Source organism: Indicator indicator, chromosome 29, assembly GCF_027791375.1.
Source record: "Indicator indicator isolate 239-I01 chromosome 29, UM_Iind_1.1, whole genome shotgun sequence".
NCBI classification, from domain to species: domain Eukaryota; kingdom Metazoa; phylum Chordata; class Aves; order Piciformes; family Indicatoridae; genus Indicator; species Indicator indicator.
In genome coordinates, this window is record NC_072038.1 from 4,834,138 (window position 1) to 4,903,695 (window position 69,558).

The window sequence follows — 69,558 nt, forward strand, 5'->3', positions numbered from 1 at the left end:
TCAGCTGCAGGGGCAGGGGCAGGGCTGGATTATGGCAAAGCAAAGGAGGTGCTTTGGGGAAGCGAAATGTGGATTTGCTTTTGCTGCTGCTTTCTCAGCCCCCTCACAACAGGCTGGACACAAATGCCTGTGTGCTGGAGCTGTGATAGCCCCAAAGCCTAGGAACTGAGCCCAGTGTAACCCTCTGAGGGCAGCCAACTGGAGCCCAGACTTGCAGGGTTAGCCCAGGCACAGTCGTCCTGGCCTTAAGGAAAATCCAGATCTCAGTCTGGCCCTTGCCATCAGCATCTCCGACCTTTCTCCCCATCTGGACCAGCACACACAAAGCAAAACCCAGAAAGGACGAGGTGGGGGGCAGCTGGAAATGGCAAAAGAGTGCCTGCAAATGTCACGGTGCTGCCGGGAGCAGGAGCCCTGCTCTGCAAACACCGCCTGCTGAACCGCCTGCACGGGGGAGGCGGGGGAAAGATTTGGGAGATAAAGGTTTCCTGAGCCCTGCAAAGGGCAGCTCTGTGCCTGGGGACCTCTGAGAGAGTGGATTTCATGAGAAATGTTCTCTATTTACTCCATCAGCTGCAGCCAGCAGCTGAGCTAAGAGCCTGCCTGTAGCCGCGCGAGGGTCGTTGGCCACGCCGAGGCGTTGGCGCCCAGAGCTCTGACGGTCCCCGAAGGCCCTTGGTGGGTGGGAGTGGGAATTGACTGAACCTTGTTAATTGTTGTCTTCTGCTGGCCAAAACCACCCTCTGCTTTATGGGAAGCAGAGAATGGGTAGTGACAGCCCTGACGGGTGAAGCATGGAGTCACTGGCTGGCGGCTCTCCGAGGGATGGGATTGCTGATGGCCTCCTTGAGGCCAGGAGGTGGAAGGACATAGAAGCATCATAGAACGGTCTGGGTTGGAAGGGACCTCTGAAGGCCACCCAGTCCAACCCCTTCTGCAGTCAGCAGGGATATCCATGAGATCAGACTGCTCAGAGCCCTGTCGAGCCTCACCTTGAGTATCATAGAATCAGTCAGGGTTGGAAGGGACCACAAGGATCATCTAGTTCCAACTCCCCTGCCATGGGCAGGGACACCTCACACTACATCAGGCTGGCCAGAGCCTCATCCAGCCTGGCCTTAAACACCTCCAGGGTTGGGACCTCAACCACCTCCCTGGACAACCCATTCCAGGCTCTCACCACTCTCAATGTGAAGGACTTCGTCCTCACATCCAGTCTGAATCCACCCAGTACCTCCAGGGATGGGGCCCCAACTGCCTCCCTGGGCAACCTGTTCCAGTGTTCCACCACCCTCATAGTAAAGAACCTGTTCCTAACATCCAGTCTAAATCTGCTCTTCTCTAGTTTGAAGCCATTGCCTCTCATCCTGCCACTGCAGGCTTTTGTAAACAGCCTCTCTCTAGCCTTCTTCTAGGCCCCCTTCAAGGGAAGGCTGCTAAAACATGGTCCTACCATTCTGATCCTGCTGTCATTTGTTTGAGGAGGAAGGAAGGATTGTGACATCCCTGCTCTTCTTCCCATCTCGGTTGCCATTAAAATATACTTTGGGAAAAGCCAAAAAGGAAATGAAACGGTGAGTGGGAGGCTGGAGGTGGTGTGGGACCAGCAGTCCCACACAGCTTGGAGGAGGGAACAAAGCTGGACCTAGCTCTCCAGGGTTTATCTGGCTGTCTGTTTTCATCATTTCACTGTGAGAAGGGACCACACAGCAGCAGAAAGTCCTGGAAATATGGGAGGGAGACAGTTCCCAGCACCCTTCCCTCCACCATCACCTCTGTAGACAATTGGCTGTGGAGGATGCATGGCTCTGTACAGGCTCCAGCTCGGTGAGATAATGCCTCACAATTCAATTCCTAACTACAGCCAGCCAGGGTATTTTCCCAGCTCTGACCCTCCTGTCTCAGCAGTACATGTGGCTGCTCTGATGGACCAAGTGGACCAAGGCTGGAGTCACTCCATCTTGACTGGCCTGTCTGCTCCATCCCCTCCATATCAGATGCTGCTGTCTCTTTTCTACTCCCACTTCTGAAGCATTCTAAAGGCTGCTTGTGCCCTTTCTTTGCTCAAAAGAACTGCAAAAAAACCTACCAAAAACTTCAGCAGAAGTGAGGGGAGGAAGTTGCTGCAAGTTTCTTAACTATCTCATGGAACAAAAATGCTTCTTGAGGCTGTTGAGGGAAAGAGAGGGTCAAATGTCTCTCATTAATGCTGATTTACTGAGAGGGCTGGGAAGAGGAAGAGGGAGAGAATCCAGCTGCCTGTCTCAAAGCACACGGAGCCCAGTCTGGGATTCAGGCTGGGAGGTGGAGGCTGGTCCCACAGCATGAGATAGGGGTGGTAGGTTTGCCAGCAGAAGGAATAGTGGGGTGAAGGCTGCTGTGCACCCACCCTGAGCTGCTTGCACCCTAAAGCAGGCCTGTCCTGCACCAACAGGGCAGAGGCAGGACATCTCTCTCTCAACTCTAAGTAGCAGTTTGGCAATTTGGTGACTTTCTGAAGAAAAGGGCAGAAGCTGAGTCCTTTTCAGGGAGGCTGGTGATGGGTCAGGGCAGTTTTCCTCGCACCAACCTCAGCCTACGCTGCCCTTCGCTGCGCAGCCTTCAGCTGGAGCTTGGAGGAGAGGAAAGGGAGAAGGCTGGCCCAGTTTTAGGGTGTAAATCAGCAGGGTTCCTCTCCAGAGAGAGCTCAATTACACTGATTTACACTTGCTGCGGATTTGGTCCATTCAACCCAATTAAAACTCCAGAGGAAGTGCAGAGAAGCAGGAGGTAATTACCCGTGCTGGAATCCCAGCGCAGAACAGGAGGCAGAGCTCTCTGGATCAAATTAATCCCTGGTGTAACTCTCACCGAAGTTACACCAGGGCTATAATTGGCCTGAAACATTTTAACTATCTCATTTGATGTTATTCATGCTCTGCTGGAGATGAGAATGTTTATCCTAAATGAGAGACTTGAATGTAGCAATAACAGAGTGTGGGGCTGAGCTGCTTTCTCATTTACAGGGATGCTGGGGATGCTGCAGATATGGACTCCCCAAACCTTTAACCATTTCCAGGGCTGGCTGTCCCATTGTCCTTCCTTCAGTGTGCCCGCCCTCCCCACACCCAGGCTGCTCTTGTATCCCAGACCCAGCCAGGGGCAGAAGTAGGAGGAGATGAAAAGTGGTAAAAGAGAGAACAGAAAGTACTGAGACGGGCTTTTCGAGGCTAAAGGTGCTATGAATCAGAAGTGAGATTTCCCAGCAGCAGACTTGCCTGCCCTGTGATGCTAGGAAGGGATTTCCATCGATGAGGGCTGGCTCCATGGCCATTCTCCAAGTCACTCCAGGAAAGCAGCCCCCAGGCTCCTGCAAAAGGCACAGGATCAGCACTGCAGGTAGCTCAGCACAGGCACCACCATCCCTGCTGACAGCCAGCCACCCCCACAGACAATGTTTCCAGCTGCCAGCCCTAGATTGTCCATCCAGGATGATCCCATAGCCATTTGAGCTGCATCCCAGAGGAGGTCTGAGCACACCCCCCGTGGTAGGAAGCAGCAAGGCATTGTCACTGTCCCCGGGTGACAGCCTCCATCCCATTCCCCTTCCTGTGGCAATGCCTTCAGCCAGCAACAGCACACATCCTGCTGCTTGGAAAGCAAAGCCTGCAGGTTGCATCCTCCCTGCCACAGCAGTACTCTGGCTGGTGGCACCATGCCAGGGATGCTGTTTGGCCCTGAAGCTCCACTGTGTGCCCTGCATCCCCCCTGAGCCAGCCCTGGCAGGTACTGCTTGCCGCAGGCCCTGCACCGGCGTGACCAGGCTTTGGGAGGATCGTGATGATCTGTCACTAAACCATACTTCCACTCCCCAGGCTGTTTTTAAGGCAGACCTCTGGCCTTTCCCTCTGCTCCCTTGCCAGGGGAGCTGCAGGAAAAGCAGATCTGTTTGTTCCAAGGCAATTTTTCATGCCCTCTAGCTTAGCAGAGGCTCAAGCATTACAATTCATTCTGGCTCCTCTCTGCTCCTCAGAGGATATTAGTTTCTTCTCCTGATATTTCCTCACTCTTTGTAGATGTTACCCTAGTTTTAATTTCCAAGACTTCCAGCCTGTTTTTAACAGTGCTGAGCTTTCAAGTTGCTTCCTTCAGACTTTCTCCAGCCATGCTTTCCCAGAGCCTAAATAGCTTTGATTACTCCCAGATGTTTTTAGTTCATTAGCCCCACAGTAGTATTGTGTAATGGCTTGGAAAGAAGGCTGGTAGCAGGCATCCTGGGTTCTCTTTCATGGATCACCAAATTACTTCCCAAGCAGGACATCTGTGGGATTTATTCTACCAGAGCCATGCCATCAGCACCAGGTTATCTTGCTATAGAGAACAGGGATAGAAGTGGCTGAAATCTTCTTGCTGATGAAGATAACCCTCTGAGACCATGAGCCATTTTCTCCACCCAGTTCCTTCTTCTTCTCCCTGCTGAGATTTCCAATGTGAGGGCAACAAGCCTGCAGGAAAGCCTTCAAGCAGGCATCACTGAGGCTGCCAGGCAGCACCTCATGGAAAAGACCAGGCTGGATCCAAGCTATGGCCACCCCTACCCATCCAGCCACCAGCAGCTCAGCTCTGCTTGGGCCAAGTTTTCCTTGGCTGGGAGTGTATGTGTGCGTACATCCTGACAGGTCAAAGGAGTAAGGAGTTATGCACAACTGGCTGAGGTCCTGACAAAGTTCTGTGGCCCTCCTGACCCCAGCAATCCTGCTGCTCTCATGCTTAAGCTATTGCATTGCTAAATACATCCAAACCAGCCCCACCAGCAGAGATCCAGGGTGTAACGGAGCTGGCAGGAGATGCAGCTCCTCTCAGCCATCCACAATTCTTCCCAGGATCACCCCAAACAGCCCATACTCCTTGGTGCCTCCACCTACCCTGCTGGATCCTTCCACTTCTCTTTCTCAGCCCAGCACTCAGCTCCATGAAGTTTACTGGGATAGATGGGAATACATCACAGTGTGAGGAGGATCATGCCTGGGCAGGGCAAAGAACAACATTGAAGAAGGAGGAAAACAAGATGGGAAGAGACAAAACCAAACCAAACCAACAAAACAAAAAAACAACCAACCAAACAACAACAAAAAAAACACACCAAGAGAAGCTATTTTTTTTTTTTTCAGTAGAGAGCTAAGCTGAGGGACAAACCAACCTGCCCCAGTGTGCCCCCATGCCTGCAGCATGGTACCAAGCCAGCTGGGACCAGCTATAGCTGGGAAAGAAGGGGAGAGGCTCTCCGGCAATGTTAGGCTTTTGTACAGAACTGACCTGATGTATAAAGACCCTACCTCACAGAGAACACCCATGCCTCTTCCTGGGACCCAGAGCATCCCCAGCACCCAGCCCCACCATGGCAAGGTGCAGCAAAGGGCAGAGCTGTGCCTGAGGCCAGCTCTGTGTGAGCTGCTCAGACCAGAGCTGTTCCCAGGGGTGCTCAGGAGAGCAGGGAGGAGGTTGAGGGAGGAGAAGAAAGCCAAACTGTGAGTGAAGAGTGTCAGTGCTTGGAAAGCACAACCAATTTGCTTTTAGTACAGTTCATGCCTCTCCAGCAGTGCCCAGAATGACAAATTCCTTCCACCCTCCAAACCTGAATGCTGGAGGAAGCTGCTGAGAAATTTAATTGATTAGCTAGATGCGTGCACAGAAAAAAATTGCTCAGCATCAAGGAAGTCACTGTCTTGGCATTTAATGCAGAGACTGGTGGGAGATAAGAGAGACCAGCTGCAGATTTTTATCACACAACCCCTTCTTTTAGCCAGGGAACAAGGCAAGGTCTGTTTTGATGGGGAGATCCATTCTGCAGTGGCGTCGAGGGGCCGGAGCATTACTGCTGTGTCCAGACTGTGCTTGCCACCCACCCAGGGCTAACTGGGCCTGACCCTCAGCACTGCCACCTTCAGCTGGTGAAGGGCAAAGAGGCAGGATTTGGGCTGCCTGCTCCTCTCACTCCCCACTCTCCAGGCCTAGGAGTCCCATCAGCCCTGGCAGTCCCTGAACATCAGGAAGAGATGCCCTGAGAGCAACCTCAGCATCCAGGCTGCAGTGGATGGAGCTGAGCACACTGGAGGAGCAGTTTCCAGATGCCTCACAGTATCTTCCCCCCCTCAAAAAAGAGGTGCCCATCTCGCCCCCTCCCAGCCCTTGCTAAAGCTTTCTGCTTTGCTCTCAGCATCTCCAGCTCTGCCCTTCCTGCCCCAGGGTCACTGCCTGTGACTCTGTCACTGCACAGGATTGCTTTCCCTGTTTGGCAAAAGAAAACAAGATGCCAAAGGCCTGTGGGGGCTGTGAACTTGCCTGTCATGTTCTCTGACAGCAGCAGAACCTTTTGCTGCTCGTGTTTTTCCCAAACTGTCACTGCTCATCACACCCCCTTGTCTTAGCCTCTGATCCTGAAAGCTTCCCTGAGCCCTCTGCAAAACAAATGGAGAGAGTGTGGTCTGCTCTCCAAGGGGATCAGACAGCACCTCAAAGCAAGGAGGCTGCCAACACCAGAGCTCTCCAGAGCAGGTGCAGGCACAGCCATGCACAAGCCTGCACCGTGTGGCTGCCAGAGGTGGGAGGCAGGCAGCCTGCTAACCCCCAGCTTCTTCCTCTCCTTCAAACTCCTGCTTTTTGCTTCTGGGGATGATGAAAGGCAAAGGAAAAGGCTGGGCCCTCCTGTTTGCTCTCTGCTGAGCAGAATTGCTCTCCTGCTCCCCATTTCCCCTATTGCTGCTGTTTGCTGTTTGTCTTGAGCAGCCCAGAAGAATTTTAGTCACGGTGCATTCCTAGCACAGCATCAGTCTTCTGGAGCAAAACGGGAACAGCTGCCAAGAAACAAATCTTCCCCCAATGCCTGGCACTTCTCATGGGTGGAAGAAAACTACTCCAAGGCCCAGGGGGAAAACCACCAGAGCTCAGCTGCAGCAAACCCCATCCCACTCCAGCCCATCCCCTCCAGGGAGTTTTGCAGCATGAGAGGGCTAAGACAGAGACTAATGAACATCATGATAGCATCCATATGGCAAAAACTTGGAGTAAAAGAGGAGCTGAAGGAGATTTCTTCAGCTGAGAACAGAGAGCTGTAGAGTACACTCTGGCTGAACCCCCCAGCATCCAAATCCAACTGTGCCCAGTGTCCTTCTACCTGTCCAGGCCTGTTGTAAATGGGCAAGACAGAGGCAGGTAGGAGGTGCTGATGTGGGACACCTTGAGTTCACACATGGGCTACTGTGAAAGAGCTTTTGAAGCTTGTCAGTGCTAAGTGAGGTTGGTCCCCAAGAGCTGTGAGAAATCCTGGGTCTGTCAGAGGCAGGCAAAGGAGGAGCACTGCACACAGGGGCTGCATGGACTGGGCTGGCTCTCAGATTTCAGGTGGAGGTGTCTATGTCCATGGGGTTGCTGGGTGCTTGGCTAGCAGAGCTGACAGACGTACACAACCCCCTTCCCCACAGAGGTTGACATCTCCCCAGGTAGTAACCAAATGTGGGACACAGCCTGCTCATCAGTTTCTTGCTGTGGCTCAGCAGGGTTTTCAAGGGAGGCTGAAGACTGATGCACAGAGTCTCTGGTTACTGGGAGGAGTGAGGAGCATAGCAGCTCAGGTAGCTGATGCAGTCAGGCAGAGCTCCAGCAGTGCTTCAGGAGGAGCAGCATCAATTGGGAAGAGGGAGATGGTCAGAGACAGCCAGAAGGGAATTGAGGAAAGATTTTCTGGAGGCCTGGGATGAGCTGAGACATACCAGCAGCCTCAGAACAGATGGGTTCTTGGCCCTGTCAGCTGAAGGAGCAATGCTTGCTCTGTGTTTGCTCATACATCTTGAGTGTGATTGACAGAATAAGGTCAGTATTGGTAACCCAGTTTCTTGGAGGGCTTATACCAGCTGACACCTGGCTTGTGCTGGTAACCAGGTTCCACTTCAGCCACGCTGCAGAAGCAGCAGCCTTCAGACAACATCAAGGCAATATGCCCTTTCCTCTTCACCCTGATTGAGACTGAAGCTTATCTTGGAAGCACTCCCTGCAGTTAGCACTCATCAGTCTCAGCCTGAGAGCAAATAGCCTGATGGATGTTCAGCTTCATCTTCTCAGTGACCATTTTAGCAGGAGCTGCTGCTGGAACAGGCTCAGCCAGCAGCAGTGCCAGCCAATACCTCACAGCACCTCGGTGGCTCACTGCACTTAGGGCACTGTTTCACCAGCCACGAGGATTTTCAGGCATGGAGCACACAGAGTTCACAGCTAGGACAGATGTAGCACTGGTCTGCTAAAGCCTAAAGGCAGTGGCAGCAGGTTAACCCCAGCCAAGATGCATCTAGGTTTGCTGTGGAGGTGGCATGAAGTTCACATTGCAACATGCATCACAGCCTCGGGCAGAGGGTCCCAGGAGACTGCGGTGAAGGCTGCAGGCAAAGTCCTGACAGCCCTTCGGCTTCTGAATCGGAGATGGCAGGAAAGGCTGGTCCTTGAAAAAGCAAGAGCTTGTTTGTGATCTGAGCTTCCAGGCCAGGTTTACACAGCAAGCCAGTCCCAGCAGGGCTAGACTGCAGCTTCTCCCTCCCTCTCTTGGCTAGACCAGGCCGTTCTGTTAGAACAACACAAGCAAAGTCCGCTGTCGCAAACACCATCTGCTGAAGAGGAGGAAGGTTGCACACTGTGTCAGTCTCTTTCATCTCACTGTAGGTTCCACTCAGGAGCTGGCTGAAGTTAGAAAAGCCAAGGAGACCCCAGCAACAGCTTCTCCTGGTGCTGTCTGTAGGCAGTCACTGATTTGGCTAGAACAGAGACTTCAGAGAGCAGGACAGCACAAAAGCAGGCCTGCCTCCCACATCACCCTGCAGGCCTCGGGTAAAGGTGGGATCAAAGCTTCCTCTCCCCACCAAACTGCATGAAGCCCCAGGCTGCAAAAGCAGCCCTGCTCAAGAGTTAACCCAGCCCTGCTGAGCTCAGTCTTCCTGCTTTGAATCAGGTTACACCAGCAACAGCCAGGCAGGGACTGGCTCTATGAAGAACCACTGCAGACATCTTCCTCCAGTATCTGCACAGAGGCACAGCCCCATGCAGGGTCAGCTCCTGAAGCCACCCAACAGGTATTTAAGCTCCTCTGGAAACAGCATCTTCAGACCATAGCTCAGTACCACTGTCAGACTGAACAGCTGAAGCAGAAACAACATCCTAGAGCCTGTAGAGCAAACAGAGCAGAGCACATTTCTATAGCACTGCCTGGGACCTGGGACCCAGAGCATCAGATCCACAGGGAGGCTGGAGAGCAGCCACCCATCTCCAGCAACCTGCAGTTCCCAGTGCTTCAGATTGAGTCCTTCTCAGCCTGAAGCCAAACCAGGATACAGCTCCAGCTCTTCAGCAGCAAAAAGCTGAATTAGCTGTTGCCAGCTGCCTATTGAAACAGGGATTACACAAGGTTTCTGCTGTGCTGATGCACCAGGTGCTGGCAGTGCTACCCAGGCAGATGAGGAAGTAGAGGCAGTGGGCTGGGAACTGGAAGCCCCCATCTTCTGATGGGGTGCTCATGGAAAAGGGGCTCTCCTGATTCCTGCCCTGATCACATGCAGGCTCCCAGCAACACCTTGCTCCTTCGAGCTCCTTGACTCCTGCTAAGCTTTGACCACCATGAACCTTAGGTCTGGGAAAGAAAAACAACATTGGGAACACTCACAGCCACCCACTCCTGGCATAGATGCCCTGGCCTTGACTTGGAATCCTATTGCATGAGGTGCTGGCCAAATGCACACATCAAAGGTGGTGCCAAACTGCAGCCTCTTGGAGAAGGATGTTAGGGAAGTGATTATGAATTTGGAGCCTCCCAAAGCCTGTTAGCAGCTGGATCCTCTGGATGAATAAAACCCTGCCAAAAATGAAGATCTGTTTCTACAAAGCTGAAACAGCAAACTTGTTTGTCTTTCCTCCTTCCCCTCCCAACCAAGTTGCTTTAAACATTTACAGAAACCTTTATACTGTTTAAAGAATGATTTGGGGTGGGGGTTGGGGGAGTTGCCAGCTGCTCCAAGTCAGCAGCACTTCACACACAACTTCTGGTGAATCAGGTTCTGTGGTTTGAGCCACTACCACCCACACAGTCCTGATTACCCTTGCCTCAGTTTGCCTGCCCCACACCTGGTCTGGCAGAAGGGAGCCCCCACAATCCCCACCAAGCCTCAGCCATGCCCTCAGCAGTGCTGAGGAAGGGGGTTACCATGAGACTGGTGAGCTTCTCCCTCTCCTCTGTGGGCTCTTCTGTGTGCCTAGATGGGAGGAGTGCCAGCAAGTGCAGCCCCTGGTTTGCTAGATAAAGGGGTGTCTGTCTGTCTGTCTGTCCCTCCTCTAGCCACAGAGCTCACACACTGGTGCACACAGATGTGCTGGGGAGCTGTGAGGCTTTTAGCCTGATGTGGTGAGGAGAGGAGGAGGATGTCACAGCAGCTGAGTTCTCCCATCCCTGAGCACAAGTGCTACAGAAGATCATCCATCTCCTGCTGTGCATGGTCTCCCCCTCCCACCTCCTTCAGCAGCAAGGCTGCTCGAGATGACAGCTGAAGGGAGAAAGGAGAGCACTTGAAATGTGCAGAGGGAGAGGTGGCTGAAGACAAGGTCAACCTTTATGCAACAGCAGAAGCATTAGGCTCAAAGAAGCATCAAAGTGTTTCAATTGGAAAAGACCTTTAAGATCATTGAGTCCAACCACAGGTCAACAGCAAAGCAGCAGGGCATGTGCTGGTATTTAAATCACAAAGCAAGGTGCTGGAGTCTCTCCCTCATGGGCAGGGCTCCAAGAATTTGGGGGGTTTTGCTGGGCTGATGGAGTTTTAATTGCAAGCTGGCAGAGGCTGGGGGGGGAAGGGGAGAGAGGAAAGCTGTCAAGGAGAGCTGGAGGCTTTTTGCAGGATGTTTGGACTGAGGGAAAGGACAGAGAAGTGAATTCGAGACATGCTGTGGAAGCAGGATGTGGGATAGAAAAAAATGTTTATACAGTCAGCTGTGGGCTAATCCATGGGAGGCTTTAGAGACCATAAAAGCCATCTGCAAGTGGATAGATCCTAGTCTGTAGGAAAATAGTGGTTTCAAACAATGCTACCCTCACTCTTTGATCTATTCTGAAGAGAATGAGACATGGGAGCCTGAAAAGAAGGGAAGGATAAGTAGATCCATAAGTTCTGCTTGCACAGACAGTTGGGTAAGAAGAGCCATTCATGGTGTCTTCCTGTACCAGAACTTGGGGCCACCAAACAAAATAAGGAGCCAGACAAAGAAAGAAAGAGAGAAAAGAATAAGGAAGAAGAAGAAATAAAAGGAAGCTGGTCCCTCTTGCAGCACAGCCTCAGGAGGGAATGGCTGTGACAGGTTCACAGAGGGACTGGGCAAGTTCACAAAAAAAAAAAAAAAAAAAAAAAAAAAGAAAAAAGGAAGTTTCTGAAATCTCCATTCCAGAGAAAAATCCATTAATAGAATCACTGAACTGACATCTTGCTCTCTAAGTTCACAGCCCTCAAAGGGTTGGTGGCTGGGAAGTCTCTGGGAGATGTACCATTTGTGATCACCCTGCTCTTGCACCTTCCTAGCCACCCATTTTGGACATCTCTTAGAAAAAAAAAAGAAATCACATGGATGGCCCTTGGGCTGCTGCCCTGCAGAAGTCATCCTGAGGCTGCCCTCACCAGATCTTCTTAGAGACAGTGTGAGAAACAACTGCAGGCCTTTAACCAACTGCCCCCTGTCATCTCATGAGGCCTCAGATCACCACTTTGGACTCAGCCAAATTTGTCCTGCTTTAACTGCATAAGGGCAAGGAGAATGACCTCACAGGTACTGAACGAATGCGACCTTTCATCACCTAAAGAAGAAAGCAGCAGAGATGCTGCTCTCAGAAGAGCCTCAAACCAATTATCTCCTTCCTCTGGTAGGAAGGATGGGAAAGCAAGAGGTGAGCTGGAGATGCGGCACTGGCACTGCTCCATCTGCAGCCTGCAGGAGGAAGGAAAAGTTGTCAGTTTGCACAGTGCTTTGACACAACTGCCTGACCTCAGTGCAGCTTATGCTAATTACTTGCACCAACATGCTTGTTTGCTCCCAGCATACCTCTCACAGCTGAGCTGGAAGGATGAAACACTGCTGCTGTGACAGTGCAGGTTGGGGTGGCTGAAGCAACGGCTGCTTGGAGGAGCAATCCAAGCAACCAGAAATACTGCCTGGGATAAAGAGGACCTCATCAATGCTGCCTAGATATTTTTATACCAGCTCATTCCCTTTCTGGTCACCATGCCTTTAACCTCTCGGGCTGACATAACAAAAAAAAAAAAAAAAAAAAAAATAGGCAAGATCCATCCCTCTTGCCCCAGGGCTCTCCATTCTTGGTATCTGCTTGTCTAGCTTGGCCTGAAAGACCTTCCATGATGGAAATCTCATTCCTGGTTTCACTAGGGTGAAGTTTGGATTTTTTCCTGCTCTCTTTGATTGCATTTGTGTAGCTGCACACATCTTCCCTCTCTGGGCATGCTCTGAGGCTATGCATCTTAAATAAACTGTTCACTCTGGTGAAGAGAAGGCTCTGAGGCGACCTTATTGTGGCCTTCTGGTATCTGAAGGGGGCTACAAGAAAGCTGGGGAGGGACTTTTTAGAATGTCAGGTAGTGACAGGACTGGGGGGAATGGAACAAAGCAGGAAGTGGGGAGATCCAGGCTGAATGTAAGGAAGAAGTTCTTCACCATGAGAGTGGTGAGAGCCTGGAATGGGTTGCCCAGAGAGGTGTTTAAGGCCAGGCTGGATGAGGCTCTGGCCAGCCTGATCCAGTGTGAGGTGTCCCTGCCCATGACAGGGGGTTTGGAACTGAATGATCCTTGTGGTCCCTTCCAACCCTGACTGATTCTATATTCATCCACAAAGAAGCTGGATTCCCACTGCTGTTGTTCAACAAGTGCATATGTCTGGCCCCAGCATTTATCTCTGGGGGTGCTGCTGCCATCAGAACAATTTGTTGTGTGCTCTCTGTTCCCATCAGCTCCTGCAAGGAACGAAGCTGTGAGCACAATCTGGCTGGCTCTGACAAGATGGTCACTCTGCTTAACTGGGACATCAGACCTGAAGCCATCAAGTCAGTCAATCAGTTTGTCTCCACTCCCCTGACATGATTTTTCTCAAGCTCCATTCACTGCTGCACTTGAAGGCAGCACCTTAAGGCTGGTTTTGTTGCACTGTGCCCAACACTCAGGTGAGGAGAGGGGGGAAGAAGTGGGAGGAACAGCTGAGTGGCTGAAGTTGCCATCTCTCCTGATGTTCAGCACCATGGGGAGGAGAAAGGGAAACCTTTTCTGTTCTCCACCTGCAGGAACCCAGATCACAGCCCTGCCTGCAGATACCACCATGCTCCCAGAAAAGCCACCCCTCTGTTGCACAGATATTCTGTAAGGATAAAGCTTTTGGCATTCAGTGTACAAGGTTCAGCCTCCAGACAGGCCTCAGTGACAGCAGAGGGTTTCTGAGCCTGCTAAAATTCAACATAAGCACCCAGGACATGCTGAGGAGGAAGGGGTTTAAGTGTGTCTTTAACATTAAAGAGAGGCTTAAGAGCTTTGCTGCTGGGAGAAGGGAAGGACGTTTTGTTTGCTGCCTGCCTTGTCCTGTGTGGGAAGATGTTGCTTGTCTGCTGCTGAGCTTCAAAGAGCTTTCTGGTATTTCTTGGGACTGCTTTGAAGCAGCAGACACCAGGATCTGGGACCTCATGGCAGGATTTTCTTTTCTTTTCTTTTTTAAACACTACAGATCTTTCTTCTCAGATGTTTGGCACCTGAAATCCCAGCAACAATCTCCAGCTGTACCCCAAGGGACTGTTTTTTTTTGTGCACTGCTGTGCAAACAGCATATGTGACAGTGACAAACATCCATTTACCTACCCCCTGCACCTCAGCATCTCCTTGTGCTTCTTGTAGTCAAGCCCTGGTGACTTCCAGACAGCTAGCAACAAGGGACTGGCATCCCCCAGGCATGTATTGGGGATGATAACCACAGTGAGGCATCTCTGAACGAATGGCTGCTCTGTTTCTCCAGGCTTTGTGGTACCCTGACAGAGAAGGAAAGTAAGAGGAAATCAAATCACTGTCAGTGAATGCAGAGAATTTCTCCCTGGGAGGACTTACAGGCAGCCAAGAGGGGAAATGGGTGGGAGATTGGGAGGAGACCTTGGGATCAAAGCCCAGCTGAAGTTGGAGAGGTTCTGTCATTGATTTCCATTTGCCTTTCCGTTCTCTGTCACATATTCCACCCATTCTCCTCTTATCTGCTCCAGAGATAACCGAATACCCTACAGCAGAGTTCAGGCTGCTTTGCAGAGGCTCACGCTGTGGCTTTGCAGGACAGATACCAAAGCACCTTGAGAAATCAGAGATGGGGCTCTGTGCAGCCTATGATTTGCTGGAGGAAGCAATCCCCTCCAGACCCTCTGCTGGGAAGTTGAGAGCAGCCCCAAAACGTTCACATGCAGAAGATCTCCATGCCCTTCTAACATTCCTTTACTTTCATTCCTTTATCCCTTCATTCCATTCCTTTACTGCTCAACCTTTCAAGGACTGGAGCAGGAAAACATCATAACTGACAGGAGATTGGCCAGGGAAAATGTATCAACATTGTGCCCAGATTGCCTTTGGGAACAGCACTGCAACTGCCCGAAGAAGAAGAATATGTTCACCCAGAACTGTTCAGACCAGACTGTAAATTCCTTCGTATCCCCAGGAAGGTTCACAGCCTGTTCAGCAGAGCCACCATCTTCTGCTGACCTCTGGGAGGCTTCGCCTTGTACTGCAGCTCGCTCGCTGGAGATGTGTGGGACGTGGCCGCCCTCTAAAGGGAAGAGCTGAGAAAACTCCAGAAAAGTCCCTCACAGGAGAAGCTGCAGGGATTTAGGAGAGCATGGGCATGGACAAGGTGATGCCCAGCTCTCTTCACCCACAATCTCTGTTCTGCCTCTAAACTGTGCTTGGAAGCATTATCTATGCACTTGCACCCATTAGTGAAGAACAGCCAAGCCCCTGCACTCTCAGCTCATGCCATTCTCCTGGGCTTTTAATTCTGGAGTCAGTTGATCCACAGAATCACAGAAAACATCCAGTTGGAAGAGTCCTCAAAGCTCACCCAGTCCAACCTTTGACCCAGCACTGAAGGGTCAACACTAAACCATTTCCCTAAGCACCAGGTCCACGCGCTGCTTGAACACCCCCAGGGATGGCAACTCTACCACTGCCCTGGGCAGATAATTCCAGTGGTTGAGAACCTTCTCTGTGAAGAAGTATTTCCTAGCATGCAGCCTGAACCTCCCCTGGCACGGCTTGAAACCATGTCCTCACTTGGTACCTCACAGAGCTCATCCATTTATAGCCACAAGCAGACAGTTTCTCTAGGATCTGAGCAGCTTCCACCCAAAATTCAGGGTGCTGGCCAATCCCTCAGCACATCCAAGTCTGTGTCTTGTCTCCTACCAGGATGTGAGCTCTGCACAAGGAGGGATTTTAGTTGTTTTGGTTTCTTTTAGAAACTTAGGTCCCCTGGGGACTTGAAGGGCTAATTCTAGCTGTGAGGTTTTCATGTGTTGGCTTCTGTGGAAAGCTAAAAGCAGCCAGGCAGATGGCCAGCCACAGCTCCACAGAGCAAAGGCTACTGCAGCAAAGGCTGTGTTAATTACTGCTCTTCTGTCTCCTCCTCTGCCTTCCCACCAGGCCAAAGCATTCATGTGATACACTCCTGCCTGGCAGGAAGGTGCTGAAGCTCTCTCAGAACCATTTCAGTAGAAAAGACCTCCAAGATCATTGAATCCAACCATCAACCTAAGACCACCATGACCATGTCCTGAAGTGCCATGTCCACAGGTTTCTTGAACACCTCCAAGGGATTGTGACTCCACCACCTCTCTGGGCAGCCTGTGCCTGACCACTCCTGCAGGAAATAAATGTTTCCTAACGTCTAACCTAAACCTCCCCCAGCACCATTTCAGGCCATTTCTTCTTGTTCTATGACCTGATACTAGAGACCAACCCCCACCTCACTTCAACCTCCTTTCAGGGAGTTGTAAAGAGCAATGAGGTCTCTCCTCAGTCTCCTCTTTTCCAGACCACACAATCCCAGTTCCCTCAGCTGCTCCTTGTAAGACCTGTTCTCTCTGAGCTCTGAGAGAGCTTTCACCTGTACTCAGACTTCTCCACTTTCACACTCAGCTGTGTCTCCTTTCCATTTCCAGCTTTGTTGTCCTTCACATCCTCATGCCAGAGCAGGGGACTCCCTGCAGGCTCCTGCCTGAGCTGCCAGGGCAGCCTGCTAGGCTTTCTGCAGCAAGGGCACAGAGGGCAGGGGAAGACCTCACAGTCAGTCTCTTCTCTTAGAAGCAGCTTATTTTTGACAGCATGTTGGCATCTTTTTACAGCCTTCTTGCACCACTGTAATAAAAGTGCCTGTTGTAGACTGTTGGCTCTTTAAGAGAGACTTTGAAGAACCAACATGAGCCTTTCTAGAGAGTGAAGGACTTACTAGTCAGTTTAAATCTATGGTCTAGGGAAAAAAAAAAAAAGATAAAATCAGGTTCTAAAATAGGAACAAGTCCAGGAGGATCCAGGCACTAAAAATAAACATGAAGTCATGCTGCCTTTTCCTGGGAACTCAACTTCCTTGCCTGGAGAGGGGCCTCTGGGGTTGGCTGGTGCAGGCAGCAACACAGAGCTACCCTGCAGTCAGAGGGAATCCAGGAGCAGAGAAACACTGAGCTCCTTGGCAGTGCCTCCCTCCAGCTCCCAGCACTCAGCTCCTTGGGGGTGCTTCTCTCCAACTGCTTGGGACAACACAAGGTGTTGTTTGCACAGACCCAGCAGCCCAGGTGGCCAGGAGTTAGCTATGCTGTGCAACACCAACATAGGAAGCTTGCTCCTGCTGTCACCACAGGTAACCAGGAAACTTTCTGTGAGCACATCCAATTCAAACACCCAAGGGACTGTGAATCCTCCATTCCTCTCTACCATTTCAGGGGTGACACCAGCTTTCACCTGCACTCAGACTTCTCTGCTTTCAGACTCAGAAATCACAGAAACATTCAGCTTGGAAAAGACCCTCAGGGTCACCAAGTCCAACCCAGAACCCTACTCTACAAGGTTCACCCTTAAACCATATCCCCAAGCACCACATCCAAACCACCTTTAAACACATCCAGGATTGGTGACTCAACCACCTCCCTGGGCAGCCTATTCCAGGTTTGTCTCCTTTCCATTTCCAGTCACTGGAGCTTTCCCTCACCAGGATGGATAAAGCTTTGGGGCAAGACAGTGGGTACCTGACATTAGCTATTTTTCCTCCCATCAGTGACTCTGTTTGTTTTATTACTGTTCACAAGCTAAACAGGATCCTACAGATGTCATGGCAGTTTTGAACAGTGAGGGACAATCACAGTACACACTGGAAGCATCACACATGCAAAGCAGAGCATATATATTTACTAACTAATCTCTGACTAATCCCCAGTCTCCAGCTAATTAGTCCTTTTGAAGAGTGTCCCTTCCCACATGAGCTAATGCCTGTTGAGCCCTCTGAAGCAGTACAACCATGAGTGTCTCCCTAGTAAAACCAGGCACATGAAGAATGCCTGGAGCTAAACCATGTCCCTCAGCACCCTATCTCTGTGTCTTTCAAACACCTCCAGGGATGGGGATTCAACCACCTCCCCAGGCAGCCTAGTCCAGTGTTTGATGGCTCTTTCAGTGAAGGAGTTCCTTCTAACATCCAATTTAAACCTCCCCTGGTGCAACTTGAGGCCATTGCTTCTCGTCCTGTTGACTGTGTCTTGCGAGAAGAGACCAACACCCACCCGGCTCCAACCTTTCAGGTAGCTGTAGAGCCAGAAGGTCTCCCCTCAGCCTCCTCTTCTCCAGGCTAAACCACCCCAGTTTCACAACACCTGTTCTCCAGACCCCTGACCGGCTCCATTACCCTTCTCTGGGCCCATTCCATCATCAAAATGCCTTTCTTGTAGTGATCTTAGAAGGTCTTTTCCCAACTAAACGCTGCTGCGATTCTGTGATCAAAGCCCAAGCCCAGCTCTGAGCTGACGATGCCACCCACAGCAGCTGAGCCCTTGGCCGAGGTGACAGCTGTAATGGAAGAGTCACTCCTCACCCTAGCGCTACATTACACCCCTCCATGTCTTTCGCTGTCTTTTATTTCCTCACCCAGCAGCCACAGCTGGAGCCCCGTTCACTGCCGCCCCAGAAGCACCGCTCCGAAATCTCAGCTCGGCCTGCCCGGAGCAGCGACACCAGCGGCGGGCGCCGGGACTGCGCCTCCCATCAGCCCCACGCTGCCGCGGTGCTTGCCGGGACCAGCATCCCCCATCACCCCCCCTCCGGCCGTGCTGCGTTCCTCTGCCCGCGCTCTGGGACGGCATGGTGGCTGCGTTACGGGCGGTGAGTAGTGGCGGGTCGCCATCGCTCGCCATCCGCCGGCCCCGAGGGGCCTAAGGGTGGCGGGAGGAGGAGCAGGACGCTCTTGCGCGCTGCCGCGGCTGCCTGTAGAGGTGCGGTGATGCCTCGATTGCCTGCGTATGGGGATACAGCCGTGCCTCTCTCACCCCGCCATGGTGGCCGGACGCATGGCCGGGCAGCGCCGGCCCTCTCGGCGCGGGGCACACTCCTGGCACCACGCCGCGGCTCGGGCAGTGCTCGGCTCGCAGCTTTTCGACTGCGCTGGTGCTAATTCTTCCCCAGCAGTTCGTGTGGAGGAGATTTACCACAGCAGCTGGTTGAGCGGAGCCTGAGCCTTCCTGTCGTCTGGGTTCACCCTGGAGCACCCCGCGGGTCAGCGGGCCGAGCCCACGCTGCTCAAGGCACTCGAACCAAGTGCTGAAGAGAGGGCACTGGAGCCAGTGGTCCCCCGCGACCCGTGTGGTTGCTGCCCGGGTGAGGAGCCCACGCTGACCACAGAGCCAGGCACAGGCTGGAGTTTTTGGGGTGGCTCTTTGTGGTTCAGGTGTGGCTGCACTGGAAGCTGAGCTAGTGATGATAAGAGTTATCCCTGTCTGAAATGGATCTGTTCTCTGTGGAAGCATAACTCTGAGGCTCAGCATTAAAAGCACAAAGGAGCAAGAACGGTGTGCTCCATGAACTAACATTTCTCTTTCTCCATTTCAGAGCATGGCACGGTACCGAGCAAGGGTTCAACACTCACCTGCCCGGGAAGCAGATTCCTTTGCTGGACTGGTGGCAAATCTGCACCAGCTGCACAACGGTGAGTGACATCAGCATCCCTCCTGGCATAGTTCTGCCTGTCTCCTCTTGCTGGGCTGATTCTGCTGTGTCACATGATAGCCCTCTGAGGCTACTGAGAGGAGGTATAAAAGCCCAAGGGCTTGATTAATGTAATTAAGGCAATCAAGGCTGCAGCTTTGTTGCAGCTGCCACCTGAGTGTGCAGCCCTTTGCTGCCATGGAGCAGAGGTTGAAAGGCAGCACAGATGAATGGGGATTTGACTGATGTTGCTGCTCAGTAGAGCACCTGTTTGTCAGCCTGGTCAAAGATGAGCAAGAGTAGAAGGGATTAAGAAGTAGGGGGGATTGGATGACAACCCATTATGGAGACACTTGACACAGCTCATCTCATAACTGTATTTGTCACTGGAATAGGCCTAGTGAAAGAATAATTGTTCTGTTGGCCCTCCTGGAAGCGTACTGGGACACTTTCAAACTTGCATCAGGTTGCTGGGAGTGAGGAGGTGCAGTTCACATGCATCACAAGGTCACCTTGGGAAGGACAGACCCTGCAGAATCCTTCCCCAGAAGGGATGTGCCTGTCTTGAGTTTGCTTGGATGCTTTTCTCAAGGTGGACCCACAGACAATTTCCATCCTAGAGGAACAAATTAGTGTGTGCAAGAAGGGAGTTGGGTTAGGATGTTCCTGTGTGGTGATGAGGGGAAGATCTGCTTGAAGCAGCTAAAAAAGGGTCTAAACCCAGCACATTTCAGAGCCTGAGGGAGGGGAGGGTTCTAAGCAAGGATTTAGATAGCATCCACCTCCCAGAGTTTCTTGCCTCTGAGATAGCTCACAGGCAGACATGTTCCTTTGTCTCCAAGGAGCAGGTTTCTGCTGTGCACAGCATGAGACAAAAATTGACAGGCCCTGAACAGAAAACTTCCTGTCTTTAATCCTTGCTTTGTGGGTTGTTTTTTTTTTTTCAGGAATGGACAAGAATTTTTATTTGAAGTGCTGTTGCTAATAGTGTACAATGCAACTTGCATCCAGGAGAAAATGGTCCTGCAGCATCCTGGGCAGGAGAAGAGAGCAGCTGCTGAGTTGGGCTTCAAGCTGGTAAGGGAATGTCTCAGCTCTGCATGCTGCTGGCTGTTAATGTATTAATTATGTGTCAGCTCTGTAGGCAGCAGGACTTCTCTGCTGAGCAGGATGCCTGGTCTGGGAATGCTCACCAGGAAAAATCCTAGTGGTAGGAGGAACATGCCATCAGCATGTGGGTGCTATGTATGAGTTTGTAGAACCTGGGGACTTCTATAGCCAAGGGCAGAAGGGAAGCTGAGCCTGTGATGTGCTGTTATCCCTGTCTGACACCTCTACTGTGAGGGAGAAAATGTCCACTGAGGCTCCTCTAGGTCCCCTGAGCACGTCTCCTACCCTCAGGTGACCCAAGTGTCACCAGCTGGGCAAAAGCCCCCACATCTCTGCCCTGTCTTGCTGCCCTCCCAACATGTGCCTGCAGCACAGACACTGTCCCCTGCACACAAGGTTGTGCAGCACCCACCTCTGGCCAGGCTCAGTGCAGGGACTGTAACCCTGTTGGCTGTTGTCATAGCAGAGTTTAGATCTTGAAGAGCCTTGAAGTCTCTTATCCAAACAGTGAAGGGCAGTTCAGAAATGCAGCTTAATCTGGCTGGCTGTACAGTCACTGAGCACACAGAGTGTAAAAGCACTTTGTCTGGAGGGAGCTGACAGCTGCATTCTGCTAAATGATTTCATGCTTTATTTAACAGAATTTCTGTTTGTTTGCAGAAGATCTGTAATGTTCACTGACAGGCTGACCTGGCAGGCTTGGTGACAGTAGACTTCAGAAGTCAAGGTTAGTGTGTGAAGGGGGAAGGAAGGGGACTGGAACCAGTGGGCTGGTGGCTCTGTCAATACAGCTGTGTTCAAGTGGGACCAGTCCCTGGGAAGAGCTCCTGGGGCTTTTGACTTCCAAGGAGTAAGGGGGAGGCAGAGGGGGGAAGTGAAGAGGCAGCTTGACAATAGGAAAAGTAAAGCTACTGAGTGCTTTGAAAATAGAGAGGGGCAGGAATGGTTCCAGAACAAATGTTTCTAGGATTACAGCAATGCTCTGTGCTGTCTCCCAACCCTAGATGCAGCAGGGGAAAGGCTGTTCTGGGATGGGTGTTGCTACTGGGAACCCTGTGTAAGGCCCACCTGCACTGAACTGCTGGCTCCACAGTGCTCAGGGCCTCCTGCAATCACATCATGAGTGAGTTCCCAAGGAAGCCAAGGAGAACTTGGGTGCTAGTGGCAAGTTTTTGTCCCCTGAGACCTGTACTCAGTGCTAATCAGGAGCGTTCCAGCTGGCAGTTGCTTTGCTCTGACACTGCTCTTTTTTTTTCCCCCCTAGGACCTGATCTACAGCTGGCTGGGGGAAGGAGTGGTTCCCTGCTGCCTTGTAACAGAATAAAATCAGTTATGGAAAATCTTCAGAGCTGAAGCTGGTTTTGGGGTGTTTTTTTTTTAAAAGATTATGTACTTAAATGGTTTTGAGCAGCAGAAAGAGTTCTGGGTTAAAACCCTTTCTGAAATTGCAGCAGATGTGAGCTTACCCTGCACAGCAGAACCTGCTCCTTCCTGATACCCAAAAACTCCAGTGTCTGCAGGTGCTGAAAGGTGAGGAAAAGCAATTCCTGGTAACTGTGACAAAGCTGCTTGTGGTTAAGCTCAGGCTGGGGACAGGAATGGTTCTTGCGGTCTGCTTGAAAGCTCAGAGATAAGGGAGAAGGAGGGAGAGGCAGCAGCAGCAGCTGCCTAGCCATCAGGTTCCTTGTCTGGTAAGCCCTTGAAGTATTGTGTGATGAATTCCAGGGCCAGGCTACACCCTTCACTGGAAAACTTCCCTTTTAAGATGGGAAAGTAGGGTAGATGAATGGCTCCTGGTGTGCACAAACAGCTCTGCCCATGGGCTGGGTGGGATTCCTGGCAGGATGTGGGCACTGAAACCTCTGCAACTCTGATTGCCATGGTCAAGGTCACCTGCATGAGCTGTACTGAGGCTTGGCCAGAGCTGGTTTGAGGAGGTTTTGGTGCTCCCTTGATCAGGTGACGTGAGGATCAAGCTTGTTCTTGTCATGAAAGAGTTTTTTTCTGAATGCTTGTGAATAAAAAACAGGCCAGACAGGCTGCCTTGGTGCCATTGTGAGGTGGCTCTGATGTGAACAAAAGTTAATTTGAGGCCTGGGAACACAAGATGGGCTTCAAGCTAGAGATTACATCTGAACAATTTTACAACCTAACCTGGAGTGCTCCTGTGAACTGGCTGAAAGCAGCCTGTGGGGAGCTGGAGGGGGTGTAGAGGCTGCCTGGCTCCTGGCCAGGATCTCTCTTGCCATCTGCAGTAAATTGTTCCTCCCCAGGTGGGAGAGGGCTGTGCTTGAGCTGCTCCCAGAGATCCAGCATGGTCTCCATGGTTCTACCCCACTCCCCTCCCAGCCTCTGGGGCTGTTCCCCAGTCTACAGCTCCTCTGCTGTGGGCCACTGAAGGTTCTCACCCACCACCCAGTTCATCAAAACAACAGAAAGGCATAAAAGCAACCAACCACTCAACATTTATGGTACGACACAAAGTGGGAAGATGTCTCCAATTGCACCACTCCCTCTCCTGTGCTGTACCAGCCCTCAGGCTACCACCCCCTGCAGGAGCCAGCCTACTCCATGGGTTGTCCTTGGCAGCACTGGCTTATGTGGGACAGCTGAAAGGTTCAGGACCTTCACCTCCCTTGTTTCTGTGGTGATTATTATTTAGACTCATACAACAAGCAAACAGGTTCCTCCTTTTGCTGTCCTCTCAAAGCACTTGGAGGCCACCACATGGTCCCTGTGCAAGAGAAACCCAACAAGCCCTCTACCAGACACCTGGGCTGTAGGCCAGCTCTCATCTCTGCTGTGCTCCAAGGCCAGCTGCCTTGCTGATGTCCCAGCTGAGCTGCAGTAACCCTACTCCTGAGGGCTTTCAAAAGCTTTCTTTCAAAACACCGTGACCTTAGGAATGGGAAGAAGAGAGGACACCCCTCTGTCTGTCACAGCCACACCACTGCCTCTGCTCTTGATGATGGAGAGAGGGAGTAGCATGTGTGCACCCAGAGCTGGCTGGAGGTCAGCCTTTCTGCAGTCTGGGAGGGAGGTGTTCTCCAAACACATCACCTTCCTGTGAGCTCATCTAGTCTCCAGTCCAAGAGCATCATGCCTGTTGTCATCCCACCATGGTGATGAGTGTGATGGCAAGGTGAAGGGCATTGCCCAGAGAGGTCTCCACACATCTCCAACGTCCTCTGGCAGCATCACCTTACCCCTCCTGTGCTTCACAGGAGCCACTGCTGCCCCACAGCCATGTTCATGGAGCTAGGAGGTCACAGCCACATGCCTTGGTGCTTCTTGGTGCCCCAAAGGTCCATGTTCAGTCACACTGAACCATGAAACGTTGCTGAAGATCCCTGAAGGAAATGCAGCATTTCTCTACCAGCTTCAGCCCCTTAACCATCACTCCACCACCAGCTGCAGCGTGGTGGGTCTGCTTTGTGGGCTGGCTGGGTGGATGAGGAGAGCCCTCAGGAGGAAAGTGGCCTTCAGGAAAGAGAAGAAGAGCCACAGGAGTCCTTGGCTTTGCCTCCATGGGCAGCCACCCGGCCTCACCGCTGGTAGAGGGTCATGATCCCTGCCCGGTGCAGGCTCCGCCACAGCGCTGCCTCCAGCATCATGTCATGGTTGGCATAAAACACCAGTGGCTTCTTCTCTGTCTCGTAGTAGTGGTCTGAAAACTCCTCATAGTTGGAGGTGATGAACCCATAGGCACTGACCTGGGAGGAGGGAGGTGGGACAGAAGGCAAAGGACAGGGTCAGGGTTCCACCTCGGGTGCTCCATGCCCCACTCTCCTGGCACAGGGGTGGTACACTCAGGACAGCCACCAGGACATGCCAGTCCACCCAGGCAGCCTTACAACAGCTAGTCACAAGTCCCTGGCAGCCAAAGCAAGGGGGATCTCCCTGTCCCCAGGAGGGAGGGGGTCCTGTGGGCTCTCACCTGGTCGCAGGTGTGGAGGGCAGTGAGCAGCATGAGCGCGCCGGTGCTGGGCATGTAGAGAGAGCCATACTGCATGTCCAGCAGCTCTGACCGCAGGAACCTGCCAGCAGACACAGCTGCTTGGGGTGGGCTCACAGCTGGCAGGGGCACCCTCAGCCCCAGCACCACACCCAGCATCCAGCCTGCCCCCACCGGTGCCGCCAGTGCCCAGTAAGGAACCGCAGAGCTTGTGGATTCTCTGAGGGCTGCTGTGAAGGTTCATGGATTCATGGACTGGTTTGGGATAGAAGGACCTTAAAGATCCAACTCTCCTGCCACGGACAGGGACACCTTCCACTAGACAGCTTGCTGGAGGCCTCAAGGTTCAGCCCATTTGCTGCAGGCTGTCAAAAGGCAGCTCTCTGCTGTTTGAAGTCATCCCACCCCAGGTGTCTGCTCCCATCACCAGTAGGAGATGCCAAGCCCTTTGGGCCCTACCTCCCACCCTGTCCCAGTGGGAAGGGTTTTGGGAATGGGAGGCAAGGTGAGCACCAAGGTGAGGTGTGGGAGGGGACATGAGCTGTGCTGCAGTGAACAGGAGTGGCAGAGGACAGGTGCCTCTGCCTTGTTTCCTCTGCAGAGAGCAGGGTAGAGGTGGGTCCAGTGCCTGGGGAAGGGCTGGGACTGATGCTAGGCAGCCACTGGTCTGTACTGGAGAGAGCAGTGGTGGGAAGTGGTTGGTGAGAGCCCAGCCTAGAGCAGAGCAGGAGCCCTGATCCTCATCATCCTCACCTCGCTGTGAGGTACTGCAAGAAATCTGGATGCAGCAGCTTGAACTTCTCTGCAGATGCCTCGGGTCCAAAATACTTCTGTGGCCTGCAGCAGGGTGAGGAGAAGGGCAGGATTTGTGTCATGGAAGTCCCACAGCTGCTTGGGCTTTGTCCCACCAGGGACAGCTGTGGGATGAGACCAGGTAAGTCATGCTGCCTCTGGAGCATCACTGAAGTGCTGGAGAGATCCTGGGGGCTACTCACTTGTCACCCTTGTCCGAGCCCTCGGGGACTGCTCTGCCCTGGATGGCCGATTTCAGCATGAGGTAGTCTCGGATATCCGAGGGGATGAAGATGTACCTCAGGTCCTGCGGCAGGGACACGGGCATGGCACTTGTGGGGGCTTTGGGGCACCACCTGTGCCAGCAGGGCAAGGACTGAGGGTTCTTGAGAGGGTGAGAAGGTTTGGAGGGCAGTTTGGGTGTCTCACCTTGCCCTGTGGGATCTGGGTGAAGCCATACTCCTCGTAGGCAATGAGGGAGTTCTTCATGGTGTTCACCGTGAAGCCGTAGAAGGAGACCTTGGTCCCCACGTCCTCCTCGAAGCCCTTGATCACGGCGCCGTTGAGCCTGCAGACAAAGCAGGGGATGCGTGCCCGAGGCCTGCCTCTGCCCAGCACCCAGGGCCCCATCCTGCCCGGGTGACCTGCCCACACCTGAAGACCAGGTCGTGCTCGTCGATGGCCCTGCCCTGCCGCGAGCCGTTGAGGATGCCACCGTTGCCCACCACGGCGCAGCGGACGCAGCCCCCGGGGAAGCTGCCCCTGTCGAAGAGCTGCCTGTTGGCAGAGGCGTTGAGGAGCTGCAGGGTGCTGCCCACCACTGGAAGAGAGCAGGATGGGACTGGGTCAGTGGCAAGACGAGCAGCAGCCCACGCTGTGTGCCTGAGAGTGCAGCAGCACAGCCAGGAGCAGCCCAGGGAAGAGCTCACACTGTCCTCATCCTCCAAGAGAGGCTCTGCAGGTGGCACTGGAGGGATGCCAGCCAGTCCCAGCTCCCCCACATCTGGTGTACTCATAGAATGGTCCAGGCTAGAAGGGACCTCCAAAGGTCATCCAGTCTGACCTCTCTGCACTCAGCAGGGACATCCCCAACTAGATCAGGCTGCCCAGAGCCCTGTCAAGCCTCACCTGGAATATCTCCAGGGAAGGAGCCTCAACCACCCCCCTGGGCAACTCAATGCAGCCCTCCATGTTCCTAAGCCTCCAAATAGAGGCCACCACAGGCTGTGCAAGGCATGGAGACAACACCCACACAGCTCCAGCCCTGCAGTATGCTGTAGATTCTGGGTGTTTAATCCACAGGGCAGACAAAATTGCCCTTTCCAAAACAAATCTGGTGGGTATTCTGTTTAGAGGAATTAAACTTCAGCTCTTCTTAAGGGAGGTTGTGGATGCCCCCTCCTTGGAGACCTTTAAAGCCAGGTTGGATGAGGCTTTGAGCAACCTGGGCTGGTGGGAGGCATGGCAGGGGGTCAGAACAAGATGATCTTCCAACCCAAACCATCCTATGGATCTATAGATGCCACTGCCCATGCTGGCCATGGCCTCTCCTGACAATGTCTCTTTGCAGCTGCCACCAGTTGGCTCAACCCTGCTGTTCCCAGCACCTCCCAGCCCAGGGACTGAAGCAGGCAGCTGCTGGGCAGAGCAGGCAGTGGGTTTGGGGCAGGAAGGGAAACGATCTGCAACAATGGCCTGGGTTGTCCGAGCTCCTGCAGCCCCAGTTCATAACCACACACACAGTGGAGCTTTTATTCAGGGGAAATGTCACAAGATGCAGCAAGTGACATTTGCAAATTCATCCCCTCCACCCTGGCTGGCCGAGTGGGAAGAGATCAAGGTTCCTGGCTGCTCTGCAGGGCTTCTCTGCCTGCTCCATGCCTTCAGTACCCTCTGCTGGGTTCCTCAAGCTGCCCTCTCCCTCCTATTACCCCTCCTTGCCCCATGTGCTGCCACCCCCATCCTGGTCAAGTCCATACCTGTGTGGGGCAAGCCCTGCCAGCCATAGGGGACGTGTCGTGTCTTCAGCCTGTCCCAGGTGTCTGGGGTGAAGTGCTGGTCCCACATCAGCACGGGGGCGTCGAAGCGGAAGATGTCCCCAAATTTGGGGTCTGCCTTTGCTCTGGCCATCACTGAGCTGAGGCAGGTGCTGGGCTGGAGGGGAGGAAAAGACCTTGGTTCAGTCTCTAGCCTGAATCTACCTTCCCTCTGACATCTCCACCCCTCAGTAGGCACCAAGGAGATGAGAAACCCAAGGACAGAAAATGCTCCTTGCCCATCACATGTTCTGCTGGGTCACTGAGGCAGGGCACAGCCTCATGCTTTGGCTTCCAGAACACCCTTTACTACCCAGCTCCCTGGGGCTGGGAGCACCAGGGCTTAGAGTCACCTGAAAGCATGAACCCCATGAGAGATTCAGCACCAGATGGTGCTGGCTCCAACCTTCACATCAGGGACTTGCTCAGGGAGGTGCTGCAACCACAGTAAAGGGGCTTGGGGAGACCCACACTGTGGACAGAGGAGGGACAAAAAGCCCCTTCCAGACCACTCTGCTCATTCTCAGCTTCTCCACACAGACTTTCAACCCACAAAAGCCAGCAAGGAGGGGCACTGGGGACACTGGCCACACTGTGCTAAGCATTACCTGCTCTCTGCTGGGCTTGGGCTCCTCCAGCTCACTGGAAGGCCTGAAGAACTTCCCCCTGGAAAGGGAGAAACATACAGCAAAGTTAAAATTCCATCACTTGGGCACTGGTGAACCCTGCAGTGGGCAGGGGAGGGTCTCAACCCTTCCCCTCTTACCTCTCCAAGCCACCTCCAAGAGCCCACCTGCGGCTGCCAGCTCGGCGCCACGTCCCCGACGGAGCCAGCACCAGCGGCTCTGGCTGCAGCAGGCTGGGAGAAGAAGCCAGGGAGACATCAGCTGGGAAGGTGACTTTGAGCCCCCACACTCTGACACCCCTCACCTGGTTGAGCCCTGGGGCAGGACCATGTCACCTCCACCCACCTCCCTTCCATGTGTTTCTGCAAGTGGATTGCCACGGATCTGCAACACCTTGGGTCTGTACACAGAGCAGCTGCTGGCTTCTGCGGGGTTCCACCTCCAGGACCCCCCCCCCATGTACCAAAAACTGCACCCAGCTCAGCCTGCAACCTTGGAGGGGGACCCTGCTGTGACCTCCTTGGCTTTTCCCACCATCCCACCTTTCCCAAGCCCAAGGGGAATGGAGCTGGGACAAGCTGGGCAGGTCAGCAGGGCATGGTTAGTTTCCACACTGGAGAAGCAAAAGGTAACTGGGGTCTGGATGCTCTTGGGGTCTGCAGGACCTCCCCTCTGCCACGGGGCCAGCTGGGACATGCTCTGATCCTTTGTTCAGCAGTCAGGGACAGAGGTAGAGGTTTCCCATCTCAGGGTGCCCTGAGCCCCACGGGGCCAGACAGAGCAGACCCAGCCTGCGGGGGGCTGTGTGGGGCTGGGGATGGGCAGGGTCTGAGCCTGGCAAGCAGGAGGTGGGAGCCCACCGGAGGGGAACAGGCTCCCATTCATCCCCACACAGAAGGGCCCTTCAGAGCCCCCCGGCGCCGCCTCCAGCCCAGGCGGCAGGTGCCCAGGGCAGAAGGAGGGCATTGTGGAGGAGACAAGGGCCCCCTTGTCATGGGATCTCTGCCTGGGAGCCCGGCACAGGTAGAGGCAGGTGGGGAGCGGAGCTCTGCCTCCCCCCCGGCCCCCGCCGGCGCGACCGGCATTGGGTTTCCATCCCTGCCGCGGCCCCTGCCGACACCAGCACTGCCCACAGCCCTGCCCAGGAGCAAAGCCAGACCCATTTGCCACCCAAACCCCGCTCCATGCCACCTCGGGGGCACAGCGTGACCCGAGCAGACAGCCCAGTGCCTTGCCCAGGGGCTGGAACCTCTCCCTCAGGCGTTGATGGAGCATCAGGAATAAGGAGGCTCTAGCCCCAGCTTCTTCCTCGTATATCCCAGCACCGTGCAGGAAATGCCAGGGGTGAAGATTCCCCCTCCCCCCCCGCCAGGGCTGTCAGCATTGCTAGCACTGCCAGGCAGCTTTGTAAATCCAGACAGTGCATCTTGCCTCGGTGTCCCATAGTAAAACAGCTCCCCAGCAAAGGCTGCTGCCCTGAAGAGCCCCCATCATCCAAAATGTCCATACTCCAGCCCAGGGGCAGGGGCCCCTGCTTAGCCCTGCCCCATGGCCACATACTGACCTCCAAACATATGCAAGAGCCAGCCCCTTGCATACAGGAGTGCTGATGCCAGGGCTGGCCCCACAGCTGGGAGAGGGGTTGGGTACAGAGATGCTCCCACCTGTCCCTGCAGCCACCAGCTCATCCCTGAGCTCACCCCAGGAGCACCCAAGATGGAAGAAAGGAGAGAGGACACAGCTCCAGGACAATCCACCAAGGTGGAACTGATCCTAGGGAGGTGCTGGAGCTGCAGCTTTCTGCAGGACCTTTCTGCTGTTATCACTGGGAACATCTGAGTGAACCCAGCCTGACCAAGCTGACCTGCTCCCTCAGCTCATGGCCAGGAGCAGAACTGCCCCAGCAGGGTCTGTGCAGAGCGAGGCACTGCCTGGGGCAGGCCACCCAAAAGCTGTGTGAGACCTGCTGGTTATGGTGGTGGCTGCTCTGTCAGCCCCCTCCTGCCAGGCACAGACAGCACAACCTGGGCAGAGCAAAGCTCAGCCAGGCTCAGCCATGCCATAGCCTGACAGCAGCTACAAGCAGAGCTCTGCATGCTGAGCCTGCTTAGCTGCAGGGAACTGCCCTGGGATCTCCACAGAGCTCACCTCAGAGAGCTGCCCCAGCCCTGTGTGCTTCCTCCATCTCACAATGCAGGAGATCCATGGTCTACAAGCCTCAGCAGCAGGAGATTATCAATGCTAGCAGTACCCAAGTAACAGAAAAGGCACTGCTGGAGTGCTGACAGTTGGACTTGATGATGTTAGAGGTCTTTTCCAACCTTAATGAAGTTATGAGCCTAGGAAACCTTCCTGCTCCAAACCCAGCCCCAACTCCTGCAAAGCACTGAGCTTCCTGCAGCTCATCCTGCACACAGAGCCCCCACGTTGGCCACTCACCCTCTGGCTAGCTGCAGAGACACAGCCCATCACCAAACCCCAAAAGTCATCACCTTCACACAGGCCCATGCTGCCCAGGACCCACATCCAAACAGACTCTCTGAGCCCTGCTGCCTCCACAGCCCTTCCCCATCAGGCTCATGAGCCCCAGCTGCACATCCCTACAAATCCCTGCCCACCCAGCCCCTTCCCAGCCATCCAAGCTGTTCCACTCCTGCTGCTTCTTCATAGGACAGTTTTGGTTGGAAGAGACCTTTAAGATCATGAAGTCCAACTGTTACCCCAGCATTGCTAAGCCACCACTAAGCCATGTCCCTCAGCACCACATCTCAATCCCTCCAAGGACTGGGACTCCACCACTGCCCTGGGCAGCCTGTTCCAGGGCCTGACAACCCTTTTGGGGAAGGAATTGTTCCTAATACCTTGGTGCAAACTCTTCCCTTCCCCTTTTCTGGCTCATCCCAATGCCTGCAGGACAAGGCAGAGACCCAGGTACTGGCAGTGGGAGCTGCTGTGCCACTTTCTGAACTGCCAGGGCTGCTGTGGAAGCACCCAGGGCAGCATGAGGGATGTCAGACCCAACTTTGCTCAGGGGGGGCTGCAGGGAGGTGGGCACAGACAGCCCAGCAGGTTGGCTCCTGATTATGTTCAGCTGGAGCTGGGACCCACTTCCATCCATGGTCAAACATGGTGCATGGCACTGCCCATGGCTTCTTGCAGGACTTGTGCTGACCTGACAAACTCAACCCCAGTGTCAGCACCTCCCTGCACTCTTCCCAGCTGCAGGTGATGGAGTCAGCTCCCCAGCAGACATCCTGGCTGCGACTGCTGCCTAAAGCCTGCCAGGGAGGATGTGGGGCAGCCAAGTCCCTCCACCAAACAGCTCAGCAGCTGTTTGGGAAGCCAAACACTTTGACGTCACCCTGCCAGGATGTGGCAAAGCACCTCGTGATGCTTGGTTGACTCAGAAGATGACAACCCTCCCCAGGACCAGCCAATTCACAATGGGGCTCTGGGGAAGGAGTGGCTCCTGGCTGCCCTGGGCACAGGCCTGGGCATCTGAGCCAGCCCAGCCTGGGTGCGTGGCAGTCACAAATATGACGTCTTTGGTCCTCCGCTTCCGGAAGATAATTGTGTGTGCCAGGCTTGTGAGCACACACTCCTCCTTATCTTCTTGTGAGCAAACACTCCCAGGGCCCCTCACAGATGTTGGATGGAGCTGAAGAAGCAACATGAAGTCGCTCTGGGAAGGTGTTTGCTCCATCCCATCCTGAAGGGCCAAGCTCCAGAAAGCTTCTTCCCCCCGGTGCAGAGCCAGAGCGGCACGGCAAGGCTGGGCTGAGCTCCAGGGGCTGAGCTCCATGGTCCCATCTGCCCTAATAATGAAGCCATGAGTGGTGCCAGGGCTTCAGAGAGATGGCTTGGCAGGGAATGGGATGGGGCTGTGCCCAGCAGAACCCCAGGGCCTCACCACAGGGTGGCCAGGTCTGTGGGCACAGCGCATTTCAGTCTCCTCCATAGGGCACACACCACTGCCACCAGCTTTGTGCTGAACTGGAGGGGGACTTGGCACTGCTGTATCTCGCCCCCAGGTGAGTTGGTGTTGGCAGCAGCAGCCAGCATCAACTTGGGGGTCAGCTTCCTCCTGGCCCCCTTCATCCCCCCCACATGTCAGCACAGAGACACTGCTCACACAAATCTCCCTAGTGAAACATGGCCTCCTACACCAGTGTGAGCATCACAGAATCAATAAGGTTGGAAAAGACCTCAAGGATCATCAGAGTCCTACCTGTCACCCAAGACCTCATGACTACTAAACCATGTCACCAAGTGCCACATCCCCTGACCTCCTTTTCTGTACCAGTGCAGGCAGAGCAGGAAACCTGCTCTCTGTGATGGCTCCTCAGCCCTGAGAGACACCAGTGCCCCAGTTTCACTCCTGGACCCATCCCTGTGTCCTTTGGCCAGGCAGCAGCAGTTCCTCTGGGTGCAGGGTTCAGGCAGGAGAAGCAGCAACCATAGGGCAGAGTGTCTGTAAACACAGGGAACTGGAGAAACCACGACTTGCTCTGGCTGGGGTCAAGCTTTAGTGGTTGGAATAAAGCCAAGAGGAAAAGTCCAGAAGAGCTTTGGAGCTGGGCACCTTGCCCTGGGCTGCAATCTAGGGCTGGATGAGTTGACTCTTGGTCCCATCAGTCACAGTGCAGGAGCCTGGGCTGGCTCTGCAGTGGGGTACTGGCACTAGGGCACACCCAGGCAGGGTCACCAGTGGCTGAGCTACCTGCAGCCTGCCATGTGCTGGGAGGAAGCTGCTCCTGCCTCCCAGATCCCATACCATGGGTCTCCTTTCCACCCTGCTCCTGGGGTGAACCATGGACCTTGTGCCAGAGTACAGCTGGTTCCCATACCCAGCTCCAGTGAGGCCCCTGGGCATGTCCTGCTGCCCTCGTGGGCCTCAGTTTCTCCTCTCATGGTCATCAAGCTCTTTGTGAAGAGCTGCTCCACACCCCAGCTGTGACCTGCCCTGATTACCATTTGGAATGGGCTGCTGCTGGCACCACTGCCCACCCAGCACAGCCAGGGTGCAAACAGCCACCTCTGTTCAGACTGCTGGGGACAATTCTGCTCCAGGAGCCCAGCAGGAGAGGCCCTCTCTGCCCTGGGCAGGACTGGAGTGGGCAAGAGCCTCCAGCTCCCAGGTGGAGAAGAGAGACGACCTGGAGCCCAGGGCAGCCCAGCCAGCTGCATCCCAGCAACTCTTAGTGCAAACCTGGCTGCACTTAGCTCCCAGTGCAGAACCAGCTCTGGTCCCCACAGCATCCTGCACTCCTGGGCAGCACAGCTGAGCTCTGCCACACCAACGGCACCCAGGAGCACCCAGAGTGGAGGAGATGGACACCCGCAGCACCTCCTGCTGATGCTCACAGGAAGGGACGGTGCTGGTCCTGCAGGCTCCTTCACACCCTGTCCACCCAGCCACACTTCCCGGGGCTCCCCTGGGGGACCCCAGCACCCTCAGGCACCGGGGCACTCAGGAAGGGGTTTGGGGAGCCTGGAGGATGAGGGGAAGGCACCGAGTCCTCTCTCCACACAAACAACGTGATGCAAATTGCTGGAGATTGGGAGATGCTGCTGCTCCTGGGAGTTTGCAAGGGGTGGTGAGGAGCCCCAGGGATCTGAGTGGGCTGTAGGCAGTCATGGGGGGGATCACTGCAGCTCCATGAGGGCCAAACCTCCCCCCACGACAACCAGACGGCTCCGGTGTTAAATCAACCCAAGAGGGACACATGGGGCTGGCAGAGGGGCTGGCTGCCTGCTGGAGAGGTTTGTTCCTGCTGGGGGCAGAGCACCCTCAGCCCTCCCGGGCCCCTGCAATGGTTCCTGTGCACTGTGATGGGCTGAACCCAAGTGGGACCCCCTGCAGCTCCCCACGGTCCCAGGGTCCTGCTCTGGGCACCCCTGGGCTCAGCCGGGGTCCATGGGCAGGAGCCGGTGCCCAGGACACCTTGTGGGGCAGACAGAGCCTGCTGCCAGCACGTTTCTCAAGCCAGCAACAACCGGGGGCACAGCTGGGGGAACCTGCACTAAGGGGCCCACACCGGCACCCCGATCCGCCCTCCCCAGCGCGGTGCCTGTCACCTCATGCTGGATTTGCGCATCCCTGCCTCCCGCCGCCCTCCCCGTGCCCCCCTCACCTGGCTATGATCCTCTGGCTGGTGGGCGACTCCACCGTCGCGTAGTAGTGCCCGTAGAGGAGCAGGGAGGATGTGAGAGCTGCCAGGAGCAGAAGGCAGAGCCGTTTCCAGTGCGGGGACCCCATCCCGGGCACTTCAGGCGGCGGAGGAGCGCAGGCAAGCGGGAGCCAGTGCTGCCTGCAAGGGACCCTGCAAACTTCCCAGCCCTTTTCCTCGCCCGGTCCAGTCCGGTCCGGTGGACACCGGCACCACTCTGGCCTGGCTCCGTCCTGCCCTGGGTGCCCAGCTGCACCTTGGAGCAGGCTGGGATATTCCTCCGGAGCGGTGGGAGGGAGGGTGTGAGCCGGAGGGAGGAGGCACCAGGCTGACTGGTTCAGACTTGCTGGGGAAAAAAAAAAAAGCACTTTTGAGCTGCCTTTTCTCCAAGCTGAGGATTAAACATTTACTCAGACCAGCAGGGAAATGTGCTTTTTTTGGCCTTCTTTTGCATGCCACCCACCCACCTAGAGCGCACAAAGCACGGAGGTTCCCCTTTTCCTCTAACTTTCTGGGTCGGTTCAACACGTGTCTCATCCTCGGCTCCTTCACCACCAGCATCTCCGAGCCTGCCCGGGGGGTTCGCTGTCGATTGGGGCTTTAGCAGAATCTCCAGGCTCCCAAGGGAAGCTCCGTTGCCGGGCTGCCCGATAGCAGCCCCACGGCACACCCCCGCGCCGGGTACCTGCTGGCAGCTCCGTGGCACACACCTGCACCGAGTCAAAGCCGCTGCTACCGGAGCAAACCTGGTGGAGGATGCTGGTGGGGTGCTGCTGCCCCAGCCCTGGCCGCTTTCTGTCTCGACAAGGTGGTTTTGCGGCAAACCGACCCATTCAGGGCTTTGTGCCCAGTTTGACAAACAGTTTGGGTTGGGAGGAAGGAAAAAGAGGTTCGGAGGGTTCGGGGCGGGGGACATCCGAACATCTGAGGGAGAGAAATGTTCAGCTTCGCTTTTGAAAGAATATTTCTGTGCTGCTTTAGCTAAACTGATTGACCAAAGGAAGCAGCTCTGCCACCCAAAACGTCGAGTGCAGCGCGGGAAGGGGCTGGGGAAAGCAAAGAAGCCTGTTCAAGAGATCTGCAGTGATTTTGGGGGTGTGGGGATTTTTAGGAAGCCGCCAAAGACAGAGAGCAGCAGCATGGTGAGCCCTGCTCCGTCCAAAGCCCGTGTCCGCAGTTCCCCGAGGACCCACAGCATGCCACCGCCCCAGGGTGTCACCCAGCCCCTCCTCAAATTCCTGCTGTTGTCATTCAGAACCAGAAAGCCGGGGGGCAAAGCCCATTCCTGCTCCCACCTCCCCAGGCTGCACTTCCCCCCAGCCACCCCCCACTTCCACTTCTCCCTCAGCGGCATGTTTCCAACGGCGCTGCTCCTTCAACGGAAGATAAATGGCACAATAATTTCATGGGAGTTTATCCCAGTCCCCATTTCCTTGTGTTATTTGCAAGCCCCTCAGTTGCCAGCCCTGATCCCGCAGGAATTTGGGTTGTGTGACAATGGCACATCCGCAAAGTGCCCAGGGTGCGTTGGTGGTGATATCCTGGTGTGAACAGGAGAGCTGGGACTGGCAGGGGTGGCTGCATTGGCCCTGGCCCACCGGAATAAGTGGACATTGGACCTGGGTCACCATGACAAGAGGGCAGCTAGGCTGGCCTTAAAGAAAACTTAGAGGGAATAAGGGGCTGGGGAGCTGTGGCAGGCAGGCTGGGCACAGGGTGTCTCGGGGAAGCAGAGGAAGGGCAGGAGAGGACAGACCATCACCACGTGGGCACCAAGGGATGATGAAATCAAGCCTAAAGCTCAGCTGGAGCTAAAACTAAAAAAGGAGGAGCAGGAAGAGGAGTCACCACGTACCCCGGCAGGAAAGGGCAGCTCAGAGAAATGTGGGTGCACTGGTGGGAGAATTTAATGCCTGTTGTCTCTATCTGTACAGCCTGCTCCCAGCCCTGGGGTACCAGCATCACCTAGAAGACTTAGGGCCAGCAAAGGTGGCTCAAAGGTCCTGGAACCCGGAATCTGTCCCCAGCTGGTGTAACTTGTGGATCACCCTTGCTGGCTCTGGCACACTGGATTCACTCCGTGTGACCCAACCACCTCTCCTCATGTGCTCTCAGCTCTGGCCCTTCGTTAATCATAGCTAATTATTAGCAACTGTTCTAATAAGAAACAGGGGGGAGGTGTAGCAAGGCTCAGTCCTGGCGGCAGGCAACTGATGGTCCGGAGCAAATGACCTGGGGGAAGCCAGGAATTTGGCACCCAGGGACATTTATGGCCCAATTATGCAAAGGCTGGTGAGTGGCAGCCCTGGTGCATTTGGCCAGGGGGAGGGAGAGAGGAGCTGGTTCCTTCACTCCCCACTCCTCCCTCTGTTTCCTTGATGGATGGCTTTCTTCTGCTGGGTGTTTTTCAAAGGGGTGAAAATGAGATGCACAGTTCTTCATCTGCTCTGCTTGTTCTGTGCTACAATGCATTTTGGCCCATGCCCCAAAATTAAGTGGTGCTTATTTAGGAGTTAGAGAAGTGTGAAAACCCTTTGGGATGACAGTTGCCAAATAAAGATCAGGAAAAGAACAGAGAAGAAACTACGATGAAAAAACAGCAAGTAGCATTTTTAGCTGGGGCTTTTTACTCCAGCGATTACTTCTTGGAAACAAATCCCAAGCTGTCCACAGGGCTCGAGGAAGCAAGAGGAAAGAAAGCACATTTGGCACCAGCTGGCTGTTGGCCAAGGGTTGGTGGAGGAAAAGCTTGTGGTCTTTGCCATGATGAACTGGCCAGCTGGGAGGAAAAGATCTCCCCCAGAGGGATTTCTAGATCCATACCAGTTTGTTCAGCACAGGTCAGAGATGTGCTCAGGAAAGTGCCAAAAATCTGCTCGTAGGAAATTTCCCTGAAACACAAAGCCTGGCCCTGAGAACGTGTGGCTGTGTCAGCCCTGCTGGGGAACACAGGGCCATATGGCTGCCTGCAGAGAGGCAGGGCCACCCCATCCTGCAAACCCCATCCTGCAAACCCATCAGCTGCCTGCCTAGAGGCAGGGCCACCCCATCCTGCAAACCCCATCAGCTGCCTGCCTAGAGGCAGAGCCATCCCATCCTGCAAACCCCATCCTGCAAACCCCATCCTGCAAACCCCATCAGCTGCCTGCCTAGAGGCAGGGCCATCCCATCCTGCAAACCCTGTCCTGCAAACCCCATCCTGCAAACCTCATCAGCAGATGTCTCAGGAGGCTGACACACAGCCCCTTCCCAATGGGGAGGGCAGAGCAGCGAGAGCTGGCCTCTGCCAAACTCCTTCTCGCCATGTTCCCTGCAGAAATGGGGTCAGCAGGAGCTCCTGCCTGCACTTGTGCTGCCTGGGCGGTGCCGTGGGTGCTCCCCTGATGGTCTTCACTTGGGTTTTTAGGTGGCACTGCAACCAAAGTCGGGAGGTGGATGTTTGGATGTGGGGAAACTGAGCCCTGTCATTGTGCCAGTCTGGCAGGAGGTAGCCCATCAAGGAATCACAGGATCAACCAGGCTGGAAAAGACCTCAGAGATCATCAAGTCCAACCTACTACCTAACACCTCCTGACAACTAAACCATGTCTCCAAGTGCCACATCCAATTTTTTTTTTAAACACCTCCAGGGATGGTGACTCCACCACCTCCCTGGGCAGCACATTCCCATGGCCAATTACTCTTTCTGTGAAGAACTTTCTCCTCACCTCCAGCCTAAACCTCCCCTGGTGCAGCTTGAGACTGTGTCCTCTTGTTCTGCCACTGGTTGCCTGGGAGAAGAGACCAACCCCCACCTGGCTACAACCTCCCTTCAGGTAGCTGTAGACAGCAATGAGGTCTCCCCTGAGCCTCCTCCTCTCCAGGCTGAACACCCCCAGCTCCCTCAACCTCTCCTCACAGGGCTTGCACCTCATTGCCCTTCTCTGGACATATTCAAGTATCTCAATGTCCTTCTTAAACTGAGGAGCCCAGAACTGGACACAGGACTCAAGGTGTGGTCTAACCAGTGCGGAGTATAGGGGAAGAACTTCCCTGCTACTGCTGGCCACCCTCTTTCTGATGCACACCCTTTAGTCTGCCCCTGCCCCCTGCAGCTGCAGGGAGGTCCTGGGGATGAGCCCTGGGCAGGGGTGGCAGTAGGAGGTTTGTGCTGAGTGGCTGCCCTCGGCGTGGCCGGGGCCCAGCCCGGCTCTTATCACAGACATGTCTGCACAAGGCAGAGCTGTTGGTCAACCCTGGACCGTTGGTCAGGTGAGATAAGCTGAACACACAGTCTGAAGGCCATCCCCTCTCTGCCAGGCAGCCCAGGAGTCCCAGGTTATGCCATGGAGGAATGCAGAGCTGGGAAACGCCTTGGAGCAAAGATGGTGATGGCACAAACCCTGCCGTCCCTTTTTCCTGCTGGATCTCAACCAGGGGGAGCAGATGTGGACTGATCCTGCCCTGCTCTCAGCAGCCCCTGAGGTCTACTGAAACACAGGAGTGGTCTGCTCAAAGTCACATGAGCCCTGCAGGGGGTCACAGAATCCTTTTGGTTGGAAAAGACCTCTAGGATCATCAAATCCAACAGTTAACTGAGCACTGCCAGCTCTCCACTAAGCCATGTCTCCCAGCACCACATCTCACAGCTTCTGAACATCTCCAGGGATGGGGACTCCATCACTGCCCTGGGCAGCCTGTTCCAGGGTTTGACAACCCTTTTGGGGAAGAGATTGTTCTTCCTGTCCAACCTAAACCTCCCCTGGTGCAACTTGAAGTCGTTTCCTTCTCCTATTGCTCATCTCTTGAGAGAAGAGACCAACCCCCACCTGGCTCCAGCCTCCTGTCAGGGAGTTGTAAGGAGCAATGGGGCCTCCCCTCAGCCTCCATTCCTCCAGGCTAGACAACCCCAGCTCCCTCAGCTGCTCCTCTCAGGACCTGTGCTCTAGACCCTTCACCAGCTTTGCTGCTTTTCCTTGGACACCCTCCAGCACCTCAATGTCTTGTGGGGATTGTGCCAAGGTCTGTCCTTGAAGCACACAGCTGGGGAGGAGGGGACACTGTCCCTAAGGGTGGGTGGGCACCAGCCCCTTGTTCACCTGTGCAGTCCCACCTGATGCTGTATGGTTGCTGAGGGAGCCTTGGGATATCCTCAGGACCCAGCAAATGTCTTTCCAGGGCTGGATCAGGCCAAGCTGAGAAAGCCCTACAGCACCCAAGGTCCTGCTGCTTGGTCTGGAAGAGGAATCCAGACCACCGCAGCCCCTCGGCGTGGGAAGCAGAGGCTGCTGCACCCCCAGGAGCTGTTTGCCTGCAGGGCCCTGCCCCAGCACCTGGAGATCAAAGGCTCGCTGCAGGGGAGGTCATCTGCTGCTTTTTGCACAACAAAGCCATGGGCTGCTCCTTTATCTCGTTCTCCCTCCCCCATTATCAATAGTTTTTCTGGTCCGACTGGATTTCCCTGCTGCCACATCCCCAACGGAAAGAAAAGGTCCACACAGTGGAGGTGAGGAGGGTGAACCCCTCACCCCTGAGCAGCAACGGCTCCAAACCTCTGCAGATGGGGACAGAAATTGCTGTTTATGTCAGTGACCAGCACAGGGAGCTTGTGCTGACCTGGAGTGGGCACAAGCCTGTGCCACACTCCCACAGTGCCCAGTCAGCCACTGGTGTCCAGCTCTGGCTGCTCTGTGTCTTGGCTTCTTGCCTGGGAAGAAGAGTGGCTCCCCCCAGAGCCTGGCTGGGTTTGGCCTTGGCTTCCAGCACCAGCAGACATCCCAAGCCCCAGCAGACATCCCAGGACATGGTGGTGAGTCCATCTCACCCCTGTCCCTGCTCAGCCCAGGCTCTGGAGAGCAGGTTGGGCTGAGCTGGAGCAGGAGCAGGAGCAGGAGCAGGAGCAGGAGCAGGAGCAGGGAGGAAACGAGCTCTGCACCACCCATTCATTCATTCAGGAGATGCATCCCCACCCTCCAGCACATCAAGTCCCTATTTGCTTCCTCCTGCTTTGCCCCAGCCCCTGCTCAGGGGTTAGTGCCTGTGAAGGTGGAGCAGGACATGGTCCCTGCTTCTGCTGGGCAGAAGAGTGCTCACCACAAAGAGGGAAGGGATGGAAACCAAACAAAAGATCTGAAGCCTTGCCAGGAAGTTGGCACCACGAGAGCTGCTGGTTCACAAGTGGATTGGTTTCCCACAACCTGGCAGGGGACATCTAAAGGTTGTTAACTCCTGGGGAGCATCAGGAGGAGCTGGGCACAGCTGTGCCCCTGGCTCGTGGTACTCACCAGCAGCTTCCCCCAGAGCCAGGGCTGAGGCAGCAGCAGCTTCATGGACACACCACTGTGCACTTCCTCACCAACCCAGAGCTCTCTGCTTCAATCTGGCAGATGCTGGAGCTCCTGGCTGACAGTGGGTGTTGTGTCCCCAGATGAGGAGCAGTCACTGTCTGAGGCATCCCCCAGGATGTCAGACCTGATGCCACCCTCAGGTCTGTGCTCCTGCTGCCCCCAGCACCATGCCACATCACACAGGGTGAGGCTGCACCTTGGCACAGGCTTTGCAGCTGCAAGAGTGGCACTTGGAGGTACCAAACCTGTGCCTGTCCCTACAGACCCTGAGGAGCTGCTGGGCCACCAAACCTCAGGCAGGTGAGGGTTAGGACACTGGGGACAACACTGCCGCAGCGTGGGCAGCTGCAGGGCTGTGTGGCACTCAGCCTGTGCCAAACCTGGATGTGGCAGACACAGCACCATGCTGACAGGTCCCTGAACAGGAGCTGCCACCTGCTGGCACTGGGACAACCCTGCTGGCCTGCCAGCTGCAAGGTTCTGGATGGGGACATCTGAGGTGGCCCAGTGCTATGGCACTGTCTGCAGGACTCACCCAGCCCCCCAGTGTTGGTTCTCACCACGGGTGCTCCAGCTGTAGGTATCTTCTATGGGCTCTGCCACACTAGCTGATGCCAGGCTAGAGGCTGGCTGGGCAATGCCACCTCCAAACCCTCTGCACTTCCCATAGCTGCTCCAGACCTGGTGCTGCAGGTGGCTCTGGTGAGATGCTGTAGGGGATGTGTCCCTGTTGTGTCACACCTTGGCCAGCCTGTGGTGGGATGGGATGCCTTGGAGCACGGGGGACAGGAGCAACTTGAGGAGGTGAAGGGGACCACCAGGTCAGAGCCACTTTTCTGGGGCCAGAGAGGATCAGGGTTTGAGTTTGTTGGCAAACTGCAGACCACAGCAAAGGTTCTTCTGCAGCCAAGGTCACCTCTGATAACATCAAACTACACCAGCTGAGGGGAAAGCCTGGGGAGAACAGGCTCTGCTGGCGGGAAAAGCCTCCTGGAAAGTTTCTTTCCTTGACTCTGAGACACCTCAGCTGCAGGGAGGAGCTGGGTGCTGGGGGCTGCCAGCCCAGCCCCAAAGCCTCCTCGCCCACTGTGATCCTGTTGCTTGGCAGGACTCAGCACCATCCCACTTCCCAGAGGAGATGGAAACAAAGAGGGAGGAGGGGGAAGGGAAAGGGTGTAAGAAAAACTTCTTCCAACTTCTTGGGAAGAGAAAAGCCCCATTCAGGCAGGAAGAATGCCTGTGTGGAGCTGGTCACTAAGCAACCCACAGCGATCTGGTATGGCCTGGTGCAGGGAACAAAGCTGCCCTGCTGCCACCAGGAGCCCAGCTGAGGGAGGGCTGCAGGGCCTGGGGACAGGGGACAGCAGCCATACACAGCCACCACCACAGGCTGAGCCACCTAGCAGGCTCCAGAGCTCCTGGGTACTGCCAGAGTGTGTCCCCAGTCAGCTTCAGAGGGGGACAAGCTTCCATCAGGTTCCTCCTACGTGCAGAGGTTGGTTGCTGCCCAAGGAGGATTTCTGGTCTGCTCACACAGGGCTATGCACATCATTCCCAACACTTATGCCAGACAACTCCCTGCTCCCAGGGGCTCTGCAGGGCTTGTATGGGCAGAGCAGCTAATGCAGGCTCCACCCTCTCTCAGGCAAGCTGAATTCTTCTCTTATCACTGAGAGGGGTTTGTCCCTTGCAAGCCAGCCCAGGAGACACAAGAACCTACCTGTGCTCTTGCCAACAGAAGGGAAAAAGGGACAAAGGGAACCAGGCCTGAGCAACCCTGCTGACAAGCCACCCTGGAATGCCTCCCTTGGGGCCTGGGGGAGTCCCTGCAGATGCTGTTGCCCCCAGCAGGAATGCTGCACAACAGGAAAACCTCTCACAGCCAGAGCAGGTCCATCGGGACCAGTCAGGGGGCAGCTGGGCTCCAAGCCTGAGCCTGATGAGCCCAGGGGGATCCACTGGACCTGCCTGGAGTGCTTTTTGCCTGCAGGGTGTCCTGAGGGGGACAGCCAGCCCTTCAGGCTTTTGTCTCCAGCATCTACCCGGAGAGCAGTGGCTGGGACAAGGACAAACTCACCAGGTGTTTGCCCACTTCCTCAGGGCAGGGTTTGGCCAGCTCTGATCCCCATCCTGCAAGGTGAACGAGTGGAGGATGCTCAGGTGTGGCCACACAGGCTGCAGGGAACACTCCCTGCAGAGGGAGTTATTGTCATTAACACTCAGTCCTGCCCTGGCCCACACCTCAGCCATTAAGCAGCAGCTTTGGACTCACACTGAACAAAGAAACTGAAAAATCAGCTTGGCCAAAGCAGTGCCATTTATTTTGCCTGCTAAACCCCCTTCAGAAGGGCTGCCACTGGGCTCCTCTCAGTGTGGTGGGGGACAGGCACTCCAGCCAGCAGCAGGGACGGAGAGCATCCCTCACTGGACTTGGAAAGCTCCTACCTCCCCCAACAGGAGGACAAACACAGTGCTCCAGGCACAGCTGGGAGCCAACTGTGCCAAAACCCAATTAAACAAGGACTTGGAACCTCAGGATCATGGCAGTGTTCACACATCCTGCAGAGAGGGGAGGGCCTGAGCAACAGGCACTGAGTCCTGTGTGCCTGCTGCACCACAGAGAGCATTTATCTGCCCTTGAGCTGATGGTGGTTCCCCTTTGGAGGTGTCATGATGAGGCCATGCTGTGGAGCAGAACTGAGACTCATCCTCTCTCACCCAGAAGTTCCCAGTCCATCCCTTTCATCCGCAGGGAGCAGAATGAGAGCAGCACCTCCAGGAATGAAGTCAACCTGAGACAGGATCTGTGTGTCCACTCCCATCCACTGGCTGCTGAGGGAGCTTCCTTAGCCAGTATGTGATGGACACCACTATTGGAGAGGATCCACCCAGAACAGGAGCAGCTCCAGCCTGAGGAGCACTCTCCTTGCAAAGAGAGAAAACCTGGATGAAGATGCAGGACACTGGACCATTGGCTACCTAGATTCATCCTGGGTTCTCCTCTCCCAGCATCAGTGTCACCAACATTCTTACAGCACAGCCAGATGGGAGTTTTTTTGTGGATGTGCTGCATTTTCTTTGCTGTTTCTTCTGATCTGTAGCATTTGCACACTGGTAGAAACATTGTGAGAGAACAGAGGTGGCTGAAGGAGGGAAATATCTTTTTAGGGATGAAGCACGCCTGGGAGGCCAGACCTAACCAAGCCTCTGGTGGTCCTCTTCCATTCCCAGTGGGTGTTGTGGAGATTTCCCAGGCAATGGCCCTTGCCACACACTCAGGATCTCTGGTAAAGCTTGATGATATTCTCATCATGAAGCCTCTTCCACACCTGTTTCTCCAGGTTGAAGTCGTGGTTGGAGTAGAAAACGAGACGTTTCCAGGTCCTGTCGTAGTAGTGGTCTGAGTACCTCTGGTGCCCCTCCGTGATGTAGCCATAGGCACTCACCTGGGGAGAGGTACCAAGGATGGAAATGCAGGACACAGCTCCCAAACAGGAGGGAGCACAGGATGCCAGCCAGGACTCCTTCCTCCAGAAGGACCAGACCATGAAGACCAGCCCCACAGAGCTCTGCCGTCCCCTCACTGCCTCCCCCTTGGAGGCAGGACAGCTCCCAGGCCACAGCAGCTTCACAACCCCTATGTGAACTATTTTGGGGCTGTTTCTCTAGCCTTCAGTCAGCTCCTTCACAGCTGAAGGATTGGAGCCACCCCTGCTCTGCCCCATTTTCACATCCCCCCTACCCCACCTTCCAGCCAGGGGCTGGGTGCAAGAATCATTGTGCCTTACCCGGTCACAGAGGTGGAGGGCAGTCAGCAGCAGGAATGCTCCTGTTGTGGGTCTGTACAGCCTCCAGTAGGGCTTGCCCAGACTTTTAGATTTTAAAAACCTGCAGCAGGAGAGTAAAAAAAAAAAAAGCACAGAGCAGTTGCTGGGTGTGGTGCTTCAAGCTGGGCACACCTTGCCCCACTCTGATCCCTGTGGTATCTTCCCTCTTCCTTAGCAGTTTGTGGTCATTTCAGACCAGCCAGGAGCTTGCCCCCAGGTGTGGGCACTGCTGCATGCTCAGAAAAGCACAAGGCCAGCCCAGAATGCTCCAGCACCTGCACTGCAACCTAATCCCAGCTCTGCCCCAGCTTCTGAGCAACCTGATCTAGTGTGAGGTGTCCCTGCCCACAGCAGGGGGTTTGGAACTGGATGATCCTTGAGATCCCTTCCAACCCTAACAGTTCTATGAGTCTATGATTTATGGAAGTGGTAGGTTTGAGGCAGTGGGAATAAAGAGGAGGTGGATGAAAGAGTCTAGTAGGTTAAAAGCCTACTCTTAAATCTGTCCTTTGCCTTGCAGTGCAGAAGGGGCTTTGAAGCTTCCTGGAATATCCAGCTCCCCATCCAAATTTAGGAGTGATATGAGACATAGCAAAGGGTACAGAGGAAGGACACAAAAGCCACTAGGAGCTGTAGTGGTTTATGCCAGCAGTTGTTAGGAAGGTAGGAGTCCAAACCAGAAAAAAAGAGCATTTGAGTCCTCTTGGCCTTGGAAAGGACCCAAGTCAGAAGGGAGACAGCAGAATGAGCAGGGAGATGAGAGCCATCTGGCACTGCTTCTGCCTTCTCTCAGAGAAGCCACAACTTGGCTCTCAAGGAGGCTGAAGGGTAAACAGCCAAAGCAGGGGACAAGAGGAGCTCTTCTTCTTACATCTCTTGGTCATGTGTGGCCCAGGACTGGCAGATCTTACAGCAACAGTGTCCAGCAGGCCTGTGAAAAGGACTGGAGAGGCAAAGAAGAGCAGGCAGGCCAGGCACATGGGATCCTGAAGAAGTGCCTGCTAGCAGGTTTGAGGGCACAAGCAACCTCCCAAATCAAGGAGGGATCTTGGGAGAGAGGGGCTGTTACACAGCCTTCCTCCAAGGTGCCAAGCAATGGGCTACAGGTAAAAAAAGGCTGGTCCTGAACTAGATCAACTCTGGCACTTCAGCAACACTTCACACAGCTCAAGCTGTGGAGCAGGACTTCTTTTGGCTGCAAAAAACAAACTGTCCAACAGCTGTTGCCTCTCCAGCTCACAGATACTGGACACCTACATCCCACTGCAGCACCACAGAGAATTTTCACTGCCTGCCCACTGATGAAGCTCAGCCCCAACCTGCTGGTGGAGCTAAGCTGCAGTTAGAAGGGAGTTAACTGGGAGGAGGGAGCCCAGGCACAGAGAGAGATGGTGTTGGTCAGAAAAAAGAAGCCCCTGAGAGCACACAATCCCCAGCTCACCTGTTTTTCATGTATCTGAGGAAATCAGGGTGAACCACCAGGTATTTATCCATGGTGAAATCTTCATCAAATCTCTCCCGGGGCTTCTGCCTAAGGACAGGAATGGAAGGCTCAGGACAGGCTCCTGCTTCTCATCACAGCCAGAGAGCATCAGCCCTGACACATTTGGTGATAAGAACCACAAGCACTGTTATTTTGCAGATGATGACAAAGCCTCCAGAACCTGTGGGCACTGCAGAGGGAGAGATCAGGGAGGAAAGACAAGGGACAGGAACATCAAAAGCATGTGTGCATACAACAAGGGGCAGTGGGCACAAACTAGAACACAGGAAGCTCCTCCTAAAGCGTGAGGGAAAACTTCTTTGGTGGAGCCCTGGAGCAGGCTGCCCAGAGAGGTTGTGGAGTCTCCTTCTCTGGAGGGATTCCAAACCTGCCTGGATGTGACCTTGGGCAATCTGCTCTGGCTGATCCTGCTTTATTATTGGACTAGATGATCTCCAGAGATCCCTTCCAACTCCCACCACACTGGGATTCTGCAGGGACAAGGATTGGTAGAACCAGGCCTTCATCCATGAGTAAGCCACCAGGTACAGATACCAGACCAGACAACAGTACATGCTGACCCCAGAGGACCACAAAGCTATCTCCAAGCTCTGGCCACACCTCATTGAAACCAGCTGCTCAGGGAAGGAGATGTATTGCTTACAGCTCCTCAGAACTGTGAAGAGCCAAGATACTTCCCCAGACAAATCTGCCAGGGGAGAGAGGCTTTCACCTGGCTCTGCTCCTCAGTGGGGCTAAACACTGTGGAGAGGAACAGAGCACAACAAAGAGCTCCACACTCAAGGGTCCAGAGGTGGGGCCAGATTGCTTTACCTATGGTTCAGGAATCCTTTCCTGATGTTCTTGTTCAGCAGAAGTGCCTTCAGCCACTCATAGTCTCTAGCTCCCTCCAGGAAGTGAATGTACCTGACATGCTAAGAAAACAAGTGAGCATTACCCAGTGGCACAGGAGAGACACAGCCTCTGACAACAAAAAGCAAGCAGGCTCTAGGCTCACTGAGCTCCCCACACACAGCTTGGCTTTGCAGCTTGCAACTACCCCACAGAAGCAGGATGGAGGTACCACAGTCTCACAGTATATCAGAGGTTGGAAGGGACCTCAAGAGGTCATCCAGTCCAACCCTCCTGCCAGAGCAGGATCACTTAGGGTAGTCCAAACAGGAATGCATCCAGGTGAGTTTTGAAAGTCTCCACAGATGGAGACTCCACAACCTCCCTGGGCAGCCTGTTCCAGTGCTCTGTCACCCTCACTGTAAAGAAGTTTCTCCTCCTGTTGAGGTGAAATCTTCTCTGTTCAAGTTTGAACCTGTTGTTCCTTGGCTTATCACTGTGCACCACCCAAAAGAGCCTGGCCCCCTCCCCTTGACACCCACCCCTCAGATATTGATAGACATTGATCAGATCCCTCCCAGTCTTCTCTTCTCCAGACTACACAGCCCCAGAGCTCTCAGTCTCTCTTCCCAGGGGAGGTGCTCAAGTCCCTAATCATCCTCTTGGCTCTATTGGATTCTCTCCAGCAGGTCTCTGTCTCTCTTGAACTGGGGAGCGCAGAACTGGACACCTGGTGTGCAGCTACTTCTAGAGGCCAAAAGGCTGGGGCTGGACTGCAGCTTGCCACTGCAAATACTCCCTCTGAGGGTAGTGCCAAAGTGCTAGCTCAGCCCCTTTGCTCCTCATGCATGGCAAGGTCAGAAGTGAAGGCCAGAGACTGACAGCATCCCACCAAAGCTCTGCATGCACACAGCTGGGACACAACTTACTTTTCCCTGTGGGATTTTGCTGAACCCTCTGTGTCTCAAGATGTGGAGAGAGGACACCAGGGAGTAGGCTGTGAATCCATAAAAGGAGGTTTTTGTGCCCACATCTTTCTCGTAACCTTTGATTACAGCTCCACTCACCCTGGCCAAGGGAATGAAAGGGGAGCAGAGTTAGCAGGTGAGCCCTGAAAACCTTCACATCTCTGGTGGGTTGAAAATTCCACACACCCCCCCAGCATTAACTTTGCCAGACCAGCTCAACTGGAAGCCAATGAAAGCTGTACTTACAAGCAAAACTACAATCTACAACGGAATGCAGTGAATAGGTACAAAATATCCAGGATTTGCAATACTTAGAGGTATTTACAATTAATGAACAGCACAAGGACCCCCCTGGACAAAGACCAGGGGTGCTGCAACAGCTTCTCCCTTCTCTGCCTCCCCCTTATCCCCCTTGGACAAAAGGGATAAGAGACAGAAGCAGAGATATTAGACTTAGCCAAAACAATGCAGCCAAGGTCAGTAAATCCAGGTAGTCTCTCCCAGAGCAAAGAAGCAAGAAGAGAGAGATTGTTTGGGGAACCAAATCTTATGGTAGATCTCTCTCCCATGGGATTGTTTAAAATAATCATTATTTTCCTTTTTTTACACCCAATAGTGAGTTATTTACATTTTTACTACTTCCTGCTCAAGATCTGTGAAAAATTTTCAAGGCATAGCCTAAAACTACCACAACATCCATGTTTATGAAGACAGCATTAGCCTGGGGGCAGGCAGGATCAGGTCCATTTTGAGCTACACCTCTTGATCTGCAAGGGAGTCCCTGCTTCGGAGATGGCTCTTTATGGCCCATCTGGGAAGCCAGGCTCTTTTTTGTCGTGTGTTTAGAGGAACTTTCCACTTCCCTTTTGGTGTTTCACCTCTTCCTGCCTTCAGTCATTTGGGCACTCGGGAGTCAGAGCAGTAGTAGAAGAGGTGAAGCTCTCCAGCTGCAGTTTCCTGCTCACCAGAAGCAGGTGGCCTTGCCTGCCTTACCGGAACACGTAGTCGTGGGAGTCGATCTCCTGGCCCATCCCAGAGTTGTTCAATATTCCTCCATTCCCCACCACAGCACAGCTGATGCACCTCCCCATGCTGCTGTTGCTCAGGAGCAGCTGCTGCTGGGGGTTTGGGGGCAGCAGGGACATGACCTCCTTCACCACTGAGAAGGAAACATGGTGGAGAGTTAGCACCAAGAGCCTTCAGGACGGATGGACGGGCGAAACCATCACCGTTTGCACCTCTTAGCCTGATGCCTTTCAGATGCAGCAAACCTCCAGGCTACTTGGCATGAGGTTCCCCTTGGGAATCTGATGGTCCCACCCTGACATGCCCTGAGGGACTCACGTGAATAATTCAGCTCCATGAAGCCATAGGGAGGCACAAAGTGCTGCAGGCGCTCCCACTCCCTGTCACTGAAGTACCTCTGGTCTGTGAAGAGCAGGATGTTGGGCAGGAAGAGATCCCCCAGCCACGCAGACTTGGCAGCTTTAGCCTTCACTGATTCAGAGCAGGTCTTGACAAACACAAAAAGACAGCAGGAAGGGTTGATGAGCTGATGGACCTGAGTGCCAGTGCCTGTGTGCCTGCATGGGGGTGCCAGAAAAGCACAGAAACTCTGCTGCTGCCTCATCCACTTCTATCACCGTGAACAGGAGGCATCATTTCAGCCCTGCCTCAGTAGCTAGCTGGTGGAAAGTCACCTACAAGGAAGCCAGAGTGACTCCAGGTCTCTGAGACCTACAAGGAAGCCAGAGTGACTCCAGGTCTCTGAGACTTTCCAGGTCTGTGATGCTCACAGGTTTTACCGGCCTCGGGCTTCGCTAACCGACACAAATTGATGTTTGTAATTCTAACCTAAACCTGCTTCAGCCCTGCTAGCAACACACCTTGCAAAGTCCTGGCCTTCAGAGAGCACAGATGTCTGTAACTGTCTGAAGGGTGGGTGGCAAGAAGGGGCCAAACTCTTTTCAGTGGTGTCCTGTGAGAGGATGAGGGGCAATGGGCACAAATTTTAGGGGGAAGTTCTTCACAGAGAGGGTGATTGCCCCCTGGAATGTGCTGCCCAGGGAGGTGGTGGAGTCACCATCCCTTGAGACATTCAAGAGAAGCCTGGATGAGGCACTTAGTGCCATGGTCTGGTTGATTGCTTAGGGCTGGGTGATTGGTTGGACTGGATGATCTTGGAGGTCTCTTCCAACCTGGTTGATTCTATGATTCTATGAAATTGAAACACAGAAGGTTCCACCTCAACATGAGGAGAAACTTCTTTGGTGTGAAGGTGACAAAGCCCTGCAGCAGGCTGCCCAGAGAGGTTGTGGAGTCTCCTCTAGAGACTTTCAAGGCCCACCTGGATGTGTTCCTGTGTGGCCTGCTCTAGGTGATCCTGCTTTGGCAGGGGGGTTGGACTCAATGATCTCTGGTGGTCCCTTCCAACCCCTACCATTCTATGACTGTGTGATCAGAAACACACAGAGGAACACATGAGATCAGATGATAGAATCATAGAATCAGTCAGGGTTGGAAGGGACCACAAGGCTCAGCCAGTTCCAACCCCCCTGCCATGGCCAGGGACACCTCACACTACATCAGCCTGGCCAGAGCCTCATCCAGCCTGGCCTTAAACACCTCCAGGGATGGGGCCTCAACCTACTTCCTGGACAACCCATTCAAGGCTCTCACCACTCTCATGGGGAAGCACTTCTTCCTCACGTCCATTATCAGTCCTTTGAAAAATAAGAAAAAGCACCTTCAACATCATAAATGACTCAGAGATGCAGGTGGCTCAGGAGGGAACCCAAGCCAGCTTGTCCTGTAACTCAAGAGGCATCACTGCAGTTGGCAGGAGCTGGGCTGGGTGTGCAGATGGAGAGCAAACAACTCCACTGTGCTGGATTTTCCACTGAGTCAACCTGGGCTCTAGTTTGTTGCACATCTTCTCCAAACACCTACTGCAAGACCTACTGAAAGACAAAACAGGACACCAAGTGGACCTCCAGCAGCAACCGGATGGCCTTGCCAAAGCCTTGCTGTGTGCTCCACAGCTGAGCTGGGCTCTCTGCTGTGGGTGAGGACAACAATCTGGTCACAGCCTGAGCAGACAGCCCTCATCCTGCCTCTCACAACAGGAGTGCAAGCAGGAGAGCATTGTAGAAGGTTTCATGTTGGCATAATCTCACCTCATGTCGAGAGACATTCCCTTCCTGCTCAAGCTGTCCAAGGCTTGGTACTTCTGCCACCACAGCTAGACTAGACCAGTACCAGAGGAACTGGGGAAAAGTCTGATCATGGAGGGAATGAAGGAGGTGGGAGTGCTTCTAGGAGTGCTTGTGTTCACTCCCTCTCTCTGCAGAACTAGAGATCAGGTTTGGGAGTGAGAGCCAACATGTAATGTCTGGATCTACATCTTCACTAAAGACCTTCCTGTGTGCATTTGCTCCTCTTTCCTGTGCTGAGGAAGGGTTTTTCCCTCTGTCTCAGCTGTTCTGCACACCAGATGCTCTGCAGCCTCAGTTGCACTCAGAGATGTTCTCAGCTTCCTGCTGCAAACTGTTGTCTCACATTTCTCTGCCAGCTCCAGCTCTGCACTTCTGAGCTGGTAGCTCATCAGATGAGAAGAGGGGACAGCATGTGGCAGGCCACTCACATCCATGAAGAAAGACTCTAGAGGGGGTCACCCACCTCTCCAAGACTTCCAGCAACAGGGGTGCCAAGGTAAGCTGCTCCAGGTGAGCTTTACAAAGAGTTACCAGCAGATGAAGGACAGAGACAGTGCTGTGCACCACCACCTGCCCATCTGCTTGCTGAGCACTTTGCTACAGTTTATGACTTTCCTAAAGGCCCTGTTCTTGGACCTGAGTAATGAGGAGATGCTCAGATTTAATTTTAAGTTACTTCCAAGCCCTCAGAGCTACAAAGGAGAAGTCAAAAATATGGTCAGAACAAGAGTTCAGTGCATGAAAGGAGATGAAAAGACAGGCTTTCAGTTTCTTGGCTGTTAAGACAACTTGATGGTGGGCACCAGACTGAATGGTTTTGGAAGATCACATCAGTACCATGACCTTCACAGGCAGAGGTGACCACAAGAACTAACCTACAGAGCAACATTCCCATCAAACAGGATCTGTGAGAAAACTCTGCAGCTGTAACTGTGCAGGTGCTTGACAGGTCCAAGTGAGATTCTCATCTCCACCTCTACCAAAACACTTCACCTGTGCTGCCCAGGCCTACAGCTGCTCCTACTGAAGAGGAACAAGGCAAGACTTGCTGAAGGTTAGCTCTGTTATGGAGTGTTTGCTCTGCTCTGCTGGTGGCTCAGTGCACAGCAAGAAAAGCCAAGGCAGCACTCTGGCATGTTGGGACCATCCCAGCTCTGGAGCTCTGACCAGGTAAAGATCTTGCTACAGGTGTCTGCACACAGGGTGGAAAAGGTCAGCTGGCAACAGCTGGGAAAGACTCTCCTCTTGTTGATAAGAAACCAGAAGAACAGTTAAAATGTTACTTTTTAACCATGGTTTCCCCACTGGGGCACACAGGTCCACATAGTTGAATTTTTGCCAATATTGACAGAAAACCTGCAAAATGAGACAGGTCCCCACCCTGCTGTCTCCAGAGCAGGCAGCTACATGCTTACCAGTCCTCATCTGACCTTTTTCCTTCCACCTTATTTTGACTTTACTACAAAGCCTCTGTTCCTGTGCACTGAGACCCTCCTCTCCATCACTGCCAGCAGCGTTCTTCACAGCCTGGCACAGCAGAGCTCTCACTGCTGCCCCACTGCTGCCAAGGCTTTAGACTTTGGTCCATAGGTGCTTGGGCAACAAGCACATGGAGACCCTCCTATTCCTGCTCCTTCACCATGACCCTGCCTGTTCTCCTTAGATGGGCTGCAATAAAACAGAGATCAAGGCAAAACTGGGGGCTGTTAACCTGAATCTTCATAGGAACGGAGGTTTTCAGTTGCCCAAGAGATCAGGTGAGAATTGGGACACCTGTATGATAGCTGCCAGGTGGTGCCAAGCACCTACTGCCTGCCCACAGGCACCACAAGGCTAGGTGTGACCCAACTGAGGGACCCACAGCAGAGGGATCACCTATGCTGCACTGTGTGCCTAAGTGCCCCATGCAATACATCAGCCTTGGTGGGACAGCCTCGTGGCACATCTAGGAGAGGTATTTTCCCCAGCTTCTCATGCACCTGAGCTCCAAGAAAGGGCTGCTCAGGCTGACTTTCAAAGGAAGCCATGGAAATGTGTGCAGCTGGTTCCCATACTGCAGCATGATGGAGGACACGCCAGGCTAGCTGAGTCTGGTTTCCCTCTCTGGGTCCCAGCAGCATCTGCATCTGCCCATGAGCTGACCTGCCAGCTCAGAGATCACCCTTGACTGCAAAGGGCACACACATGCCCAGGGGAGAGCAGAAAAGGAGGTCACAGGGAGGCATCATTGCTGGTGAACACAGGTGGCCACCACACCTACCGATGGTGGAGATGAGGTGTCCAGCAGGTACTCGTCCTCAAAATCCCACTGTGGCTCAGACTTGAAGTCAGCAGCCCTCAGTTTCTTCTGTTCTACCACTGCAGCAGCCTGAGGAACAGGTCTTGCAGTTTTCACTGCTGCAAGAGGCTCTTTTGGCTTTGTTGGGTCCATGGACAGATTGTTTCCATCAGCTCCCTTCACGGCAGAGAATGGTTTCACTGTTGCCTTGTCCTTGGCTCCCTCCACCCTAGGAAATGGTTTCACTGTTGTCTTTTCTTCAGCTTCTTCCACCCCCTGGGCTGGCCTCACTGTTGTTTTCTCCTCATTTCCCAGTACCCTTGGGGTTGTTTTCACTGTTGTCTTTCTGATTCCTGCCAACTCAAAAGGAGGTTTCACAGTCACGTTCTGCTTGGCTTCCTCCATCCTGGCAAGTGGATTCATCCTTTGCTTCTGCTCCTCCTTTCCTTCCCATCTTGGTGTCCTCTCAGCCATGTCTTGTTCAAGCCTTGTGATGCCTCTCCACAAAGTCACCATGAAAAAGCTCCTTGAGTTCTCATTATCAGAGTAGTTTAAAGCCTGCTGCTCTTGGGTGTCCACTCGGAGCAGATCCCGGGCACGTTGGAAAATGCTCCACTGCCTGGATGTGATCAAAGGAAAAGCAGACACATCACAAACACTTCCCACTTAACCCTGGGCACCTTCCAGCCCATTCCTAGTGCTCTTGACTCTGAGCCCCTCCTCTTTGTGCTTCAGAGCAGCCACTGCACACAGCCACCACACTCAGAGGACTTGCCTTGGCAACTGCCACCGAGTTTCTGCAGGATGCTGTGTGAACTCCATTTCATTTTCAATGTTGCCACCAAAGCATCATCCAACTTCCCACAGCATCCTGCCTTGACTGCAGCTTATCTCCCCACTAAGCAAATCCCACAGGCCACACACTCCTCTTCAGCACTTGGCTCCTGAAACACCCACACTGGCAGTAACTGCAAACCAGCAGAAGAGCAGCTTTGCCCAGCACGGGGCAGGACCCCTGGCAACGTCCCCAAGAGCACTGCAGGAGTGGTTTGGAGCTCCTGAGTTGAGGACATGGCACACACCATGAAGGCAGCCATCTGGCTCTCTTCTTTGCCAGCAGAGCCAAGTGCTTCAGCAACAGAGCGTGGAGATGAACCAAATCCAGTTAGGGAAGTCTAATAAGAAGTGAAATTCAGTTTGTTACCATACATCACTTTCTGAGCACCTGGGGCCACAAAGCACTTTCTCCTCTCCTCCTCCCCCTCAGCCAGCTAACCCAATGGCAGCAAGCAGCACTTGCCAGGTACACAACTAAAGACAAGCACTTTGGAGCTGTTAAAATACACTTTGAAGCTTAAAAATGTAAAATCTCTGCGTTTACAATCACTTCTGGTTGCCTGATGGAGAGGAGCAGTCACAAGGATATCACAGGAGGATACAGCTACCACAGGCAGCAGAGCCACCTGCAGCAGGACTGAGCTAAAACTCAGAAACAAACCACCAAAACCAACCACCAAAACCCAAACCCAAGGCAGAAGTGGTGGGGTTTTGTCCCAGCCATTCATTCCCACCTGCACCTGGCTGGAGGGTGGAACAGGAAAAAGGGAAGTGAAAAATTTTCTGCAGCTGAGCTTTTCTCTACAGCAAAAGCTTTTCAGGGTAAAGCAGCATAGTGGTGGGGCTGATTTCCCACTCATGTTCCCTCTTTGCATGACACATTTGTTTCAGAGCTGTGCATTGCTTCCCAGGTGATAAATGGGGGAAGAAAAGCAGCTCTGCACGTAGCAGGCTGTAGATAACAGCCCAGGTGCTGCTGGAGCCTCTGAGTGGTGTGGCATTCCTCAAAGTGATTGGGAAATGATCAGCTAAGGAGGCTTTTAAAAATCGTTTTGTTTCAGATAAACGTTTGAACCTTTCCAACATCATTTCTGAGAAAAGGAGCTTGTGGCAAATGGTTTTATCAGCCCTTCCTCTACCTCTCCTCAGGACCATTAGCCAGGTATGCAGCAGTTGCTTTCAGTCCTAGTGCTTCATGTAGGAACTTGTGTTACTGTTTGCTGCCTCATGAGAGGAAAGATTTTATGACACACTCTAAGGAAAGAGAAATTGGGTAAGGTAGCTCAGGCAGATCTTCAGTCCCTGGGTGATTTTCTGTTGTATTTTCAAGATGATTGAAATGTTGCAATCAAAGAGCAGAGAACAAATGGAAGGGGACAGGCTGACAAACCACCCCCCAGCCCAGCATGTGCTGTCTCGCAGGGCATGGATTCCATCCCAGCTCTATTACACTTCCATTTCAAACCCTGTGCCAAGACAGAGATCAAAATGTAAACCCCAGGGCCCTTCACATCCCAAGCCTTGTTCAGACCCACCTGACCAAGCCCTCGTGGCTACACAGGACCCTGCTCTCCTGCCCAGCATTTTAAACCCAAAGGGTGGAAGCAGCTTATCAAATTTCAGGCTCTAGAGTCCAGCTGGCAAACAACTGCAGAAGCTCAACCATGTTTCCTGTCATTTTCCTCTCCATTTACAAAGCCCCAGGACAAACAGAGGATAAAGCCACAAAAATGCTGCTTTGTGTATTTTCTGTTACATATAAAAGCAGGGAAACAGAACTGACACACAGATACCCACACACAGCTCCTGCCTGGTTGTGTTTTACTGAAGCTGCAAAAATTGCAGAGATGTCCATTAGGTGAAACTCCAGCAGAGTGAAATGGCTTCCAGCAGCTGGGCATGGAGAGCCAGGTCTTGTCCCAGCTCTCTGCCACTGATGAGCTCTGTGATCAAGGACAATGCAGTTCTTCCCACCTCTTCCTTCTCCCTGCCTCCCCCTGCAGATTCTGACCTCTCCAAATTGATAGCTGTCCTTAACGTGTGGTCTCAAGTCACTGGAGCTGAGCTACACTCCTGCCACCTCCAGAAGTGTCGATGTGCCCAGCCTTGCCCCTCCTGGCCTGCCCCCACATCATCAGCCTTGTTTGGACCAGCTGAAAACTAATCCCACCAAGATGAGCAGGATGAGCTCACTGGGACCACAAGAAGAGTGGGGAGGATGCTGAGGAGTGGAGCTTCCTATACACAGCACAGAGCACCAGCTCCCTGCGTGAGCTGTGCTCCTGGTAGGGAAGGCTCAGGAATCTGCTGTGCTCATGCAAGGAGCTGTGGTTCCTGCCAACAGTGCAGGAGACATTTTGCTGCACCTCCACCTCCATTCTTGTAGGGCTTTACTTGACCATTTCTATAGCCACAATGGACTTGTTTGGTCCTGCCTGTGTGCCATTGTTCTCTCAGCATGCAGCACAGCTGGAGGGATATGCGTATTAGGAATCTGATCCTGAAGATGCTACAGATTCAAAGGTATCCCCCACCAAACTCTGTGTCCAGCAGTGCAATCTGGACCAGGGCTGAATGAGGTCCAGAAGGCAGCCACCAGGAAAAGCAAATACTCTGTAGTGCCAAAGGATGCAAACAGGCAGCAGCAGTAAAGCAAAAGCTGCTTTCTCAGCCAGCTACACGAGGAAGCACTGAGACCAGGGAGCCAGCAGGACCAAGTTGCTGACTGTGGATCTTCAAGCACCATGCTCAGATTACACACCACCTAGTCTGCTGAAGCAAAGTGGTCACCTAACTCAGAGCAGAAGTGTGAGGGGCAGGGTAAAAAGGCACAGAGAAAATGAGCTGAAGCATTCTTGCCCAGACAGTGCCTGCCAAAAGGTCTCTTACCTGAAAATCCTCATCCTTGCCAAGCCCAAGTAGGAGCTGAAATAAGCAACAAAGACACAAAGGTTTACCACAACAACAAGACAGATGAAAGCTCTGGGGATTTTGGGAAGCCTTCTCCTGCAAACCCACATGGTGAGATGGCTGAGAGCAGCAGAGGCTGTGCTGCTGCTGCTGCCCAGAGGTGCTGGCTGGGCAGTGCTTTCCAAAGGTGTGCTGAGTGAGTGGGCTGGCCTTCTCTCTGGAGTTCCCTACCACAACGTGCACACCCTCTCTCCCAACATTCCCAGGCCCTCTGCACTCAGATCCAATTCCCCAGAGAGGACAGCAGCTTTGCACTGTTTATCACCCTCAGCTCATTGTGACACAGAGAGGGGGGAAGAAAGACCTTTTACTGCAAAGCTTCCTGCATTTTCCCTAATGAGGTTAGTCCAGTGTAAACCATTCACCTCTAATCTGCTGGAAGGGTCACTGGGAACATTTGAGTGAATTATGGAAGCAGCCATAGCTACAATCAAAGAAATTGGCTCTCAGACCTCCAGCTACCCAAGGGCTCAGGGAAGAGTCTAGCTATGACCATAAACAGATCTCTATTTTCTTCCTCAGGCAGTAACTACTTGTAGCTCAGATCCAGACTTCTGCCCCCCAAAGCTGATGACTAAATGCAGCCATTTGACCTTGTGATTGCTTTGAAATAGGTGAAAGAAGGACTCCTTGCAAATCCACCACAGAACAGAGGGGCTCGTGCTCAAAGGCAGATTAGTGCTGGGGTCAGGCATTAGAGGAGAGGGCTTAGAGGCAGACAGTTCCCTCCCTCTCTGCTGAGGCAGACCAGCCCCTAGGGCAACTGGGAAAACTTCAGTTCAGCATTTCACTTGTCTGAAAGGTGCCAACTCCATCACAATCCAACTCTGCTATTGCTGACAAACTTGTTACACAGGCCTGCCTGCTGAATCATGAGTGTGCCACCTATCTCTGAGCTGCTGGTACAGATAGCAGCAGCACACACTCTGCAGCTGCTCTGCTCCTTGAGCCCTCAGTCCAGCTGCCTCTGGTACCACCACTAGGACTGGTGTCTCAGTTTTGACTTGTGAACCAACCCCATGGTTTCACAGGATGACTGCACGGCCAGGAAATGAGAGCTCTGCCAGTTCACCACTACAACAGGACCTGGATGGATTTGAGTCTGTGGGTAGACCTAGAACTCAAACAAACCAGATCAGTCTGGAAACCTCCAGAGTACAGCCTCTTGACATTCACTTGGTTTCAAGGCACCATCTGATACGGCTGCATTTTATTCCATTTTTATTTCATTAAGAGCAAAACAAACTTCCAAGTTTCTTATACCACGGACAGACAGACAGACAACTGCCTCTTCACTTCTCTGCTTAGTGGGACCCTGGTCTCTTGGGTTTTGTAAAGGACAGCCAGGCTTTGCTCACCAAGAGGGTCAGTTAAAACAAAGCTTCACTACTGCCACATGCACACAGAATGCTCCAAGGTAATGAATCCCTGCCACAACCCCAGGGACTGGCACTACACTTGCTGTGAGCCATGACACACTCAGACCTGGGATATGTTGGTTCTCAACAACAGCTAGCAGCTGACAGTCTCTCTCCCCATCCCACGTTCCACAGTATGGATATCATCCCCTCCATGAAAATCAGCACTCTGCCTGGAGATGGATCTTTGGCAGTCCAGACTGCATCTCCTCATCAACAGAGATGAACACCACAGCCAGAGAAATGCTTACCTGATGCAGGGGGAGCCATGGGGAGCTGTTAAAGATTAACCCTGACAGTTCAAGGGGAGATGGCCACATTGCTTCTTACTCCCTAGGCTGCCTTTGTAGAGCTCTTATCAAAAATAAACCTCAGATATAAGAAAGCTTTTGTTGACACTATCACAAATCTCAGGAGCCAGCACTCACACTGTTCCTGAATACACAGAGAAACCAAAGGTGTTTGCTTTAAGTCACAGGAAATCAATCCAGCTGACAGGTTTCACCCTTCCACACACCACAGCAAGAAGCTGCAAGGATGCCCTGGCAAGGCTCAGCAGTAGCTGCATTTCTTTATCATCCACACTTCCTGACAAGTTCCTTTCTCTGGGTTTAAGACATTGGTTGTCAGAGGATCCAGGAGAGGAAAATGCAACCAAAACACAGGTTTGAAAAGCCCTTGAAGAAACACAAGGGAGGATGTCAGTTGAGGGTGCATCCCTGCCTCCACAAGCAGAACATTTTACCATTGCTCAGACAGGGCCTAGAGTCAGAGGAGATCTGCTGAACAGTCATGGGCACTGAGAAAGGCATCAGCCAGGGTACTGCAGCTCTCATTAGCTCTGGGCAATTCTAGAGAGGTGGGCTGCAGATTTGGGTGTGCAGCAGGCAAGCAGCAGCTCTGGGCCCACAAGATCTCCCAAGGACACTCTTACAGGCCAAGCATCAATCTTGAAGCACTGAAAGGCAGCAAACAGCAACAGCTTCACTTCAACCTTCCTCTTTCAAGCCCTATGCACCTCCAGGCTTCCCTATGCTTCCCTATGCACTTCCATGCTTGGAAGCAGCTGCTTGTGTGTAAACTACAAGGCTGGGTTTGAATGGGGTTCCAAATGGAAATTCTGGAGGCAACAAACATTGCTCTTCAGCCTCCTCCATGGAACATGACTGTGAAACCAAGAGGCACAAGGGATAGCTAGACTCCTACAGCCCCAGAAAGACAGCTCTCTTTGCTTCTAAGGAACTGGGCTGGCAGATGTGGAGAACATTATTCTTGTTCAGGAAAGCCTGTGCTTGGGGGAGCTCTCTAGCAAGCACATTAGCCAAAGGCAGGCTTGGCTATGCAAAACACTTGTGTAGCTTTCCACCTTCTTGGTGTAAGGAAACCTAAATCAGAGTGCTGGCTCTCACTTCCTTGGAGTATTATTTCATCTCCTTGGAGTATTATTTCATCATCCTCCACTCCCACTGCAGAAATCAGCCTGTCAGAGCTCAGGCAGCCAGGCTGCTTACCTCAAAGCCAAGGTCAGACTGGGAAATGGGGATGTACTGTAACGCTTCAGGGATGGGCTCCTGAAAACTGAGGCCAAGAGCAGAGCTGCTGTCTTACAATGCTCTACAAGAGGTATGGTTCTTGGGATACACAGGGCTCCCAGCCCAAAGGCAGGAAGAGAATAAGCAAAGATAGCACCTAACACAGGGATTGGCATCCTCTCAAGGGTGGGTGCCAGCCTCCTTTTCCAGATGAGGCATTCTGCATGTTTCCCTGGCAGTCCTACCAGCAACCCCAGGAGATGCTGCTGCCTCTCTCCTGGTGCAGAGACTCTGAGCCCAGCACTGCTGGTCCATGTCCACTGTATCCAGCTACCAACGTGAGTGCCCTCACCAGAAGTTCTTCTATTCTTTAGTGCTGTGAAAAATAAAACTTCTTTTTGGTAAGCAAACTCCACGTGGCCCATCAAGTGTAGATAGTTATCTGTTAGTCCATTTCCATCTCCTATAGTCTATTTAATTCCACTCAAGTACATCCTTAGTTACACCCTGGGCAGATAAAAAGGCAGATTTGCCTTTCTAGTTTGCTGGGGGTTTTTTGGTTTGTTTGTTTGTTTGTTTTTCATAACCAAACTTTATCTCCATTAGATCTTTAGCTGTGTGTGCTGTGGGTGTTGGCTAGAGCTTCAGCTACACCAAACATTTATCTGTGTGCATGCTGTCCAGAGGCTTGTGCATCAAATCTTGTTTACTTGCCTCTCCTCTTTGTGCTTTCCACTTTCCCATGGCTCTAGGCTATGGAACAGGGCACCACAAGAACAAATTGATCAAGTTTCACTGCAGGACAAACATAGCTTTCAGTGAGCAGAACTGGAAGCCCGTGGAATGAGGAGCTGCTGAAGAAGCTGGGGGTGTTTGGACCTGTCCACAGTACTGCTTGGATGATCTAAGAAGAGGGAGAGAAAAAGAATGACACTGCCTGCAGCATGCAACTGCTCAGTGGTCATGCCTGTGGGTTAGCAAAGGCTAAGCCAGCACAGGCTTGGCTTGGAAATGCTTGGTTCCTCCTTGCCCTGCCAGCTCAGCTGTCATCTTCAGCAGCACATCCTTTCAGGCTGGGCATTCAGGGCGGGGGCAGAGAAATTACAAGAGCAAACTCTGCACAGCTATTTGTCTTGCTTTCACCAAACAAAACTGATAGCCCCAAAACTGCCAAGCTTGCCTTAATTCCACACTCTGTGGTCACTTTCAAGCTAGTCACTTCTCCATCAAACCTTCAAATCCCAAGTGCTGAACATCCAGAGACAACAGCATTTATTGAGGCAAAGCAACCACTTCTGCTGCTGCTGCTGGGCTTGCAAGAATATCCCACACCTTTGTCACAGAGCAAAGCCTCAGAGAACTGGAGCAGGAGGTGAGGAACATCTTAGTGAGCCAGACCACATTGGTCTGTGCTCTCCATGGGCTGAAATGTATCAGGATAGAGAGTGGCTGTTATGGTGCAACACTAGCAAGCATCTCCTCGGTGTCCACACAGCAGAGCTGCAGAGAATGCAAAACTGGTTGGTTTTTCATTAGTGCTGGTTCATCTGCTTGGCATCCAGCCCCACCACAGTAAAGAAACTGCCTTGCATCTATGTTGTGGCAGCAGATGATGTGGGTCCAAGCTGGAACATTCCTCCTTCTCTCACACCATAACAGGACCATAGGCAAGCTCCTCCGGCCAGCTCCCACCCACCAGGGCAAATCCTTGCCTGCAGCAAGCACTGCAAGATGTCATATTACAGCCTCTGGGCACTGGAACTTGCTGCAGTCTCTTTGTAAGCACAGTGACTACTCAGCTATTGAGGATATTCCCTGTGGCCACAGCTCTGGGTGCCACCCTCTCTGTACTGAGTGAAGCAGTCCAGCACTGCTACCACATTGCTCTTCTGCTCCCTGAGCTCTTCACCACTCACCCCCTCCTGCTGAAGCTGCAGCACTGAAATGGCTGTGGTCTCAGCATTCCTCTCTCAGATACACAAAGCTGAGGAGCCTGATGAGCCACTTCGTTTGAGAGAATTAAAGAAAAATACACTCCCAGCAACAATGGCTGGAAACATCAACCAGAGTTACACAAGCTGGAAAGAGCCAGAGATCCATCATCCAAATGTCTCCCTCAACAGCCTTTTGTCTGTGCCATCCCAGTAGGAAGCCCAGTGTAGCATGCCAGGGCTGACAGAGAGGCAAACTGACACCGCTTCAGGGATGGTATGGGTTGGTTGGGGTTTTTTTTCCCCCCCCTTTTAAAATGTATTTGATGGAAAGAAAGAAAATATTCTGTTCCTTGACTAGGAATCTCTCAGAGAGCTCTTGCCCCAGGCAGTAGGCCAGTACTGCAGACAGGTGAGGAGGTAATTTATGAAACACATGGCTAGCTGGCCTCCCATCAGAAAAGCAGCCTCTCCAGCTCCTGTCCCTGAGAGCTGCCAGGAGCAGGAGCATTCCAAGACTCTCCACTGCTCCAGAGGGAGAAACACAACAATCACAAAGCCCAAATCCATCTCCACAGCCCTGGCAGAAAACGGAGGCATATTGTCTCAGCACTTCATGTCTGGCTGCAGAAATCAGGCCCTGCACAGCTATGAGTTACAGAATCACATCTCTGTGGGGACCTACTAATTTCAGAGCCAGAAATAAAATAATTCTTGCTGAAGGTCTTTCCCATACTCTTCCCACTGATTTGACATCTGAAAGCATCCCCTTTGTGACCTGGCAGGACACAGATGTGCCATTTGGCATCCTTTAGAGTAAAAAGTGCTACAGGACTGCAAGAAGTAAGCCTGCTTCTTGAGTGGTGTAAATCACTTTGTCCTTGACTTACACTTGGAAGGAATGTGGCCTCACAGTGCCTTTCTCCCTGTCCCTGACTGGTAGATGCATCACAGAAGTGCAGCCACATTTTTAGCACAGCCACAAGGTCCTCTGAGAAGCAAGATGAATTTGCTGCTGGTAAATCACATGCTTCCCTTCTCCCTCTTTTGTCTATTGTCTTCTGTTTAACACTTCTTCTCCTGCTTTATTTAGATACCCAGAGGGTCCTGTGCTACTTATCTCCATCCTCCTCCTCCTCCTAACTCGACTGAGGCTTTTGCCAGCCACAGAGAGAAGATACTTCTCTGCCACCCCAGCTGCACACCACCTACCAACCTCACACTGGGAAAACCCCAGGCAAAGTAACTGCTGGGCAGAAGAGCAGCACACACGATGCTGTTGTAGTGGAAATGCAAGATCCTTGTGCTGAGGAAGAGCAAGCCATTCTCTCCTGGTTCCCTGGGAGCAGCTTAGCATCTGCTCACTCAGGGTTTGCCTCACAGGCCCTAGGTCTCTGAGAAGCACACTCCTGTCACAGAGTTTCAGGCAGGCTGAGAGGATCAGCCAGCCTGTTTCTAATAGTGCTGTGCAGTGACATTAGCCATCTCCTCCTGTGAGTTTCCCCCTAGTGAAAAACATGGCATGGAGAAGATGCACTGAGTTGTTCCTAGCTCTGCAGCTCACATCTCAAACCCTGTGCTCCCATTTGCAGTTACCAAGTGAGAATGCCCATGCCTACAACAGGAACAGCCCAAGCCACGTTGTTAACAGGATGATGCCAAATTCAGGCAGTGCCCAGCCCTGTGCTGATCTCCACCAGCTTGCCCTCACAGCTCTCTCCTCAGTAGCAGGCCACAGCAACACAGGCTGGAAGAGACATCTTGAAAGGTCATCTCATGCAGCACCAAGCTTCAGTGCTATCTAAACCAAGCAGAGGTTGGTTGGGGTTTGTCTGCCTCAAAGACACTGAGGTTTCCCTCCCTCTCCCTAAGTAATCTACACCACTGTGTCACACTCCACTGACTGTCAGCTGGGGCACCCCCTTTGCTCCATCTCACTTTCCAGCTTAGTCAGTGTTTGAGCCCATGTTTGTTCCTTGATACTCTAACTGTAAGCAAACAGGAGCTCAGTGAACTAAAATAATTAATATCTGAAGAGTAAATGCACAAAATAATCAAGAGCAAGAGGACACTGAGTACTCTGGAGAAGATTTAGGGCTGTGGAAATGACTCTTCCACAGCTTGTGTTGTTCTGTGAACCCAGGTGGTAATCCAAGAGCAAATAACAAGTCCTGGGATTACAAACTTTATGTAATTTACCCTAAAGCACGTGTAAGTTACCTTGTTGTGTTTCCTTCAGTTGATACTGAGAGGCAGCCACTGCTGAGAGGAATGTGAGGAGCCAGGCTACAGCACCACATGCTTTGACCAACAGAAGGGCTCTGGAATAAACAGAAAGGAGACAGAGCTGTAAAAGGCAATTAATCACCAGGATGGTGCCAACAGTCCAGCTTTTGTCCAGAGCCAGGTGGGTGTCTTTTCATTTTCAGCTTCATCTAGGCACCAGTGGCTCCATCACAATGTCCTGAACCCTGAGGGCTGAAGCCACACTGCTCCAGCAGCTCACAAGGCTAAGGTGAGCTGTTTGTTTTGCCACTGCCAAAGCAGTTCCCTGTTGCTCAGGAGGCTGATCTCTTAAAACCACTGGGATATGCTAAGTGCCCCACAAACACATTCAACTGACTGCACTGTTCCATGGATGGAAGCTCAAGTTCTCCCTAGAAGACAACTTGAGTGGAGAATTAGCTTTATCTCACTCCTAACTCCCCAAACCACACATGGTCTGCTTCTCTTCCAGAACAGATAGGTGGCATTGCACTTGAGGAATTTCACATGGTTTGCTGTCTGATCTGTCCAGGAAGAAAAACATTTCCCATCTTCTCACGTGGTTTGTCTTGGGGTTCTCTGCTATCCTGGAAAACAGCACAGGGACTGGAAAACAGCTTTTCTAGAAGGCCTTTGTAGGAGGCTGTATTCAGCCAGCCTCTCACTTCTAATATCAGCAGCTGACAAGGTCTGGCCTTACAGCTTCAAGGAATCCAGAAGGTGCAGTTCCATTTATGCCTAAACAAAGAGTGCAGGCTTCACTGAAAAGCCACTCACTGCACACACCCCAGGCCCAAGTTTAACTGCTACAGATTTTGAAGTGCACCACTGGTCTAGGAGTCAACAAAAATGGTATCTCCAGGCTGCCTGATCTTGTGCTTGGGGACTCTGGGCTAGATATGCTCAGTCACAGGTACCTGCTCTGCTAACTGCACCCAAAATGTCAGAATGGAGACAGGCTTGGTGGTCACCAGCACCAGCAGGAGTTTGTTGCAGGATAAAGTGAGTCACCCTCATGCCCCTTGGTCACCAGGTTTGTTGAGCTGGTCTGGCTCAGAGCTGGTCCAGGTGACCAAATTTTGTTTCAGCACTCCAGCTGGCAAGTGGAATTGATGCAGTGAGAAGAGAGGAGAACAACAACAGCAGCCCATCCTTACCCCACCCCTTCCTAATGCACCACAACACAACTTTAATTAACAGCCCTGGCAACACCATGAGCCAAGAGGCCCAAGGAGCAGCTCTCAGTACCCCAGCAACCTCCCTCTCCAGAACAGGCTGCACACGTGGCTGTTCTGTATATTTTGTGCTCACAAAGAAGGAAGAAGCATCAAGAACTCAAGACAGAAGCTAATGAAATGTCCTGTCCTCTGCTAGATTTGTTTAGAGACAGAAAGAAGGTTTGTACAAGAGGGTCTCAGATCACAGTTCTGCTATCCCACCAGGTGCTGAAGTTCCCTTGGCTGGGGGGACAGAACTCTGCCTTTACCATCACCACAGGCTCTCCTACTACCTCAGCACAACGTGGAGGATCAGTTTGGAGCTGCCACATCCTAACCCTGAGTGTCTGCAGGTGTGTGCCCCCCAGCCACTGACACAGACATTTTATTCCAGCCATGTCAGTCTCTGTGACTGCAGAGGGCAAGACCAATCCCACCAGGTTCTGATACAAGTAGTCAGAAGGTTTCTGCCTCACCTCTTGCTGCAGAAAGGTGAGCAGGGACATCAACATCATCGTCACAGGCTTGTCAGTATTGGTATTACCAAACTGTCACACAGGATGCAGATCATTCCTGGGTGCAGAACATCCATGTGACAACAAGGATTCCCCAACCCTTTACCATTTGTCCCAAGAGGCTATAGAAGGAGCTGGCAGAAAGGATGGTGAAAGCCAGAGAGAGCAGGTGATGGTCCCACAGCTTTGTGGGATCTCATCCAGGCAGGCAGTGCTACTTGGCCTCAAAAGAGACCTTTGGCATGAAGGAGGCTGGGAATGGAGGAATCCCCCAAGAGAGCACTTCTGCTGGAGACCAGTATAAAGTTACTGAATGCAGGCCCATCACCTCCTCTGTCTGAGCACCCCAGGTTTTGCAGTGATGAAAAGATGCCACTGCCCAGCAGTACCTGCAGTGGAGCAGCTCCACTAGCAGCCTCACAGCCATGAAAGGGCTTCTCATAAACCTGCAGCATCTCTGCTGAGCTGCAGGTGAGACGACAAAGTGCAGCAGAAGAAGGACCAGCCCAAAGTTTGCCTGCACAAATTCTCAGCCCTCAGAACAGTAAACGACTTGCTAACACCACAGCAAGCAGGATCCTCAGAGCTGTGACTGCACTGTGCCCCAGGCAGAATATTTCAGCAGTGCACAGGTCCAAGAGGTGCAGCAGGGCTTTCTTCCTGTGACTTTGCAGCACACAGGAATTCCTCTCAGCTGCAGTAAGTTAGACAGAGAGAACACTTAGACGTTGGAAACATCTTCCAAGGGAAGCAGTGGATTGCCCCTGAGTCATTTTTAAGACTCAGCTTGACAGGGTGCTGGGCCAGCTCATTTCAGCTGCACTCTCACCCAGAAAGGTTGGACCAGATGATGCTTGGGGTCCTTTCCAACCTGGCATGCTGGGCTTCTGTGAAGTTGTATTCCCAGTTACATCAACATCAGATTTTCTCCCCTAGTTCTGCTCTCTGCTGCAGAGAACAGATACAGGGGGAAAGGAAAACTTGGGAGCAGAGTCCCTCAAAGATCTCAGGGGCAGCACAGAGGACTGCTGGAGCTTCCAGCTGCCTGAGTCCTGTGTTAAATCCGACAGCCAAAGAGACACTTCCCACCTCAGCTGGCTGACAGCAGTTTTTAAAAGGAGGTGTATAGGACAGTGTGCATTTTCCTCAGGACCTTTTAGGGAACCATCTCACAGCACTGCCAATTTAACAGTGCAACCCTTGCCTGCACACAACCCCAATTTAACAGTGCACCTTGGTCTGCACACAGAACCAGAGCACAGAACTGAGCCCCAACACTCCTGGGTGTTCAGGAGCTTCCTGAAAATAGCTGCAAGATAAAACCCTCATCTGAAAACAAGGCTTTGGAATGCTTCTGCTCCTATCTCAAGGCTGCTGGGTTCATACACAGTGGTACTCCCCTTCCTCACCAAGGTCACCCAGCTCTATCCTGCCACAAGGCCAGCAGATGAGGCACAGGTCAAAGCAGCAGCCCACACCAGAGGAACAAGCAGAGAAACCCAACCTACAATTTTCTTGCAGCACTGCTTGAAATAGAAGTCTCTTTGCTCACACCAGAAGTCAAACTCCAGCGCTACAAAGTTGATTTAAGTGTGTGGGTGTGAAGATTTCAGCATAGGCTGTACAGAGAGAAGCTGGCTTTCTATTTTCTCCATCCAGTTTCCACTGATCTCTCTCCTGACAGCCTGCAGGTACCATCCTGTGTAACTCATCCAGTAGCTTCACACTGTCCTGGAGAAACAAACACAACAAAGCTCATGGTAGAGGAACAGACAACAGCTACCTGGGCTACCAAAACTGAAGTGCATAAACACACACCCAGGAGAGCTTTTAACTAAAACCCAAAGCAAACAGAATGTTCATAGGTCAACAGGTGTGAGTTTCTCTCCCAGCCACCCTGACCACGCATAGATCACATCTTAGAAGCATCCAGAAACTTTTAACTCCCCCATTTTGTAAAAGACACAGCTCTGACTTTCAGTACAGACATCAGACCTAGGCACTCAGTCATTCCACCTGCCTGCAAATCTCTTGCCCCAGGCAGTCCTGGTTTATCCATCCAGGAACACTTTCACTAAGTCCCTTTTCCCCTCCACAGGTCACAGTCATCTTCAATAGCTGCTGGGCTGTAATTCTCCCCACAAAAAGGGAAGAGCTGCATTTTTAAATCATCCTTGCTGACAGGAAAGGACACACTCCATGCAGAGTAGCACCTAAAGGGACTTCAGGGATGACAGAAGGGATTAGAAAGATGCTGTGATTCAACAGGGGGCCACTACTCAGAGTGCAAACACCTTTACAAGAGGAGATTAAGGCACGAATGTGATGCTGGCACTCATCTGAAGTCAGGACTTGCCTCACAGACCAGTCACTGGCATCCTCAAAATGAGCTACCATGTCTTCCAGCTTCTGCTTTTGTCCCACATTTGCCAGTCTCTAGACCCTATTTTTGTGTCACCCATGCTTGCATCCCACCAGGACAGCTCTTGGCTAGCTCAGGCCTGACTGCTGCAGGAACACAGACTGGATGTGAGCCACGGCAGTGACACACGACACTGCTCTGCACCAAACCATCCCCCTGGGGTTGGGTTTTGTACTCCACAGGCAATGGTGGTCAGATTCTGCCAGCAGATTGCAGTTTTCCCTGCAAAGTTCTCCTCTGCTGCTGGAACTTGGGGTATCTGGGAACTGGAAGAAGCTGATAATCAGGCCTCTGATGCTGGAAGACACTAAAAAGTCAAAGTATCACCTTGCAGAAGTTACTGACCCAACACAGCTATCTTCACTTACTACACACTAAACATTTCCTTCATGTTCCCCCACCCCCTTTCCTTAAACCCAGCATCTTAATTTCTACTTCCATCAACTACCCAGAGCAGAATTCCAACAGCTGAGCCACAGGCAGAGCCTGGACACCACACAGGCTACTATTCAAAGGTTTCCATTCCAAAAAAAGGGTGTTGACAAGGAAGACAAATTGCAGAGGTAATGATCCACAAAGTCCTCTCCTCGGTGGGGATTGCATTTCTGTCTTTAAGAGAGAGTTGTAAGGACCAAAAAAAAAAAAAAAAAAAAAGTTACAAGGACATTAGAAGACTGTCATGTAAGTCACAATGTTTTAGCTCTTACCTGATGCTGAGCTAGCTGATGTTATGGCAGGCAAACAAAATTCAGACTCAAGTCTGGCCTCTGGGAAGGTGGTTTGGTCAGAGGAATGTGTTTTCCTCCACAAGAAGGGTAACCACAGGCTCTGGAAACCAGCTTTTCCTCCAGCAGCTCCTAGCTAGCTCACTGCACCTGAGTGAGCTAATACTCATCCCACAGGTGAAACAAAGCACCTCCACATCTCTCTTGTCTTGAGGAGCCCTAAACTGAACACAATACTCAAGACATGGATGGTCTCACCAGTGCTGAGTACAGGGAGACAATCACCTCCCTACTCCTGCTGGGCACAGTATAGTCACTTCAGTGCAGGCAGTCAGGCAGATCCCATCATGCAGGATTCACGAGAGGTTTGCTAAGGAGCAAACACCTGAGCATATCTTTCTAAATCCCCTCTGGAGCAAAACAGTGCTCACAAAGTCTTCAGCAGCAGCCATGCAGCACCCCTCTGCTGCCTGTGTAAAACAACAGCACCATCCAGTGGGGAAAGAGGACTCACCTCTCCTCTCCCACCACCTCCCAGTTACCCACAGAATGGGCAGGATATGAACTTTAGCCCTACGGTGAGCTCTCTAGGGCTGCATTTACAGTAGCCTTGGGTAAGAAAATGTGAGCAGGTTCAGGAGAGTGGTAAAAAACAGCTTCAAAAGAACATAACTGTCCACTGCCAGGCAGTGTCTCTCTCCAGCACTGTCTCTCTCCCAGTGTTACCCTGCACTGCACTGGGGCTGCAATCTCCTAACCACTGGAAAGGAGGAAAACTGGAACCCAGTGGAGGCAAAGACTCCTTGAATGGTTTGGGTT

The 69,558-nt window shown here is 52.9% G+C and overlaps 2 protein-coding genes and 1 non-coding gene across 3 annotated transcripts; 1 reads left to right on the forward strand and 2 right to left on the reverse strand.

Moving 5' to 3' along the window:
• Positions 1-19,030: 19,030 nt before the first annotated feature.
• Positions 19,031-19,106, forward strand: LOC128976757 (small nucleolar RNA R38). Its single transcript, XR_008489393.1, has one exon. It is a non-coding gene; the product is annotated as a small nucleolar RNA R38 (small nucleolar RNA).
• Positions 19,107-23,924: 4,818 nt separating this feature from the next.
• On the reverse strand, positions 23,925-34,047 carry ST6GALNAC2 (ST6 N-acetylgalactosaminide alpha-2,6-sialyltransferase 2). Its single transcript, XM_054393980.1, has 10 exons — positions 33,923-34,047; positions 27,929-28,021; positions 27,771-27,828; positions 27,106-27,280; positions 25,781-25,946; positions 25,556-25,694; positions 25,330-25,433; positions 25,088-25,171; positions 24,317-24,416; positions 23,925-24,092 (listed from the first exon to the last, which is right to left on the reverse strand). Exons 1-10 carry the CDS (start codon positions 34,045-34,047, stop codon positions 23,925-23,927), a joined length of 1,212 nt encoding a protein of 403 aa, XP_054249955.1.
• Positions 34,048-43,559: 9,512 nt separating this feature from the next.
• On the reverse strand, positions 43,560-56,764 carry ST6GALNAC1 (ST6 N-acetylgalactosaminide alpha-2,6-sialyltransferase 1). Its single transcript, XM_054393971.1, has 9 exons — positions 56,634-56,764; positions 52,890-53,526; positions 48,759-48,927; positions 48,408-48,573; positions 47,376-47,514; positions 46,429-46,529; positions 45,553-45,642; positions 44,073-44,172; positions 43,560-43,730 (listed from the first exon to the last, which is right to left on the reverse strand). The coding sequence occupies exons 1-9, from the start codon at positions 56,762-56,764 to the stop codon at positions 43,560-43,562; spliced, it is 1,704 nt and encodes a 567-aa protein (XP_054249946.1).
• Positions 56,765-69,558: the final 12,794 nt, after the last annotated feature.

Bases quoted from the DNA above. Each gene is read 5' to 3' on its own strand.
- ST6GALNAC2 (XM_054393980.1), bottom strand. From the start codon at position 34,047: ATGGGGTCCCCGCACTGGAAACGGCTCTGCCTTCTGCTCCTGGCAGCT. The intron at 28,022-33,922 runs GTGAGGGGGGCA...TTCTTCTCCCAG, and splicing joins AGCCAGAGGATCATAGCCAG to CCTGCTGCAGCCAGAGCCGC. The intron at 25,172-25,329 runs GTGAGTAGCCCC...ACCCTGCTGCAG, and splicing joins GGCTCGGACAAGGGTGACAA to GCCACAGAAGTATTTTGGAC.
- ST6GALNAC1 (XM_054393971.1), bottom strand. From the start codon at position 56,764: ATGTGGGTTTGCAGGAGAAGGCTTCCCAAAATCCCCAGAGCTTTCATC. The intron at 53,527-56,633 runs GTAAGAGACCTT...GATCACATCCAG, and splicing joins GCAAGGATGAGGATTTTCAG to GCAGTGGAGCATTTTCCAAC. The intron at 46,530-47,375 runs GTAAGTTGTGTC...TTGTTTTCTTAG, and splicing joins GCAAAATCCCACAGGGAAAA to CATGTCAGGTACATTCACTT.